Here is a 72,089-nt window from a genome sequence, read left to right as displayed (position 1 = left end):
GGCTTTCTACTTGGGCAATTTCTTGTATGCAAGTGTATGTAAGTGTACAAATTGTCTCAAACTGCAAATCATTCATGTACTAGTGAATCACTTTGGGTTTTTTTTTTTAACCTCAGATGCAAATTTTTTAATTAACCATAGCCTCAGTTCTTGGCACACTCATGATCAATGTATGACATTCTTGTTTTATTTTAACTTTTCCCCTTCATTGCTCTCTTTATATTCCTTTCACTCCATAGGATCCTCTTTACGTGTTTAATTTACACCATAGATAAGTCTATATTCTTGAAAGACAGCATCTCTTCTGTATGCATATGTTATTCCAATATAGAAACTGTCTTATGCTATTTCTTATTTTCATGGAGAGTACCAGGGATAGATCTTAACAAAAGTATTAGGTGAAAAATCTACATCATTACTTTCATTTTGTTTAATTTTTAGAATTGGTCATCTCTTTTTCCCAACTTTATTGAAGAATTTGTCAAATATAATTATACATATTTAAAGTGCACATGATGTGATATACATTTTGGAATAGTTACCAAGATCAAGATAATTAGCATATACTTCACTTCATATAGGTTATCACTTTGCACGTGTGTGGCAAGAATGCTTAAAATCTACTCAACAACGTTCAGGTGTACAATACGAGAATGTACATTTGATCCTCAGAGCTTACTCTTCTTAAAACTGAAGGTGTACCCTTTGACCTGCATCTCCTAATCCCCCTCCCCCCAACACCTGGCAACCACTATCCTACTCTCTGTTTTTATGGAATTTGCTTTTTTTTTTCATTCCACATGTGATAGCATACACTCTGCCTGGCTTATTTCACTTAACATAATGTCCTCCAGTTTCATCCATGTTGTCACAAATGGCAGGATTTCCTTTTTAATGGCTGAATGGTATTCCACTGTATAATCACTGTAACACATACACGTATATATCACATTACTCATTCATTTGTTGAAGGACATTTAGGTTGTTTCTGTATCTTTGCTATTGTGAGTAATGCTGTAATGAACATGAGAGTGCTTTTTTTTTAATTCTTAAATCCACAGCCTTGTGCTTGGGGGTATGACCAACCCATAACCCTGACCCAAGCCATAACTTCTCTGAGCAATAGCCAATATGTCTGTTTTCTGTTTCTGCATAAAGGCCTACCATGACTTAAGACAGCAACCATTTATTTACTCATGATTCTGCATCTGAGCTCAGCTGGGTGGTTCTTCTGGTATTCTTCATCTAGGATTTCTCACATGACTACAATCACCTGGAAGTTCATCTAGGGCAGGAAGACCCAAGATGGCATCACCCACATGCCTGGATATTAGCTGGGGTTACCAGCTAGAAAGTCTCAGGCCTCATCTATACAACCTCTCCAACAAGATGGCCTGGATTTTTGACACAGAGGCGACCCAAGATTGCAAGTCCCAGAGCAAGAACACATATCAAGTCTCTTGACATTTGCTGATGTCTCATTGGCCAGAGCATGTCACACGGCCAAGCCCAGAGTCACTGTGGGAAGGCGATACATAAGGGAGTGAGTATAGGATGCATGATTCATTGGTGGCCATTAAAATAACAATCTACCATGCTAGTAGACAGTTCTACAACATATGACCCTAAAATGGAGAGTCATACCTAGGAAAGAGGTATGAGTCCCTGGCCAAAAACTGAAACCAAATAGGACAAACCCGGAGAAGTATTTGGTTCTTCTGGCTTGAGCCAGCCTGGAAGACTGAGGGGGCACCAAGGTGATAGATTCTAAGATGACAATTCGCTGTGGATTCTGGAGAGAAACTCAAAGTACAAACAAAATACAGGCAATGTGGAGTTGGGTTTTTGCCAGTTCTTTAAAGCTAGAGGACATCTACTGAATAGGGCTGATCCTTTGATTTTTCTGCCCTCCAGCTGCAAGGAGAGCCAACTTATATGCTGCCAGAAAGGCCCTCTGTCTTTCATACTTAACCTTTAATTAATAATATCTCAGTTTTTTATTATCTTACTCTATTTCATTAATTTTCCCCAAGAATAACCATCCAATTCCACAGTTCTTCTAATTATTACTTCCACCAAATTTCTCAAACATCAGTGGTATTGCCCCTACCTCTGCACTCCTTTCCACAATCCACCAATAAATTCCTTTCCATTGGTATGCATCCCAATATGCCAGTGATGAACGTTTTAATGAATGCATTGTTACAAACCAGGTGTGATCAGTGTTCCACTTGCCAGCAGTGATCCTGTCCTCAGTGCCAGTCAGCTGGCAGGTGATCCTGCTCCAAAATCTCATTGTAGGGTCAGCTTCCTCAAACCACACCTGGCATCAACTGTCACAGATGTGGTTCTCTGGGAAACATACCCTAAGAGGAGATTTGCATGCAGAAAGTTTCTTGGTAAATGTTCTCATGATGGACATCTGTAGGGGAGTGAAGGCAGGAGAATTAGGCAGAGGGAGGGGTTGAGCTGCAATGCAATCCCGCCTAGAGTCCTGGAGCTGGAATGCCCAAATTTGAAGCAATGTGTCCAAATTCACCTTGAAGGCTGACCCCAGGGAAAGGCATGAACTTGGATGAAGTGTCTTTCTTCAACTGAATGCAATTCCTAGAGACCAACTCAGCTGACCTCTCTCAGTTACCAACACTCCCAGCAACTGGTAGAATGAGTGTCTCTCTGCCGTAAACTGGGGATCTGGAAAGCACACGACACATTCAGGACAGCCAGGGAGACATCACAAGTGAAATGGCCTCTTCAATATCAACAGGAATGAAAGAATCCAATATATTAGAGAAGCTGGAAACAAAGAAGCAGTACTTAACCATCAGAGGTAAAGTAGAAACACATGATTACTATTATACAGGACCAAGGCTAGGGTGACGCAATCAAGACACATAAAACACAAAATTTAAGGAGACATTTACTCTCAAGGTTGCACCAGTGAAGGACTCTGCACCCGTTACCCTGACTATGAGTGCCTCCTTAGATTTTGTGTCCTAGGCATCTTGCTTGCCTTACCTTCCTCCCATTCCTGCTATTATAGACAGTAAAGTCATCACTGTAATCAAAGTGGTCTGATCCATGTGAAACTTTTCATTTAACATTTGGTCCCTGGAATAAAAAAATAAAGTTAAACTGCCAAGATCCTACTTAGTTTGAATAAAAAAGACCAAGTCCTAAGAGTAGCTTGAGAGTAGCAACACTTAGCCCAATTTTCAGTCCTGAATCTATTCACAGAGTCAGCAAAGAAAAGTCTGGGTTCCACTGAGGAAAGAAGCAACCAGAAGTAACACTACAAGTACTGTGACTCTTCTTCTGACTCTTCTCCAAAGGGACCTTTAGCTATTCATCAGTATAATCATGCACTAGGAAGAAAGGGAAATAACCAAAACTTTGAAAAACTATTGTGACAGTGAATCTAGGGTAATTCCAACTCCCAGAGCTCCCAGATTATCACTGCAGTCTACCAATCACAGTAGAGATAACAGAAGACGTATGATGTGCTGACCTTTTTTTCAACCTTATCCACCTCACCAGTGGTCCAATGAGACTGCCATACCATCCGTGATTACTGAAAATACAGATACCCTCAGCAACTAAAGAATACTAGCATTGGCTTCCCAATCCATGGGATAAGAACTATCTTAGCAGACAAGACCAAGCAGAACCTCAAGAGTTTCCCTTCCTTTCTAAAATTATAAACCAAAAGCACTTCTGCATTTCTGAGAAATTACTAAGATTGGAGGCATCATGAACTAATTTTTGTATGTGAGGAAAGAGGATGATTCCTATCACACGTCCATTGATATGTCCAGTATGTCTGAATGAAAAGAGATTAATTCTGGGGAAATGACAGTGAATTGTTTGATGTTAAATCACGTGGAGACAGCATTTGTAGTTGTCCAAGCACATGTGAGCAAACCCAACAGCCCCCTGGAAACTGTTATGCAGCTACTGACGTAAGTTATTTCTCCAATCCAGGAGTTAGCAAACTTTTTCTATAAAGGGCACAGATGGTAAATATTTCAGACTTTCCAGGCCAAATAGTATCTGTCTCAACTACTCAACTCTGCCATTGTAGCATGAAAGCAGCCACAGACAACCCATAAATGAATGGATACTACTGTGTTCCAGTAAAATTTGGTTTACAAGAACAGTCAGAAAGCTGTAATTTGCTGGTGCCAGCAAAAACCTAATAAATTAAAAACTCCAGATTAAGTTTCTTTGATCTGGCAAGGAAAGCAGTATACTTTTATGATAGCACCTCAGGTGTACTTCAGCCCCCTAGCTTGAAACATAACTAATTTTGCAGGGACCTTGACTACCTTAATATCTCATAGGTCATCACACTGATCAAGTACTTTGTAACATAGTAAGGGTATCTGGAAACATAAAATGACAAGTAACATTAACATCAACTAGAAGTAGACTCTGGAGTTACAGCCTCCTCCTCACCCCTACACCCAAGTGGACTTGAAGGACAATGGGAAAGATTTTACCCATCTACTTTACCTGGAAAGAGATATTACCTGAGTAGGAACATTTGATTTATGTATATGGCAGCCTGCTAATTGCTTTCCAAAATTCACTGTTCCCTTCATCTTTAGTGATTCCAACTGGGCACATTGCTTGATGTGGACATGTGATTAATGATGAGATGCAAGCAGCAACATCATGTGTCACTTCCAGAAAAGTTTATAAAAGAAATCAAAGTTTGCTATTCCCCCACCCCTTCCTCCTTTCCCCAGTTAGAAGGTAAACATGATGTCTAGAACTTTAGAAGCTATCTTAGAGCAAGAGATGAGGATCATGCCTAAATAAGATGAGGCAACATGCGCCCCAGTGTTCACAGCAGCACTATTTACAATAGCCAAGACATGGAAGCAACCTAAATGTCCATTGACAAATAAATAGATAAAGAAGTTGTGGTATATTTATACAATGGAATACTACTCAGCCATAGAAAAGAACAAAATAATGCCATTTGCAGCAACAGGGATGGACCTAGAGATCATCATTCTAAGTGAAGTAAGCCAGAAAGAGAAAGAAAAATACCATATGATGTCACTCATATGTGGAATCTTAAAAAAGGAAAAAGAAGACTGTAATGAACTCATCTACAAAGCAGAAATAGACTCGTCGACAATCTTATGGTGACTGGGGGAAAGGTTGTGGGAAGGGATAAATTTGGGAGTTCAAGATTTGCAAATATAAACTACTATATACAAAAATAGATTAAAAAACAAATTTCTTCTGTATAGCACAAGGAACTGTATTCAATATCTTATAATAACCTTTAACAAAAAAGAATATTAAAATAAATATATGTATGTGTATGTATGACTGGGACAGTATCCTGTGCACCAGAAATTGACACTTCATAATTGACTATACTTCAATCAAAAAAAAAAAAAAAAAAAAGATGAGGCAGTGATAACCCTGGGTGGTCCAGCTCAAGACTTCTTTAAGTAATAAACTTCTTTCTACATTGAGTTTCTCTGTTCCATGCAGCTGACCTTAATCTAAATTCACATGATGGGAAAAGACTAATGGAATGACCCCACAGTCAGAGTTTTGGTCAGAAAAAAATTTGAAGATCGCAGACAGATTTGGGGACAAGGTATATTGATAGACATTTTGAATGGGCCTAGAGTATGAGAATATTTCTGTTCCATGTCAATGCTCAGCAGAAAGTTCCTAGCCTGGAGAACACTCTGAGTTATCACGTGGGAAAGATGACTTGGTCTAGCAGCTTCCTTCCCCAGCCACTACATGGCTGTTCAAAGGATGCAGGAACAAAGGGCCCATGCTGGCAGGAATGGAGGTAATGCCTCAGTTCCACAAAATTGAACTTGCTTTGGCAAAACTGACTTAGCTACTGTTATTGTGAGTACCCAGCTTGCCAGCAGCAGTGCCCAACCTTGAGATCACCATTCTTTGGGTGAACCATCCACCTCTCTGAAGGGAAGGTAACTACACTGGACCCCTTTCTCCAGGTAGCAACGTATTTTCACTGGAATGTATATTTATTCTGCATTTGGATTGATTTCCTTATTCACAGTGCTTCTGCTGGCTCCACTATCTATGGAGTTACTGTCATGGTCTCCTTCTCACCATTACTTCCAACCAGGGAATTAACTTTACAATGAAAACAGGTAGGCAATAATCTCATTGCATAAAAATCGCATTTGGGTGGCCATAGACATATTATCGTCACATAAAATCCAGGAGGCCCCTTGTTTCATGCAACTATTCAAAGATGATGAGGCAAAATAATAGATTGTTTTCTTCTTTTGAACAAAGAAAAACCATGAAGACCCAGTTAAAAAACAAGGAAAATAAAAATAAATTGCAATACACAAAAGGCATTCTGTATTATGGGAAAAAAAAATCTTTGCCCACACAGTGTACAGAGCCTCAGGGCTTGGGCAACCCTAAAACCTCAGATGCACAGCAACCCTGCATGGATGTTGCTGTAAACTGGGAAAGTGTGCGAAGGATAAGCACAGAATTGGGTCCCCAGGCAGCTTTAGAATGCTACGGTTAAGAAGCGAAGGAGAAAGTATGGCCAGAGCCTTTACTGTGGTTTTTGAGGGGAGGGATGGATGAGACAGGATTGGCAAGTTTGAGCAAGCTCTGAATTGAATAATTTGAATAATTTTGTAGGGCTGTGGGCTGTAAGGGTGGTCTCCAGTTGTCTAGTCCCTGATTTAGGGCAGGGAAATATTGGTTTTGTGTGACTTAAGTAAAGGAGGTGACAGGGGATAGGGTCTTTGGATGGCTTAGTGTGCAGATGAAAGTTCCACTCACAGGAGAGTCGTTTGCTCTCTCTAGGAGTCAGCTCACCGTGGGAGGGGCAGTCTCTCCCTAGCCAGCGAGACCTCCCCAAGATTTCAAAGCATCATAAAATATACAAAATAAAGGTCAACTATTAGGTAAGTTGTTCTTAGGCAGAGTTAACCAAAACCAGGATATCAAAGTAGAACAGCTATTTGATAGTAAGTCATATGGGAAAAAAACCAAGAGGAAACCTGTGTAATCTGTAGATTTTACATGTGGTTCTGTTCCAGACATTGCTCAGTGCTGGTGGAATATGTTTCTGAACTAATCACCTAAATCACAAAAGCATAATTAAGTTCAGGAAGTTTAACATTATTGTAAAACTTCTCCCCAATTTAAAAGGTATATATAGGGGGGAGGGTGTAGTTCAGTGGTAGAGTGCATGCCTAGCATGCACGAGGTCCTGGGTTCAGTCCCCAGTACCTCCATTTTAAATAAACAAATAAACCTAATTACCTCCCCCACAAAACAAACAAAAAAAATTTTAATGAAAATAAAATGTATATATATTTCTTTCCATGTTAATATTTTTTCATTTAAAGATATGTTACTTTTTTGATAAGAGTTTTCTTTCTTTTCTAGGTTGTGGATTAGTTTAACAGAACAAAAATTTAAATATGTTGATTAGCAAAACCTATCATAATATCTAGAAACAAAACAATCTAAACTTCCAAAGAGAAGAGTTTTCTATACATTGAAACATGAAACAGATGTTTAAAATATTGTTACTGAAGAATAACAAGTATTTTCAATATACTTAATAAAAATGTAAGTTACAAAATTCTGTGTTCTGGGTGATCAGCTTTTCTGAAGACAAAAAAAGGTATTTACATGCATTAAAGAAAAAAAGAAAAAGGCCAGGAGGATATGGGAAGATATCCACCAGGGTACGATCCACAGTTATACAGGTTGTAAGGTTATAGTTGATTTATTTTCTTCTTTCTCCATATTTGTGTTCTTAAAATTTCTTTAATAACTATGTATTATTTTATAAAAGTGAGAAAATAAAAATAATTTTTATTTTTATTATACTGGAATTTCTTTTTCCAAAGAAATTTTCTCCTACAGCTGGTTCTGCTGGATCACAAGGCTTCAGTGGCAGGGCAGGTGGGGTCACAACCTGCTGCAGAGCCACTTCTCACTCCAGGTGGCACCCTGTGGGTTCCCCAGATGGGCTATGCCTCCAAAATCCACAAAGGCTCACCAAGCTTCATATCTTATTCTTGGCGGTGAGCAGGGAAGTGTGCAACAACATGTCTCTCTCTGTAGAAGGAATATCCTCAAATACTCAGATCGCTGGACTCTAGAAATTCACTAAGATGGCAAAGACGTCATTTCTCTTGGGGTTAATTTTTCATGCTGGGTCATGCACATGCTGGCAAAGACATTGAAGGAATTTTCTACTTCCTGACCAACAAGTCCCATGAGCGTAATTCCATCTACTATGGGATATCAAAATGATCGCTATTTCTCCAAACTATGCTGTGATAGAGAGCAAGCGAATTGACAGACCCTCGGACTGAGTGAATGGGGTGGAATATATATTCCAAACACCTTGGAAAATACGCCAGGCTGCCACGCCACGGCTGAGTCTAGATTTTGATCAGCCAATTTAGCACACTAAAGCCAACACAAGAAATCTGGAATCCTGCAGGAGAGCTCCAGTGTTAATACATCCAAGCCAGAAGAGCTTGGTGTCCTGTTTGGTCTAACACCTTTCGAATCCACTCTTACCTGTGCTCCCCCAGATTCTTGCCAACCCCTATCAGTGACATCTTGTAACGATATACAAACTCTCTCTTCTAAGACTCTCCATCAGGGCTCTGTTGGGTTTTAACTCTTGTTACAGGCCTAGAGGCAATGAGTGGTGACATAAGTTTGGGAGGCAATCACCGGGTGTTTCCATATTAAAGGCTTTTAGGAGAGGAAGGCTTGTTCCCTCCAGTGGGGAGATGGGTAAGCTTTCCTCTGCTGGCAAAGGAATTAAGAGGAATTTACAGGTTCAAAGTTCTCAGCCTTGTCCTAATGTCTTCTGGCCACGGCTTATGTCCCACTCCAGCCCCACCAGTGTCCTTACCCTAGGGTAAGAAGCCTAGCAAGCTTAAGCATTTAATTGGCGCTGTAACTCACCATCCTTAACCCCACAGCTGCATCGACACAGAAGTCACAAAAGATGGAGAATGCCTTCCAAGCTATGCGGAGGCCTTCTGGTTCCTTGTGTGCTTCCTATGTCCATAGCTTTCATTTCTCTCATTTCACCTAGGGTTCTCAGAAGAAGCCATGTGACCACACCATCTTTACAAATACTGCCATTACCATAGCAACCAAGTTTCACTGCCACTTGATCTCTGCACGCCTTGCCCTCCACCTGCACTGCACTCCTTGATGCTACACAGTTATGCCACGAATTACCCATGGCCCCTACTCCCCTCACCCCTGTCAAGAAAGTAATCTCTCTGCCTCTTGAACAGACACACAACCCAATCCCCAAATCCTGTTTCAAGGGTCTGTTTTCTAAGTATAAAGTGAACTCATATAAATTACAGTTGGGTGTTGTCCCTTAGTTCAATAATCCCACAGAGAAGGCCAGAAATAAAACAGCGATGACAACCATCCCCTTATGTTTCACAGGCTGGATCACATTACGTCACTTTTCAGTCTCGGATCTCTACTCGGTCATTCCTTGGCCACTGTCTCTTCTCTATCCATCCTCACTTGACTATTAATGAAGCATTTCCTTGTGGGGGCACTTAATTCCTTGCTTCCGACCTGAAGTAGAATATCAGTGTACAGCTTCAAACAAAGTCAATGTTTTTCCAAAGAGAATATGAATGGATTTAATTTCTTTTATTATTTTTGCAGCCCCAGCATGTAGCTCAATGACCAACTCATAAAACATATCAGAATTATAACAATAATCTTTATTTTTTGAATGTTTACTAGATGGTTTATATATCTTATCTCATTTAACCTTAACAGCAATACCGTGTGGTATGTACTGTCATTATTCCCAATTTATCTATGAGGAAACTGAGGCTTAGAGAGTTAGTAACATGCTCAAGGTCACACAGCTGGTAAGTCAAAGAACCAGCTCTATTTGACATTAAAGCCACTCGGCCCCTCGGCTCCTTTCAATAGTGTTTATAGAATGAATAGACAGATAAGAAGCCCCAATCGGTGCCACACATAGCATTTCTCCATCATTTCATTGACCCCAAACAAAACATCCTGGCAGTATCACTAATCCTCTGTTCCAGACTTCACTCTTACAACTCCATCAATGGTTGCTTTTAACAGAAACCAACTCTGGCTAAATTCATGAAAGTAAAGGGATTTGTTGAAAGGTAAATTTAGGCCACAGAATTTAAGCAACTGCTGACTGGCAAATATTGGAAAGGACAGAATCCAGGCAAAACCAGGGAATAGAGTAGCAGGAAGTAATAGCCTCTTTGGGCCTCCACCATTGGGATAAATGAACTTCGGCTATTTTCAGTCCTTAAGTCACTCTGCATCTAGCCTCAAATTCCATCTTTTGGATCCCCTGTCCAGCCCTAGGCCATGGGATAGAGGAAGGATGAGGCACCTTTCTGAAAGAAAACAGAGGGGCAGTCACCAAGAGAAGGCTTCACGGATGCTAGGCAGGCAAATGCAAAATGCCTGCTGCGATGACCTTAACACAACCGTGACCAGAGAGAAAGACTTGTGCTATTGAAAATAGTCAAAGAAATGCACAGTAGAGGCAATATCTAAAGAAAGGGTCCAAAACATTTAGAGAACTGTTTCTTGAAAGGGCCACTTTTACTAAAACTAAATAAATAAAAAATTATAAAAGAAAAACTCTCATGGACCATCTAGTGTTGTCTTAAATTACTTTTTACTGTCATGCTATTTAGATGTATACCAACATAAAACTAGGGGTAAAATCCTTGGATTTATAGCACTGATAAAACTATAAAGCCACCACAAGGTTTAACACTCAAGTCAAACCAAATGACAAAACCAATATAATTCCGATTACTTACATAAGTTTAACTTGACAGGCGATATTTTCCTGAAACTGAGCTGAGACTCCCAGCAAGAATATAGTGCTGACCGCTGTATCCCAGGCATTCTGGAGTTCAGCATTGCTATGCTATCGCATGCCTGGGGATGACTCAATTCCCCCACACTTTTATCCCTTCAGTCCCCTGGGGAAACCTTGAGACAGCAGGGCCAGGTCGTTACTTGGCTTCATTTGGTGTGAAAATATCTGTGCTCTTTCCTTATTAACCCATGATAATTAGAGTGGTGTTACCTGGTGTTAATGAATGGAAAACACAGATGAGGACAGACGCATAAAATTTCTTGACAGTGCTCAGTTAGGAGCTGGTCGCTCAGATGATCTGTAATACACTGGTATTAAAATTTTTAAGATTATCTTGGAAATACAATGCAACTTTTAAACTTTCTAATGGAGAATCTGAGGCTATGTCCTTGGAACCCCAGGGACCATGACCCCCAGTTTGAGAAACAGTGGTTTAGAGCAATGGCATCATCCTTAGTATAAATGTGTACCCTCCTAAGATAAACCCTTTGAAGGGTGTGACAACGATTTGCTGCTATAAATTCCTAGGTATGTATTCGGTGTAAAATTTCCATATGCATTCTGATAGTTCTTATGCCCTTAATATTCTGCATATTGTATTTAAAGAGGAAAAATGCCTTACAGCCTTCTGAGAATCTCTATTAAGAAGGTGAAAGCTCTAATTTCCGTTAATAAATTAATACATATTTGTCAAATTTGCATAAAAAAGCATGTAAATTTAGTTCATGAGTAGTAGAGGCTAGGATTCAGACCATTCTTCTAGTTAAGAAATTGCTAATAATTAGCTGCTCTTCTTAGTAAATGCGCATGTAGAGAACTTTACTTTCTAGTGATTGTGAAACACGGTGCTTGATCTTGAAATATTCTTATCCAGTAAGACTAAATGACATTCTGCTCTACTTTTTAAAAGATCAACTCAACATAATCAAATTTTACATGCATTGTATAAACTTTCTAAATAAATTCTAAAAATTATTCTAAATCATATGGCTGAGTTAGATTAAGAATTATAGTGTCAAAAAAAAAAAAACGACAACGCACTGATAGCTGAAAAGAAATGCTTTCATATGTGACATGAGTCCTCCGAGAATGTTTAAATTTTGCATTTCTATTTCTAAAATAATCTCAAAAAACTCTATATTAGCATGTTATGGATCATTTGGGTGACCACCTGTGTTATAATAATGAGAAAGATTTTGATTTTCACTAGGGAATCACTCTCTTTAATGTGTAACTGTGCCTTGTTTACAAGTGTATTGGAAACATGAGCAGACAGCACTGTGAATATCTCAATGACAAAGAGATCTCCTATCATCCATATGGGAAAAGGCAATCTTCTGTGCGCTAGTTCTAAATGCCAGAGTGATTCTGATTACATAGAACTATTTGATCTGCTAGTTTGTGAAGAGAGGTTATACAGAAACTTCCTCTGAATATTTTATAGTTTTTTTTTTCAAAAAATTGATAAATATAATTTTTCAAAATACAATTATCCTTAACTTCCACAGTTGGACAGTCAAAGAATTTATCTTTAATAGTAATACATTTAGGGTAAAATGTTCTACTGACTTTTTTTTAATTCTTATTTTTTTATTGAAGCATGGCTGATTTACAATGTTAGTTTCAAGTGTACAGCGAAGTGATTCAGTTATGCATATACATACATACATACATGTATTTTCAATTTCTTTTCCATTACGGCTCATCACAAGAAACTGAATATAGTTCCCTGTGCTTTACAGTAGGCCCTCCATTCACATTTTATATCTCTGTATGAAAACTCCCTCCTAATGTAAGCTACAGACTTTGGTTGATAATAATGTGCCCATCAATTGTACCCAATATGCCACACTGATGAGGGATGTTGAGGGTAGGGGAGTATATATGTGTGGGTGGGGAGGGTTATGTGCGAACTCTGTATTTTCTGCTCAATTCTGTTGTGAACCTGAAACTTCTCTAAAAGAATACAGTCTATTAAAAAAAACAAAAAAGAAAACTCCCATAATGAAATTGGTCATACCGAAGGAATGTAGGGTTCTGCAAGTTTAACTATTTGCACAATTCAAAATGAGTTAATAGGTAGGTAACAACAAAAAAAAATTTTAGAGGTTTCTGTATTACCTACCACTTTTAAGTGTCACCTTTTACAGTAACTTATAAAAGAAAATTAGATAATTATAGAAATGTCAGAAAACCTCTGGATTATCCCATGGTTACTTGTGCATTATGGCTGAAGGAAATGTCCTACAGAAAGTGTTGAGCAAATTGGGGTCTTCATTTTCTAACTGGATACGAGCCAGCTTATGAGCATCACATGATGTAGTATAGATTTGAAACTAGCTAGGTGTGGGGCAGAATACAGGCTTTGCCATCTGTGAACAGTGTGATGTAAGGCATGTCCTTAGCAACTCTGAACTTCAGTTTCTTTATCCAAGTAAAGAGGATAATAAGATTTACATGTAGGAAATTAGAGGACTTGGCTCCCTTTCTAGCTCTCTTATTCACTCTATGATTTTGACGAGTCAGATGACCTCTTCAGCCCTACTACCTTTGAATGAAAGTGAAGGGGTTCCTGGGGGAGGAGTGGTTTGGTGTGGTTTCTTTTTTTGAAGTGTAGTTAGTTATAATGTGTCAGTTTCTGGTGCACAGCATAATGTTTCAATAATACATATACATACATATATTGATTTTCATATTCTTTTTCATTATAGGTTACTATAAGATATTGACTATAGTTCCTTGTGCTATACAGAACTTATCTACAAAACAGAAATAGACTCACATAGTAAACAAACTATGGTTATTGAGGAGAAAGAGGGAAGGGATAAATTGGGAGTTTGAGATTTGCAAATATTAACTACTATATATAAAAAAGAAAGTGAAAGTTCTAGTGGTTCTCAACAGAACATTATTTCCTCCCACCCCAGGGGCATTTGGAAATGTGTGGAGTGTTTTTTGATTGCCACAAAAACTAAGGGAATCAAAAGGCTACATGCCCTGTAATGGAGAAGACAGTCCCATAAACAAGGAACTGTTTCATCTGGAAAACCAGCAGAGTCCTACTGTGAAACTAAGACAGATCATCTGTGAAGTTCCTTTCACTTGGACATTTCATCATTCTATTTTATATCATTGTTTCTTTGCTGTTTTGTTGGATGAACCAGACAAATGCCATGAGCCACCATGACACACATGAGCCTGTTCATCAAAGAATGTGGAGTAAGGAACTGGCTTTGGCTGGTTGCAGTAAAGCACGCAAGGCAAGTCTAAGAGTGTGTGAGATGGAGGCTTCCCTGAGCTTCCTAAAGTAGCTCACTGGGGACAGGAGAGGAAACTGATGGTTAATGAGCACAGCAGCAATCTGACGTGGGTCACCCCACCTGACCCACACAGCAACCCTACGTGGTGTGTCCTATTCTCCTTAATTTACAGATGGTAAGATCTACCTATAGTTTCAGGGATTTTTTTTCCCAGTCTACAAGACTTGAATTGTGTGAGTGTGTGTTTCTAAAATTACAGAAAAAAAGAACAACATGAAGAATAGATTAAAATACTTCCCCCGTTCTGGATTCCTCCCCACCTACCCTTCGGTCACATGGCCCCGCGCACCCCACCACCACGCCAAGGTCCTAAAGTTTCCACTGATCAGCAACCAGGCCTGACTGACCCGCAGCCTCAGAGGTAAAAGACGTTCCTCCCCTGCCCCATGTGCGCCCACCTCCTTCCCCAGGACAAACCTCTGCTCAAGATTACTGTCAGTCAGACTGTCCATTCCTTTCAGGGCGAAGTCCAGCCTCCACCCTCAGGACTGTATGCTGTTCCCTAGCCCCAAAAGACGTCAGAACACATTTCCAGGTCAGTCCATTTGCCAAGTGGGTTCTTCACTCTTGAGTAACACCATGACCGTAAGGGGTCAGGCACAATCACATCCATGTCCCTTTGCTCCCAGCAAAGTTCCTTGGCCCCATCTCTCCTCCAGCACAAGGTAAGAGAAGTGGCCCATGAGTGTTCCCAGACCCTCAGGGTCTCCACTTCCCATATGGGAGCACAAACACATGTTGCTCCATATCGGCAGCAGTGACATACAAAACGTCACTGCCTGGATCCGGACCTAGAAAGCTCTCCCCTGAAGGGACGACAGCGGAAAGTGAGGCAGCTCGAGCCACTGTCATAGCCCTGTGTGAGGGATTCTGCAGATCACATAGCTCCCGCCTCTCTGTTCCTGGAGAGGGTCTTTGCTCCACCTTTCATTACCAAAGGCCAATCTGACTGGCTTCCCCCCAGAATAAAGGGAGAACCTATTCAATATATTATGTCAGGAGACTGAAAATGAGTGCTTCTAGTTTTAGCCCATTAAGTGATGGGACATTGTAGAGTATAATGCCAATCAAGATTACTTGTTATAATCCAACAAACATACACTGATTGCCTGTCACGTACCAGGGACAACACCAAGGTTTAAAAGACAAAAATAATTATGGGGAAAAAAAATCTCCAGACTCAGGAATAAACACGTAAATAAATAAATTCAGTCACGAGTTCCTGGCAAACAAATTCTAGTAGCAAACCTTTACTGCTGAATATCTGTTTGGCAAGCCTTAGAATTTTGATTCCAGTCAACCCAAGTCATTCCTCATGGGCATATTTAGACAAGAAAGAGCAGAGGGGGAAGTGGGATTGTTGAAAATAGAAAACGAAGGTAAATCATAGAGCTTTTCTGCAATGAGGGCTTAGGAAGATACAGGAAGCTAAGAGAAGCCTACTTCCTGAGGATTGTACTCTGGGATCATACAGAAGGAAGGAACTCAGACATACATAAGGAGGCTTGACAGCCAGAGCTAAACAGAGACACAAGGTGCCCCGGAAGGTCTCACAATGTAGCACGTCTTCAAATCAATGCTATTTTGAAAAACGGCTCAACATTTATTTAGTGAGGTTGGGGTTAGAGGGTTTTCTTATAAAAAGGACATATAACTCCTCCTCCTCTAGCTGCCCTTTCCTCTCCTTCTCAAATAGTGCTGTCCTAAGGCTACCAGGTAAGGCAGAACAAGGTAGGCTTCTGCACCGGACGAGGAAAGAGCAGTGATGGTCCAGAGCAGGCATCAGAGCTCAGCAAGGAGAACACAGCATCCACACACAGGGACAGCCCAGGGGGTAATTAGAGCTCTTGCAAGAGGAGGAGAGGGTGTCCCCACAGAGAAGGTGCCAGGTGGGGCGTTGGGGCAAGGGTAAGAAGGATGTCTTTGTGAAAAGGCAGCCCAGCAAGGGATGTCAGCACCCCAGGAGTAAGGAGGGCATCTGGGCAGTGGAAGGGAGGAGAGCCAGGATGGTAGATTGGCTGCACACAGGAGGGTTGATCAAAGGAGTAAACCAGGACAATGAAGCCAGGTTTCTCATGCAGAAGAGAAGAGAAAATATGGAAAGGAATGAATGAACTCAATGGTGATGGATTGGAACTGGTGATATTGGTGTGAAGCCATTGCTTTCAATAAATATAGGTGTATACAGCAATAAATACAGATGTAAGTATGTGTTCATATACATACATATATTGAGAGAGAGAATACAGACAGAAAATCTATCTGCTAAAAGGGCCAGGGAGCAGTAACACCTCAATAGCAATGTGCACACCTGGCCCCCAGTTCTTGAATCCTAAACACCATGCTCCACTAAAAGGAACTAGGGCTCCCTGGTTCCCCAGCAACTTCAGGCTGGGGCAGGGAAAGTATGAGATGAACCTGGAGCATCTTATTCCAGAAAAGCAAAAAGTGCTCAAAGAACGGGGGGACATGCCGAAAGGACACAGAGCCAGCTTGGATGGAAGGCAAAACAGGGATAACAGATAAAGGTAAATTACAGTAGTAATAGATTATCACCCAAACCCATATGCCCATGGTCATATTGATAAAACAATCAATGAATTGTAGGTTTAATGAGATATAAGAATATTTACATAGCTTCAGAGCCTCTCCCTGAAAATGCTTATTAATTACAAAGAGGAAAAGAGAAGTCTTAGAGATAAAGAAGTTCTCTGGGTTGGACTTGCAACTTTTCTGTGTGATTGTCCAAAATTATGTGTGCATATATATATATATATATATATATATATATATAATACATATTATAAATCCATATATATTTCTAAAGTGCATGTAGAAACACTAGTTCAATTCTGATTTAAAAAGAGACAATAGTCTGAAAAAAATTCAACAATATATTTCCAGATTTTCTTTCATTTGGAATTCTCTAGTCCTAGCTAATTATTGGGAGGTGTATTAAATGATGAAGGAAATCTATCAGGAAGCTCCCGGTGCCATGCTTTAAGTTTCAGAAATCCAGTTGCTTGGGCTGCTGACTTTCAAATGACTGGGTGAGCCTGCAGGTGGGCATTGCAAAATATTTGGGAGACACAGCTTGGTGCTCAGGTTATTTTATTTCTGCTCAAGGGCGCCTTCTGTCTGCAGAACCAATTTACCATTGCACTACTGTATTTCTGTGCTGCTTGATTGCCGAATGGATTACTGCCCTGAGCAGATGCTTCCTCCCACCACCCCTCCCCAGGCTCTGTTGGAGGCATCACTGTTGGAACCGTGGATGAGTGGAAGAAACAATTCAACAGTACTAACTCAAAGACCATTTGAATAGACATTTAAATGCTCAGGAAGAAAAATGCCTCTTACTGTACACACTAGCTCGGCAAAGCCAAACACATTTGCATGCATATTGTTACAAGAGCAGAAGAAAAAGGCCCTAAAAACTTTCTGTCAGGCAAGGGCCTACACATTTAAATTGTTTGCAACATACTCTTTTTAAGATGTATAAAACACTATAGATAATCCTTCTCAGAGCTGCCATGTATGGTTGAGCAGGTTGTGCACTGCACAAGGGCACCTGGCCAATTCAAGCTATGTCCACTGAAAGAAAGAGGTACATTTTACATTTTGCACAGAGGAGCTATATGATCCAGCAGCAGCTAGGAGATGCGTTGTGTTGACTTTCCCTTCTAGGAATTGGAGGAAATTCTCTATGGCATCACTTGGCTCCTTAGTCAGTCCCAGATTTTGGAATCTGGCCATTGTTCTCTGTCTCCTTGTTCTACATCTGAGGACTGTTCCCCGACGTCCACTCGCCTGGGACCCCACACTCCAGCCTAAGTGGGCACATCCAGCCCTCGCTTTGGGCTGCCTGTGCCCCCTCACTTAAATTGGACCTCTGGATACTGATTCCTTGCTTGTTTCCTCTGAGCATGTCTGTGTTTTATGACAAATTTGGATCTTGCTACCCCATTCCCTGGACTTCTGACCTGGTTTTGTTTGTCCTCCAGCTTGGCCTGTCCTCCAACTTGGCCTTGACCTGGCAGTCACGTCCTGTTCTAACTCTGTGACTTTCACATGAAGCATACTTCCTAGCCAGCTCTTTGACCTCCTTAGTTCAGCATCGCCATTCAAAGGAGCATCTTTCTCTTCTGCAACCTTCTTAACAGAAGAGTAGCCATGATGAATTGACGGCCTACTCCAGTGTCTGGAACTGTGTGGACAGCTCTACGTACATTTATCCTTTGATCCTAAAAGATCCTGGGGTGTGTCAGAGCTCAGAATGTCAGTGCCCCAGTCTTCTTCTTCTGAAAAATACACCTTCTTTCTTTCAGGCAACTGCTCCCATCACCCTATTAAGACCATATTGATATAATAGGTGTTGATGTAGCGGGTGTGGCTAATCATAGTTCTCCACCCTCCTGGCCACAGTAGTGGCTTAGAATACCCCACCCACCTGCCCACCAAGATCTGGTATGTGAGCGCAAGTCAGGGGCTAACCATAGCTTTGTTTGGCTTTTTTTGGTGGGAGGTAATTAGGTTTTTATTTAATATTGTTAATGGGGATACTGGGGATTGAACCCAGGACCTTGTGCATGCTAGGCACACACTCTACGGTTGAGCTATACCCTCCCCACTGTGCTGCAGAAGGTTTTTAATAGAACATTAAGGGGGAGAAGCCCATTCTTAGGAAGGCGGTGAGGGGGCAGGCTAAGAGGTGGGAGCTGGGTCTCTAATCTCATTGAGGAGCACTGCAGAGAATGAAACAGACTCAAGGACACAAGAGTCACACTGAGAAAATAAACTTTAACAGCATTTAAGTCTCTGGAGACATACAATGAATAGTGGTTCCAAGTGTGGGCGTGGAGTCAGAAGGCTAGGTAACCTTGGGAAGTAACCTCTCTGAGCCTGAGTTTCCACTTTTGTAAAAAGAAGATAATAATAGTCCTTAACTCATGAGGCTGCTGTGAGGGTTGAACAAATTAATGCATGTGAAGCACGTTGAATGGTGCCTGGCACGTGGTCACTTCACAATAAATATTCACTATTATAAGCTTCTCCAGTTGTCCATGAGGCTGTCTCCACCCGCTTCCTGCCTTTGATTTGGTTACCAGAGCAAATGGTTTCCAAGTTAGTGTTTGGTCTCTATTATTTACAACCTGAAGAGTCCTGAGGACTGTGGTCTTTATTTCCCTGAATTCCCAAATTCCACGAGATGCTCTAGGAGAGAAAGTTTCCATAGGTAAGCCTGGGCAACTCTTGGATATTCATTGTGTTTTAATTTATCTGTGGCTCTGCCTCTTTGATAGTCTCATTCTATTTTAATATATTAAGGTTCTGAGTGACCCTATAATCAAAAAGCTAGTTGAACTTTATTAAACCCACCCCTTCCCAAACTTATTAACTTCGGTTCCCTTTTTCTTCCCTGTGATCTTTTTTTCTTGTTCTACCAAATTAGCGTTCCACAGAGTACACTTTGATATGAGGAACAGAAGACAAAGATGAGAAAGCTGGAGAATCTGCTGAGTGACAAGGTGAACCCAGATCCATTTGAACCTAAAACACATGTTCTTTCCACATTTCAGTCAGTTCTGTGCACACATACACATGCAACACAAGTACCACTAACCACTGGGAAGGGAAGTGTTAGACATTCTGATTTTGAGTTTACGTCTCTGGTTTTACGGTTATTTTCCCAGAGAACAAAGTTTTAAGTGCTTGCTTTTGCAGATTTGTATATACCATCAAAGTAAGTCGAATTAAAACTCCTTAAGACAATTTTGAATAAAAATGATCTGAGACATGCAACAACCTCTTTGAAAAATTCCAAGAAAGATGGCATTTGTCTTCTGTTTGCCAGAGCCAATTGAGGAAGAAACGCTCCCTTGGGAGATGCTTTTAGTACAATTCCCACTGTCAGTTCCTTTGTCTTCATTTGTAGGGCAGCCAAATTATTACACAAGTACTCACATTTCCCTCTAGGCCAAATCTAGCTTCTGATTCTCCAAAGCTGTCTGTCTTGAACTGTAGGTCAAATCTGGGCAATGAATATTATTATTATTATCAGTATTATTATTATGGATTGATATCGCTGGGCGCTAAGACTTACCAGAGGGGACTTTTGGGCCAAGGGAGAGGCCTGGGTCCACTGGAAGCCTTACAATCTACATTAGACTGAGTTGTATAACAGTTTTAGCCATCTGATATGGAACTTGCCAAATTTCATGGCTTCAGGCACACGGAATGCACATCCCTGTTCCAGGGAGGCTAAATATTTTTCCAAATCAGTAGATAAAACAAACTCCCTGACCTCAACTTACTTCCTGGCGCCTGGAGTCCTGAGAAGCGGGTGAAGAGTGCCTGTCTGCTATCAAGTGACAGGACACATCCAGACTGGCTCCTGTGCTCAGGACCTCATGGTACCTGATCCCGTCTCCATCTTCCGAGCTAAGATTTTGGCCACAACTGAAAGATCTAAGTCCAGAGGGCAATGGGCCAGGGTTAGATACCATTAAATGCCATTGAATCAGCCTTGAAGGGCAACTGTGGCTTCTTGGTGCATGAGGCAATGCACTGCAGCTGGAGGCGGGTGAAAGCTGGGGATCACAGACCCCGAGCAAATCACGTCTCTAGCGTCACATCTGAAATGGAAAGGTGGCTACACTGCTGTCTCTAGTAAATCTGATGCACAGATTTTAGACCTTACAGAGCCAACCAAGCAGGGAGTAAATCCATCAAAGAGAGCCTGAAGCTTCCGGCCTAACACTTGGTGTGGTGGACCAACTGTTCGACAGTGACATCTGCTGACCGTGTTCCACACTGCCCCCTCACAGACAAAACAGAATCAGCTAAGCTCTGGTTAAAATGTTCATGTTAAATGACTGGGGGCAGGGGTGGGGGGTGGCTTTCCATAGGCGGTCTAGAGAGAGACTACAAGCAGAAGGGAGATGGCAGAGATTAAAATGGGATACAGAGTGTTATGGACAATAAAAATTAAGTTCAGAACACCACAAAGGCCTTCGAGTCTTTTCCAGGAGAGGCGCTGTAAACCTGTACTAGGACCTTCCTATATTTGTCAGCTCATTCCAACGGCATTTACTTTGAGGTTTTCCCTTGGCAGTCAGTTCCATCTGCCTTTTGGACTCTGCATTTGCATACGTACACACACACATGCGTTTCTCCCCACTTTCTCCTCTCCCTGCCCCATCCTCTTGCGAATAAGCCATGTTTGATCTAGAAGTTTGGGTTCCTGCCTCTTCTTTTTATTGAGTCATCTCAATAGTTTTCTCTCTGACATCTCGTGCTAAAGACAGGGAGCCGTGCAGCTGCAGTCTCCCCTCACATCCTGTTTCGTGTCCCTGCAGCTCGGCCAGCAGCTCAGGTCCTAAAAGACACACAACCCCACTTCATTCCAAACTGCCCTGAACCTGGTAGCCACCCTTCTTCCCACCAAGGCCACTGAACTGGCTACACTACTGAAGTGGACTCCCTGAGGGCACTGTTCACCCCACTGTAGGTCCTGACTGCTCACCCTCTGAAGGCTGGGAGGGTGTCCCTTCCCCCGTCCACATCCCTCAGGACCTACCTGGTACACTGCTGTGCATCCAAGTGGCCTTGGTAAATGCTTCCTGTGTGAATGAATGATCAGGAGGCTTGTTTTAATTCAAGGATATCAGAGCATTGAAAGGGTTTCACCCATAGCTATCGCCAGGCCCAAATACGCAAAATTGGAAACATGGAAATTAAACATTTTCAAAGAAAAACTGAGTCTGTCTTCCTGGCATTTTCTATCATTGTCTGTTAAAAAAATTAAAATTAAAATTAAAAAATAACAACAACTAAAAAAACTCCTTTTGGACATTTGTCTCAGCTAAGATCACAACCCAGTGCTCTAAGTTTCTATAATTTTTTCTTTAAGGAGCGAGTGGGTTTAAGTTCTTCAACGGAACGCTCAAAGAAGACTCCTGTGTACTGAGGGTCAGGAACTGAGTTGGAAATTGGCACCATCTCCCAGATCTCACACCGGGACCTGCTTTGAAAAGTGACAGCAGAAGGCTGAGAGTTACAGCTTCAATGGATTTAAGAAAATAAATGAAACCGTGGTGGTTTGCTGCTAAAATTCTCCTTTACTAGACTAAAATTTTTTCTATCGATTTTCATTTGGTAGATAAAATGCACGTATGAAAAAAACAGTATTTATTTAATGTTGTCACAAAGATGAAATACACATAACATCTAGAAGTAAACATCTACTTTTAGTCCTTTTATGATCGCTGTGCTCCTTGCAGGGAGCCGATACAGATCTGAGGATGGGTTTTCATGTTGGCTGAGGTTGTTGAGTAATCATGGAAAATAAACTCTCCATGCAAGATCTGACATAATCACTGAGTCTCACCCTTCTTGACTTCTTTCTTGGGCACGCAGGATGTCTGTCACTTGGAAGGGAGACTGATGCAAGACTGAATGGATGGACTAAAGCAGACACCCACATAGAAAGATGACATGTGAGCAATTAATTCCACAAATGGTGCCTGCCACATCTTCGTGCTTCGTCTGGAGCCCCGGGGAGATAAAGCTGACTCACCACATAGCTACATCCACGGAGGCAAAGGGGTGATGACTCCCAGCCAAGTCCATCCTGTTATGAAATGTTGAGGGGCCTCCTGGCAAGGGGGTCACATTGGGGTTTGCCTCCATGACTTACTCTGCAGAGGGGTGGTCACTGCTAGGGTAACCAGCTGAGAGGAGGGGGGATTCGAAATAGAAAAAAGGAGCTTAGGAATTCTCTCTTGGGATAGCACGTGGAAGCTTTAGGTATCTTTAACATCCTGGGAAGCAGGGAGCAAGGCAGCTCACTCCAGTGGACCATTAACAGGGAAGATTGACCAAAGGACTGTTGTACTTCCTGTTGTGCTCAGTAACCCTCTGCCTGGTGTCACGTCCGAGCTCTTAGGAAAGACTCTCTCCAGTGACGTGACCTTGGCTTGGCGGCTATCGGGCAGGAGTGGAAGGGTCATGTTCCCTGCTTAGGCCAGTTTTGTTAAAAGGGAAATGACACTCTCCACTCTCACTCCCACCCCCACCAGGGTGGAGATGGTGGCAGGCATACGTATGAGAGAGTGCCATGGAACAGTGAACTTGGGGGACAAATCACAGGGTTATTGGACAAATCACAGCTGTTCCTCTTTCCAGGAAATTTTCTTTCCAGGGTTCACCTTGAAGGATCTGGTTACTGTTTTTTTAAACAAAATTCGGGATGGGGGACAATTACTTACAGGCATCACTGTTTCCTAGATGAAATGATCTGATATGTAAAATAAAAGAAGTTGTTATAAAAAAAAAAGTTGGAATGGACTGAACTGTGTCCCCTCAAAATTCATATGTTGAAACCCTAACCCCCCTTTAGGACTGTATTTGGAGACAGGGCCTTTAAAGAGGTAAGTAGAGTCAAATGAGGTCATAAGGGTGAAGTCCTAATTCTATAGGACTGGTGTCTTTATAAGAAAATGAGGCGAGGGTAGAGCTCAGTGGTAGAGCATATGGCCCTGGGTTCAATCCCCAGTACCTCCATTTAAAAAATTAATTAAATGAATAAATAAACCTAATTATCTCCCCCTAAAAAAATTTTAAAACGAAAGCAAGCAGAGATCTCGCTCCTGCAGGCCCACAGGGAAGAGGCCATCTGAGGACTCAGCCTCCTACAAGCCAGGGAGAGAGGACTCACCGGAACCGCCCCCCCCCCCCGCCCCCGCACCTTGATCTCAGACGTCTATCCTCCAGAACTGTGAAAAAATAAATAAATTTCTGTTATGTAAGCCACCTGGTCTGCGGTATGCCATCATGGCAGCCCGAGCAGAGCTATACAGAAGGCAAGGCCCCCAGCTCCTGGAGTAGGTCTTGCCGTTTGCTGAGGTGCCTGTTAAAACATAACTCTTCACAGGATAACGTAACTTCCCCAGGGACCGGACCGCCTGGGGAAAGAGGCGTCGCAGCAAACCGCTGTTGCTTTGAACAGCGTGCAGTACGTGGGCAAAGGGACTCCACGAGCGGAAAACAGCATCTTCGCGGTTCGACACATTTCCTTTCCCAGAAAACATCCGCATTTTGAGAGAGAATCAATTCCAGTATCTCTGAATACTTTAGTCACTTTTTCTAGTATTACTCAGTATGCTATGTATTCCTGCCTGCATCCGGGAGGGACTTTCAAATGCCAGCACGTTGCCTGGAACACACTAGACCCTCGGTCGTTATTTGAACTCAGCTGAACTTCAGAATAAAACAACAATGACTGCATTTCTGAATTTTGAACTTACAGAGGGCAGGAATGAGGGTTGAACTTATCCCTATATCCCAACCCCAGGGCCCTTAAGAGAGGGTATGCAACAGCCACTCAATGAATGTTGGCTTATACATTAAAATTTAACAAAACAGATACCCAGCCATTAGAAATAGCTGATGAAAACTGCTAGTTTCTGTTCACATTTGGATGAGATTTGCTCATGTTTGCCTCAGTTTGCCTCAAGTTTCTCAATCTGGGTTTTTTGTGTTTTGGGGGGGGTTGTTTTTTTTTTTTTTTTTTTTGCAACATTCCTGGCATTGTGTCAGAAAAACATCATAAACTAGCAGTCTTAAGACAATCAGCAGAACTTCTGAGTCACAACTAAGACATAACCCAGGAATTCGAAATGCAAATAAACCATTTTTTCTTGAAGTATCTGAACCAAAAATACATAGTAAATACAATCTAGCAGCACAGATGGTTAAAGAGACTGGAACTTTAAGATACAGTAATTTTTTTTCACAGTGTTGAATTAGTAAAGCAGACACTTTCTGCATCATGCTCTTTATTTTTGATAATTTGAAAGTTGCCTCTCACCCTTATACATCAGAACAATGCGCTGAACTGGATATGCAATAACTTTCATCCCATAACAGAAGGTTAAATGATCTGTTTAATCCTTTGTTAAGATAAGTGATGTCTCTATAACTAAACTAAATCATGTTCCCCTCATCCATTTCTTGTTGAAATGTTTGTATTGTTATTTTGCTATGTTTTCCTGTACCATGATTTTGGAGTCATATAATAAAGATTTGCGGGGGTGGGGGGTGGGCAACAAAAGCTATCTGTCCTGGGGCAGGGAAACACTTTTCTCTCCCTTACCTGTGGATGAAATGTTGACACATAACAGTCTTATGATCGCTGGGGAAAATCATGGCCTCTAATTAGGGCTCCTTCATGTTTGGAGCCAGACCTCCACATTGTTCTTGGTCAACCTGTTCACATACTGCAAACCTGACTTTTGACCCTTAAAAAAAAGAAAGAAAAAAAAAAAGAACAGCTTTATTTTTTGTTTGGAGGACTTTTGGGAGGGATTGGGGTGGTGGGGTTTTTTTCTCCTACCACAATCTCCTTTATTTAGTCTGCCCATTTCTAGAAGCTCACATGTTGAAATTCAAGGAGAGATGAAAGCAACCAATCTTCAGCGCTCCCCTTCTCAACTTGCTTGCCATCTTGCCTTCATTTTTTTTTTAAGGGCATCAAGCCCACCTAGCATTTATTCATCACAAACCTACGGACCTCTCAGTACACCCTCCTTGGGGCTCAGCCCCAACAATCCAGAGCTGACAACCTTGGGTGTATGTGCTGGAGGGATGGGGAGTGTCTCTTGGAGTTCTGGCCTCTTGCAGCCAACATTCCTACAATCACCTCTCTCCACACAGAAGCTGATTCCACAGAAGCTGTTTCAGGTGCAATGGCTTGGTCCACCTGCAGAATTTGAAATCTGGGGGCTGTGGGCTATGTCTAATGTTGACATTTTGTTTTAAATTCATTATCAATGCCAAAGAAAAAGAAAAAGGGAAGACCTGGGCCTACATGTCCAAATGGCAACAACTGGCCAAAGCCGAGCAGCAGCTGCTCTTTTGACCGGAGGGCACCCTTCAGTCCGGCTCAGTCCCCGCTGCTCCCGGAGTACAGCCAGCCCAGCGCATTCATCTTCCTTACCTGTCTGACTCTTGAAGGCCTTTGAGTCTGGGGCCTCTTACCTGCATCAAGATGCCGATTAGGAGACTGAGTGAGAACAAGAACGCCCCTCCCACACTGACAGGCTGCTAGTCTAAACCTGAGCGGTCCAGGACGATAGCCATTGGCCTCATGTGGCTATTGAGCACCTGAAATGTAGCTAGTGTGACCACAGTCTACTTTTTACTTAATTTTTCATAATTGTTTAAAATAATGGCATAAAGCTCTATTGGACAGTGCTGGTTGAGGTCAAGAGAGATTAAAAGATTGAAAGCTCTTGTTACCCACATGCAGATGTCGGTCTATTATTCTTTCACTCGGGATGGAGCAGACACCTTCAGTTTAGATCCTGTCCTGTTAGCTCCCCTCCACCACAAGCACATCACCCCCTCTGAGCAGAAAGGTTGATCAGGCCCAGAGATTCCAAGTCCCCAGGGTCTCATCCTCTCTCATGTGCTCCCGATGGTCAGTGCACAGAAAGTCACTAGGATGTAATTTATGTGTTGAAATTCAAGGAGAGATGAAAGCAACCAATCTTCAGAGCCTCCCTTCTCGACCTGCTTGCCATCTTGCTTTCATTTTTTGTAAGCGCATCAGGCACACCTAGCATTTATTCATCACAAACCTACGGACCTCTCAGTACACCCTCCTTGGGGCTCAGCCCCAACAATCCAGAGCTGACAACCCTGGGTGTATGTGCTGGAGGGATGGGGAGCGTCTCTTGGAGGACATCTGTTGAGAAGCACAGAGGGTAACCGGGTGGCAGATACATCGGCGCCTCTTCACTTGCTGGGCTAAACTGTGCTGATATGTATTCTATGGACCAGCTTGGAAAACAAAGTAAATGCTTGAGAGAAAGGGACGAGAGACATCTCTATGAATAGGGGATGGGTTGATCTTAGGGCTTTTTCTTAAAGAGAGTCCAGAGCCTTATTAGGAGGCCAGTGGAAGGCAGGGACCCTCCAGGGGCAGTAGCAGTAGAGGGGACAGTCCCCAAGGCATAGAGGGCCGCTTAGAGAGCAGAGGAGATCAAATGTAGAACTGAACTCCATCTGGAGGCAATGGTTTCCTAAAGCTGGGTGGTGCCTGTGCTTCTGTCAAAATGCTTGGAACAGAAGCTCTTTCTCTACCGCCCTCTTCTGCTTCTAAAACTTCACCCAAACCTCTCCTCTCAGACCCCTCTGGGTGGGTATAAAACAAATTCTAATCAATATATCAAGGATGGAGGACAAGCTCACGGCCTCTGCTCCCGGCACGGGGCTCTGGGACGCCGTCCTCAGTCCCTGGGGCTGTCTCCCCGCCGCAGACTTCAGGGAGGCCTGCAACTCTGAAGCAAAGCGTGTGCGGCTTTATCTTCCTTGCGTTTTATTTTCGGAGTTTTATTTTCCTCCTTCCCTTACAGCGTTCCAACTGCTGGGCTAAGAATTCACGTTACTGAGTTCCTAGACGCCGAAGCTCATGTTTAATCAATCGGTGGTTCCTGCGCAGCCCACAGCCCCTCGCCCCGTGCGCATGCTCGAAGTGGGCCGTGGCCCGTAACTTACTTTCTGAGGATTCCGACGAAGCTGCCCGACTCTAAGACTTGTGAGACGTGGGAAATTGAAGCTCTGCTGCGAGAGGCGTCTGTAGAATTTTGTTCAGTGGAAACCGAGTTGCAGAATTGGAAGTCTAGAAGAAACCCGAGTCTGCTCCCGCCAAAGGCAGGATCGAGTTTAAACCGCCCCTGCGGGAACTGCAGCTCCTAACACTCTGCGCCTTCTGGCTCCTTCACCCTCCAAGATGGGCACGGGTAAGAAGAAAGTACATAAATATTTTCTTTACCCAATTCACTTATTCAACTTTTCGTTTTACTATTTACTTTCCTTTTGGAATCAGCAACTATGCCATAACACAGTTTCTAAGTGGGCCTCACCTTGTCCTTGACAAACCAAGAAAAGAGGTACGGGAAAAAGCAAATGAGATGTGACTGAGGAGAGCGGGCGGCAGGAAGGCTGGTGAGGAATCGGGCCTGGACTCGCTGTGGGCCTCCCACGCCTCCCTGCGTCTCCTAGGAACCCGGGCACTCAGAGCACCTGCTGGCCTGAGAGGAACCCGATGGTCTGGGTGGACCGCAACTGCCTTTGCCTTTGCTTTGCGAGGGAGGTAGGAGCAAGATGGAATTTGGAAGAGAACTAGGTTTGGAATACAAGCTTTGAGCATGCGCTCTTTCCCTGGCCCCCAGGGAGCAAACACAAGATGTTGCAAATCACTGTGGTTACAAAAAGCATATGAGCAGTGGGAGGGAACTGCTCTTGGCCTTGGCTGTACTGCCGGGAATTAAGGGCCACGGGTAGGAGCGCTGGAGCGCTGGAGCGCTGGGGTGAATGTACTGAAAATAGTATGAACAGAACAGAAAATAGGAGCAAGAAAATAAATTATTTGTTTAGGTATTTCATAAATTAATTATGACAGTCCCAATAAAGAACATTTTCATTAGATCTTAATCTTTTCCCTAATATTTTCCTGTTGCAGAATGTATTCAACAGTGCAATTAGACACCAAATATCATACCATTGTGAAAATGTATAGAATGCAGTAAATTTCCCACTAATTTCATTTTCGTATCCAAATTCTTAATTCAGTAGTGAGTACTACTGACAAGGTAGAAATTTAGTTTGATAGTCTTTGGCTCTTGAAGAATTTTTTAATAATCACTTCATCAAACTTAAGAGGTAAGAATTGTGTTTATTTTATAGCTCTTTTTTCTTTTAGTAATACTGAGTACTAATAACAGGACTATAAGATAAAAATCAAACATTCAATAAGTAGGTGACATTTCATTGTTTTCCCAGTTTGTTCTTATTTTTTGTTTTCATTTGGTTTCGTTTGTTTTTTGTGGAATGTTGACACTTCAAAAATTTTTACCCAAGGTCTGATTGTAACTTTGCTACCACCTTCTGGCAAAATAATGAACATCTTATGATCTTTGATTAGAATGAGTTTCCACAGTTTTGTTCACTTCATGTTGTAAATTTCTTTCACGGCATCTGTCACAGCTAAAAACAAAAGCTGTTAAAAAGCAAAGATGGCAGAGGAAAGCAAGGTCACAGACTCTCTCTTCTCCAATACCTAAAGAAATGAATTTTTTTTTAATGTCTTTACCATCCAATATTCAACAGTGACAATAAAAGAACAAAATGGTGTCCCAACAAATCAGGAGAAAATCTGGGAGGAAAAATGTTAAATGAGAACGTGGCACCCCCTGAGGACACTGACGCTGCAGCCTTCCTCACTTGCCAGGCAGCTCAAGGCAAGAGGCCAAGTAGAGCTCCTTCTTGTTCCTTCCAAAGTCTGCTCCTTGTCACACCTCATTTGCCTTCCTTCCCCCTTGAAAAACTGAGACTGGAGGGAAGGGGGCAGGGCACAACCATTAAAAGAACGACACAGCAATTCGCACCAAGATGGTGGAAGATTGAACTCCCAGTAGACCTTGAGCTTCAGTATACACTCATTGAAATACAATAGCTGCTAAACGGCCCTCCCACAGGTGCCAGGAGCGGTTCATAAAAGCTCAAAAAGTAGCTAATGACCCAGTTCCTGGGAATCCTAGCCCCTTCCCCAAAGTCGTTGGAATAATTTTCCCATTTGTTAGCATATGAAGTTATTGAGCCCAAAAAAACTAACAACCCCGAACCTCTAGGCCTTTTCTCTTATTTTTTGCAGTGGTTCACACTCTGTCTATGGAGTGTGTGTCTACATTTACTTTAAACTAAACACCCACCCCCATGCCTCTTGGCCTCTCTAGCCTTCTGAGATGGCCTAAGCTCAGTCTATGGAGTGTGTATCTCTCTGAATAAATCTACCTTCACTCAACTATGGCTCACTCTTGAATTCTTTCCTGCGCGAAGCCAAAGACCCTCACTTGTTGGCGTGCATCCCAGGGACTCTCCACAGACCGGGATATGGCCATCCTCTCATGCCCCACATTTTCCCTCTATCAAAACTACACTAGAGATATCTGGCAAACGCCACCTTAACCGTGCTGTCAAAGTTATCACCAGTAATGCGACAAATAAACATCATGTACTTCCTGATGAGATGTACCAAGAAGGCTACATTGTTACGGAAACGACAGGCCAGCCAAGAAACAAGCACCACTCGGAGGGTTGGAGTACTCAGATGTATTACACCGGCGGGCTCAGAGGGGCTTCTGCTCTGAAGCTCTGAGCACCTCCAAGACGTGCGCATGAGGTTTTATAGGGTAAAGTACAAGCTTGGGGTATTAGGCCAATAGGCATGGAACAGCTTTAGCATCATTATCATCACAAAAGTGGGGGCGGGGAGGCAGCAAACCAACATTCCAAAGCCAGATATGTATCTTTGAAAATCCAGCTGGCTAGCAAAAAACATGAACAGCAAACCAACACTAATTAACCTAGATTTACAAGTTAGTCCAGCAGAACTCAGATCAGTATTCCGATACTGAGATTTGTGAGTTATCTTGTTAGACCAGCCCAGCCTCTCCTTCACACTCCTAGACTTGTGAGTTATCTTGTTAGACGAGCCCCGCTTTTCCTTCACAACATCACTTCTGCGGTATCCTTGCTGAAAAGGCAGAACCTGCATTTAATCATCAGCTTGCATCAGACAACCCAAACTGAGAGACATCCTACAAAATAACTGACCAGTATGTTTTAAAATGTCAAGGTTAAGAAGGATTATGTAAGTGTTTCAAATTAGAGGAGCCCAAGAAGACATGAATGGAAAATGCAATGTGTGATCCTGGATTTGGTCCTGGACCAAAAAGAAGGACATTGGTGGGACAATGGTACAATTTGATTAAAGTCTGTAAGATTACATCATTGTATCAATGATAGTTTCCTGATTTGATAATTATATGGTCATTATAATTATATGGTTAGTATCAGATACAAACATTGTAAGAATCTGAAATCCTTTGTGCTGGTTTTGTATCTTTTTAAAGCCTGAAATTATTTCAAAAAGAATTTGAAGTTTTTCACACTACAAATTATTTGAAGTCTTTAGAGCCCTCACTAAGCCTCCATATTACTGTCGCTTACAGACCTCCTGGTCACTCTTTCCTTGTGTATCAAAGATGACTGCATTCATTCAGTATCCTAGTCTCCCCTTTCCCTGACCTATTCATCCAAAACAAATTTCCCTACAATGTATAAAATAGATAAACAAGGACCTGCTGAATAGCACAGGGAACTATATTCAATATCTTGTAATAACTTATAATGGAAAAGAATTAAAAAACTAGATAGATAGATAACTGAATTACTTTGCTGTACACCTGAAACTTTGTAAATCAACTATATTTCAATAAAAAAATAAAATTCACTGGAAAAAATAATAATAAAACAAAATTTCCACCTCTCCTCAGCCACATCTGAACTCTTGAATTCAAGTACCCAAATTATAGCTTATTAACCCAAAGTCTCACTCCAAAAATTTGAGGCATCCAACTCATTAACATTACCATGTTTCCAGTGTCCATCACCTATCCCCATCCCCCACACCATATACTATCTTCCTTCTTTAACTACCTTACATTCCAGGTCCAACACTTTATTCTCTTGCAAACATTCAACTCCCTTGGCCGTCTCACTCTCTATTTCCATTCACTTGCAAGACTCAATACTGCTTAAATCCACTAGCTACACAAACAGCTAAATATTGCTAGGGAAGAAAAAATCATACATACATGCTGACTGGTCCCATGTCAAATCATGGACACAAATGAACACTAATACTCAAGTAGGCATTAACACTGCCAGACAACGCTTCTTCAAAATCTTGGTCCCACTGTTGAAAAGTGTTGAGGAAACCAAGTTTGGGTTGTATTGGGATGAGGACTTTGGGAGACACTTCATTGCTGGCATTCCAATAATTGTTGGAAAAGGAAGATAGTGAAAGTGTGACACAGTATGTCTTTGTAATTTTTTTTTCATCTAGATAATTGTAATGTATTGTCATGATGGAAATAAACAAACAAAAATTTCTTCCGGATTTTGTAAAATGAATTCCAGACCTTTTAGGTCACACTTTTGTTTTTATTCTCAGGTACCAAGCAGCCTTGTTAGCAATTCTTTCTGACATTACTCTGCTTCAAGATCAAGTCCCAAATTCAGAAAAGACACTTGGAAAATGATACATATCTGTGATATAAGAGATATATATTTGGTCTCCATCCTGCTTCCTGAAACCTGGAATCTCTGAAGTGATAAGTGTCTTGTATGCTAATGAGATGACTGGAGGCTGGGGACTCCTGGACAGCCTCAGAGTAGAGGCTGGTTGCCAGGGAACCAAGCTGTGATTAGAGGATTGGAACTTTCAGCCCCACCACATAATCACTAACTGTCAATGATTTCATCAATTCTGCCTATAGTGATTAAGTCCTCACAAAAAACCCTCCCTGAAGGATTTGGAGAGCTTCCGGGTTGGTGAGCGTGGAGGTGCTGGCAGGGTGGCGTGCCTGGAGAGGGCATGGGAGCTCCGAGCCCCTCCCTCATACCCTGCCCTATGCATCTCTTCCATCTGGCTGATCCCTGAGTTGCATCCTTTTATAATGCACTGGTAATCTAGTGAGTAAACTGTTGTCCTGAGTTCTGTGAGCCATCCTAGCAAATTATTAGACCTCTGATTTATAGCTGGTCCCTCAGAAGCTCATGTGACAATCTGGCTTTGCCAGCACCTGAAGAGGGGTGGGGGCAGTCTAGTGCGACTGAGCTCTTAACCTGTAGCGTCTGACACTAACTCCAGGTAGCATCAGAACTGATTTAACTGTAAGGCACCTAGCTGCTGTCCATAAAGAATTAGAGAATCGCTTGATGTGGGAAAAATAATAATAATAATACATATTTGAAGACCAGAAGTGTGAACACTGTGTAGAGACAAGGGAAAACCGAAGAATTTTTCCAAACAGTCCTGTTAACACCAGTGCCAATCAAAGCTAAGTACTGGTCCAAAATGAATTAACCACAGAATTGAGAGTAGGTGCCCAGAAACACTTACAGGAACTTTACGCTGGTACACATCCAAGCAAGGGTCTGTAGCAAAGGGCAGAGAGCACTTAGGTGTTGTCCCACTCGCACGGGGAGCTGCATGCCTGAGCAGACTAGGAGTCATGAACAGCAGGACAATGTATTACTTTAACCTAAAGCATGTACAAATCTTAGAAAACGTAAGCATTTCTTTTCATAACATAATTTTTACAATAATGTTCATTTTTAATCAAGTTAACTTTTTTCAATTTATGGGTTTATTCTATTACCTGAATTAAGGAGGTAATTTACATTGTTTATTAATGTGTTTATTTCTTTTTATGATTTTAAAGGAAGATGTAAACATGTAAAGATTTAATAATGTTTACAATTATTATAGTAGACAAAAAATCTTGGCAGTTTGGTTACTTTCCAGTCAAATAATCATCTATTTTTACTATTTTTTTCCAGTTTGAAATAATTTCAAACTTTCAGAAGAGTTGCAAGAATAATACAAAGAATTCCCATATACCCTTTAACCTAGATTCACCAATTTTTAGTATTTCACCAGTTTGCTTTATAGTTTTGTCTATATAGTCAGATGTTCTTAGTACGTTTACTGACAGAGCTAATGTTTTGATGTTAAGAATATTATTTCTATTATGTGATTTAATATAGAAACTGATTGTAAATAACTATTATTGGTTGCTGAAGTACTGTGGTTACTGAAGTGGGTAATTCTGTTGAGAACATTTGAACTCAGGAACAAACTCATAACTTAAAAAGCTGATTTCTACTTTTTAGAGATATGATTTGAACAGCCGTGTTTATTTATTTACCTGATAGCTTCAGTACTTTTAATGATAATATGTTCATGCAACATGTTTTCCAATGGCAAATAAGATCTAAGAATTATAATTTGGAAAAACAAAATTTATAGAGACTGTAATAACGTTTACCATAATTTAACAACAATTATCAATCAATAATTTTAGATACTGGATAGAATGTTTTTAATTATATTTCCCATCAAAAGATGGAAATGGAGCCTGAATCCATTTCTTTCATCAAAATATAACTTAATTTTAACTATAATAATTACAGGATAAGTTGACTACTTATGAAGAATTGAAGATCAATTTCAGAAATATAGCCTCACTTGCTTCATTACACACAAAAGTTAAAAATTAGTATTTTGGACATCCCTGTGAACTGGTTTCTCCACTACATATGTTACTAAAACAAAACAGTTTACACATACATTATCCTCTGTCAGTAACATTGTCATTAATTCAATCTAGATTAGATAAATTTTAACGAGTAAGAAACAAGTCCATTTAGCACATTAAAAACTTAATTATTTTTACATAACACTGATACATATTTATATCAAATACTTGGTATAAAACTTAAATATTGGTACATATAGTGTTTGTTCAAAACTGCATTTAAATACAAAACAGAAACAGACTCATAGACATAGAATACAAACTTGTGGTTGCCAAGGGGGCGGGGGGTGGGAAGGGACAGACTGGGATTCCAAAATGAAGAATAGATAAACAAGATTATACTGTATAGCACAGGGAAATATATACAAGATCTTATGGTAGCTCACAGCAAAAAAAAAGTGACAATGAATATATATATGTTCATGTATAACTGAAAAATTGTGCTCTACACTGGAATTTGACACAACATTGTAAAATGACTATCACTCAATAAAAAATGTTAAAAAGAATTAAATTCAAAAACTGCATTTAAAAATTTAACATGGGAGAAATAGCTATTTCACTCTAACTTTGTTTAGTTTTGTTGACATTTGGCAATGAACTGTGTAGTTATTTTCTTTTCCTTACCTTTTGTTTGTTCTGATTATGTTCATTAAAATGTTATGGCCTGTTGAATCTAATAAAAAATTGCAACTTGTACTTTGTGTGTATCTTTGTATAACTTTTCTAATAATTTTTTGTTGTATTTTACAAAAATATTGGTCCACAACCGATTGGAAATGACACGTCTTTCACCGCAGAGAATTTGAGCAGAACTGCTATTGCCTTTGACGCTCCCCAGCTGGCCACTAGGTGGTGACCAAGGATTTTCTCCCTGACTGCCTGCACGACCTTTGCAATGGCACCTCCCACTGAGAAGTAATAAAGCATTCCACGTGCTACAGACTTTTCCAGTGTCGACTGAAAGAACTGTCATATCTTTCCTATTTGTCAAACCCACAGAGAAGGCAATTCAGTCTCCCTTGTATGGGACATTTGTAAATGTTGAGATTGACTTACACAAAGACAGGTATTTTCATATAAATACATTTTGCTGTTGATAGGCTCCCTGCATGAATAGAAGCATACCTATACACAAAAACTGCTGAAACCATTGTTACCAAGAAGACTCTATCTGAGATCCCTTTGTCCAATAATAAAGACCAGAGCCAACTACATCCAGCCCAAATTATAATAGAAGTCTGTTAAGCCTTTTCAATGCCCATATCTCCCAGAGTCAGCAGGGCAGTGAGATGGCAGGATAGAATTCTGAAAAATGACTGTCTGAAATCAGTCCGTAGAAAGGACTCAAGAGGCCAGATGGCTTGCCTGTTGCTCTCATGAATATGAGATCCAGAGCCAACAGGAAGACTCTCCCCACATTAATAGAGAGCCCATGACACTTCTTGCCACTCCCTCAGGAGCCATTCACAGAATATTCCTATATTGGAAGATACGGTGGATGCTGCTGAAAAGCAGAAATGACATATGACAAAGCTTCTCATTTACAAGCATGAGAATCCAAGCCTAATGAGCCCTACCATAACCTACAACCTACATCAAAGTTTACCAGAGTAGGTCATTCCTTCAGCTACACCGGAAGGGTGACAACAAAGACCTGCTTATCACCAACATCTGTATAAACTGATAAGGACTTAAACTTTCAGTACGTTTCTCCCCTGTAAAAATACTGGCAGCAGAGCACACAGCAAGGAGAATGAAAACCAGTCTAGGGTCAAAAGGTGACATCATCTCATGTAATAAATTATCCAGGCTTCCAGGTCTGCCACTTGCAACTGGGATTCTGATGTCTGACTTGAATGCCTGCCTTGAGGACTTACTCTGGCCATTCTTCAAGGTGGTCAACATCTCCCACCACCTTTCAGGCACTCAGAAACTTCCTCATCTCCCTGTCTTAACGCTGACCACGTGTGCTTGAGCCAACTGGCCACCAACTTTAGGGGCTGAATGTGCTGGGAACCTCTTCTCAGTCAAAGAAACCATTTGGCGAAGTGGCAGCCCCTGGTCATCTTCCCTGCATAGCAGCAGGCAGTAACCCTAGTGACCGCCAGTCATCTCATGTTCCTCCCAAAGGCTTTGATGCTCCTTGATGTTGAGATGGTACAAAGAATATGTAGCCTTGGAGCAGAGAGGAGTTTGCCTAATTAAATTAGTGGACCACACATTGAAGAACTCTTCTTTCTTGGATTGATGATTTCTAATTGATAATTTTAGGAGATGTTTATAGTCACTGATGACTAATAACCAAATGAAGGGGATGAACCTTGATTAGATACTGCATCAGGGGAAGAAAAAACATTTTGGGGAACAATTGGGGAAACTTCATTATAAACTGATTATAAAATTACTTTATTTTTCTAAGTTGTGATAATAGTGAGATTAGGTAGAAGAATGTCTATTCTTGGGAAGGACACTGGAGTTCAATGGCTATCTCAAGGGAAAAGATCAACGCAACTGTCTGGATTGTGAACAGAGCTAGTTTTCTTCCATGGAGCACCATTACTTGTAATCATGAGCAACAAAATATGATTATTCGGACTTGTGGAGTTAGCAGGCATTTCTCAAAAATGAACAAACCAAACGTGTCACTTAAGGAAAACAATCAACTGCATTAGTTGCTTTCAATTCAAGCTTTTGAGCAAAAATTATAGTGCAACTGACCTTTAAGAAACCACCATTTGTCAAGTTTTGTGGTTGCTATCCCAGAGTATCCACAACTATCTGAAAAGTCTATTAAAATACTCCTCCCTTTTTCCAACTACATGTTTCTGTGAGGCTGAATTTTCTTCGAATATTTCAACCCAAACAATGTATTACAAACAGGTCAGCAAAAAAGAGAGACAGAAGGTTGCAAATTAATAGGTAGAAGACATAAGGGTGTTCCTTTCACTGCTCGTTCAACTTTTCTTTAGGCTTGAAAATTTTCAAAATAGAGTATGTGGAGAGAAAAAATCAAGTTCAAGGTCACTGGGATGGAACACAGACATTCTTCAAGTAGTTACTAGATGTAAGAGTGAGAGGGGCCACTCCTGTTGATGGCCCCATGGGTCTAACACACTTAGAAGCTCCTCCCACAAACGCTCTCTAGGCTCCTCCAAGAGACTGGAGACATCTTTAAATGTGTTTCTTTGTTTATAGGTGCTCCTAGAACAGGCCTTGTAACCCTAACAGGAAAAAGTTGAGATCTAATCCTGGTTATGGAACTGGAGGCAGTAGGGGGTGTGGTGGCCCACCTCTGGGGGCAATAGAGGTCCAGGGAAATTTGGAGCCCAAATGCCATCTCCTTTCCCAACCAGTACCCTTAGAGATCTCACAGGATGGAGCATTTAGGTGGTGCAACAGCTATGCAGGCCTTACAACAAACCCTAAGCTTGTCCCAGAACTGCTCTATGACCACAAGTGAGGGGCCTCTTCAAAGCTGCCACAGAGGCTCTCCAGCTCCTTGTGTGTCTTATTCACAATTTATACCTTTTCTTTCCCTAGAACCTTCTCAGGTCTGTTGAAAGTAAGGTGTCTGCAATATCTTTAGAGTCACCACTAGCCATGATGAGGTGCCATTTGGCCTATCCAAGTCTTGCCATCCTGGGCAGCCCTCGGTGCTACCACACTGATTGGTCTACGTGGTTGTGACACCACAGGGTATCCCATTGCCCCCAAATTGACATTAGCCCATCCTCTCCAAATCTCAAGTCACAGTTCTGAGGGTCCATTTCCTGGGGCCACTTCTGGTACTTATTACTGTAGCAGTCCCAGTGCCAACAGGAAGCAATGGCACACTCACACCATGACTTGATGAGAGTTTAATAGGGACCATTTACAGATACGAGTAGAGTATAGGAAAACCACAGGGACAGCTAACACATTAGGCTCAAAGGGTTGGATAAGAGTGAGTACTGTAAATCAGGAGAGAATTGGAGAGAAGTCCTCTTAAGAAGCCACCTCCAGTTCAGGGACACAGCCAGCCCAAGGTGACCTTGAAGGGAGAAAGGGAGCCAGAGGAATAAATATCTGAACTGTGTTCCTCCATCTCTCCCATTACCTACTGGGAATCTGTCCTGGCCAAACCCAGTCCGGAGCCAGAAATCAGGGGAGCCTGCTGCCATGTCCATCCAGTCAGCAACCAGGCCAGAGGGTGGAGTGTGGACCTGGATGAAACCCGAAGACAGCCCACGCAGAGCGCAGAGCCTCAGGGTTCCGATTTCATCATACCCATTCAAGAGTTGGGAGGAGGGAAGAGAAAGAAGCCTCATTTTACCTAATTCTCTTCTCTTTCCTAGTATCTTCATTGCTAGTTAAGTTCTTCCTGCACAATCACAAGGCCCATGGTACCTGAAGTTGGTGGCCAAAAGGAAATCCTAGTCACTGTACCGAGGAATAATTCAACCTACCTCTACCTCAGTTCTGGCTACCGGCAAAATCTAACTGGGGCAAACCAACACCAACTTTCTTAAGAGTTTAGCTATGATTAAAGGGTTCAGCAAAGTCATCTAACCCTGGCAGACATGATAAAAGTGCAAGTATGGACAACAGCCCCTTCTGCTGCTGCTGCTGGGAATGTGAGGAAATAGTTTTAAGAAACTCCGAACAAAGAACAAAGGGTAGGGGTGTAGTTCAGTGATAGAGCATGTGCTTGGTGTGTACAAGGTCCTGTTCCCAGTACTCCATTAAGGGGGTAAAAACTCCAAACAAGATGTGCTGGGTCAGGAGCTAATTCTAGCCCCTATCAGGGTGAAGGTGAATTCAACAGTCTATTGCTAAATCTGTGAACCAGGAATCTTGCTGTTGTTCGAGGTCTATATATACCACAGGAACAGAGTGAGGCAAACACAGCCTCGGGTTTTGGAATTAGCCAGATGTGGATTCCAATTGTTTCTGCCACTTACTGTCACTTTGACCAAATCAGCTGTTTACTCCAGAAACTTCAGTTTCCACCTGTAAAATGTACTTCCTCATGAAGTGATACTAAATGGGAAAATAAATAAAATTCCTAGTATCTGCCACCATCTACACTTCCTCACCTTCGCACTTAACAAACAGGGGTTATTATCCCACTGGGTAGTTACAGTAAGGGGTGGTTTAAATAAACTTACAGAACAGTGCTGCTGCCTTTCCTAAACAAGGGAGGGTCTAATCCAAATTCTTTCTAATACTTACAGGAAAGATTTGTAAGCAGTCTTATACCCCAACTCCCCCCACCCCCTAGATTGCTAGGGTTGAAAATGTTGCGGGTGTCAGCGGCGATGGCGGCGGGGCGGGGTCGGGTGGGAGTGGAGGCTGTGGGTGAGGCCCCGGCCGGGGGCCAGGTCAAGGTGGGGGGGCCTGGGGGAGGGGCCGCCCAGGACCGGGGTCCAGCGGGGGTCTGGGCAGCGGCGGGGAACCGCACGCGCGCACCGGGCGCTTGGTGAGCCTGTTGGCCTGGGGGTGTAGAGCGCGATGGCAGCAGCTGGGCCAGGAGTTTAACCACCGGCTTGTGTTGAGCCAAGTACCCTTGAGCGACGGACGCGTCAAGTTCCGCATCCACCGCAAGGTGCGGAGCTGGGGAAGGGGAACTGAAATGTGAAGGGTAGTGGAAGGGGACCAGAGGGAGATGGGGGAAGACAGCCAGGGTAGCCCACATCACCGGGTACCGAGAGAGAACTGACAGGACACTAGCTGATGGGCAGGAGGGGAGCATGAAGCTGAAACACTCAGGTTCATGAAGAGACAAGGAGAGCCTAAGTTTCCCTCAAGATCCAGGAGCAGGGAAGGGACACGGGGCTCACCCACTGCCATGACTAGGAAACAGACATCCTGGGACAATTTCGGGGGGCGGGGGGAAGAAACGAAAGGTTGCAAAACCCAGACTACAATGTATTTTGTAATTTCTTTTAAAGCTAACACACCCATCAACCTCCTGGAGGCAATTTTCCATGGAAGTTGCTTGCTGACAACGCTGCTCTGAATACCTCTTTACAGCAAGTGAGTTTGCTTTCTACTTAAAAATTCAAGAACCATTGCACAGGACTCCAGTGTGTTGGAAATGCTCTCAAACGTTTCTAAGAGCTTTCTCTGCCTACCAGTTAAGGATGCTGTAGTGAGCAAGATATATTTCTCCATATTGGGGGGGGGGGGTCATATATCAAAAAAAGATGTATTTATGAGTGCTTGGATACCAAAGGACCCTTGTTTCAGAAACAAGATTTTTAAGGAAAACCATAGGGCTTCTGAAACTATTTTTCGATTAATAATTTAAAGGGTTAGTCTTCAAATTTCAACACCAGGAGGTACTTTTGATCTAGATTGAGAGCTGAAATTCTTATAAATTCCTCAAAATCCTCAGATTGCTGCCAAGTGCCTTCTCACTACCCTTTCATCCTTTTGTATCACTCAAGTGTGAGAAAATGAAAGATTTTTCTTTTCACCTTCCAAAATCAATAGTGAATAGAGGCAACAGAACTCATGCCTCAAAAGCAGTAAACAGGAGAGGCTCGTAACTTGTTCATGTACCAAGCTTGACTGCAAACAGGAGCCAAGTGCAGTGACAGACAAGATAGACAAGACCATGGTCTGAACTTGAGATGCTCAGCTGTGTGTGAGGGGAAGGAGGGGAGTGGTTTGAGAACCAAAACGATCAGATTCATGTTAAAATAGGGTACAGCAGGAAACAATTTTCTATGAAAGTATTAGAAGTACTCACGACTCAGGTGGTACTTAGGAAAGTCACCAGAAAGTGACTGAAATTGATGCTGACACGAAAGATCAGTTTAAATTCGTGCTGAACACAGCCAACTCTCCGTCACTCAGATGTCGCAGTTTCACACACCCCGTCCATATCCCACATCCTTACAAAGCCACCATTTCATTTCTTTTTCGTTCACAACCAAGCTGCTCAGCCTCCAACTTGTCACTCAACCAGCCTCTGCCTTGTCCACTCTTGTCAACACCCATTACCTACGAACCACCACATCATCAGAAATGTCAGTGTTGTCAAAGCCAAGGAAGAAGTGAAGAACTGTGTCAGACTGAAGAGACGTAACAACCAAAAGAACTGGAAGCTTTTGCTATAAAGACATTACTGCAACAACTGGTAAACTTTGAATGGGATCTCTGGGTATATGGAATTCTCTGTACTATTCTGTTTGGAAAATAAAGCCAGAGAAGGGGCTAGTATAAGCCTGGGGCTTAATTAGAATAAGGCCTAAATGGAATTCTACCTCACTTTTCAAAACACGAGCTACAATACACAGTTTTAATTAAGTTCTGGCTTGAATGGCAGAAGCCCCTTGTATACAGCATTTTTGTTATCCAGACAGGTTAAAGTATCCAACTGCTAAGATTCAGGACAAGTGTTTTATTTTCTAGCAGTTAGAGAAAAGAAGTGGTCTAAATCATTCCCAAGCTAATAAGTTATCTAGCAGAAAAATAAACTATTTAAACTCTCTATTAAGAGCCAAAGAGTAAAATAAGAGGGGCATTTCACTTCAGGTAGAAACAGTACGTCATTGTTAGCCCAGAACTAAAATAGCTGTGGAAAGAGAGGGCTCAGAAGGTCTGAACTCTAATGAATTTATATGAAGTGGGCATGGCGGGAGAGGGGGTGTCCTGTGTAGCGAGAAATTTTACACAGACAGCCGTTGTCGTCAATAAACTATTATATAATAAATAATTCTACATATTTTTTAATGTTTCATGCTTTTCACACTCCTTTTCTATCCCATAACTCCTCTGAGTGTAAAGTCAGTGACTAACTGTGTAAGTTCCAAGTACTATTTTCTTCCTTTTTACTGGATTTTTGAGTCAGCATGTTTTACTAAAATTTACAGTTAATTAAGTGGAACAAAATAAGAGTCATAAGTAACCTTTCATGGATCTCTCTATCCCTGTGTTAAGTTTCCCTAAATGGAAATTTAAACGAGAGATCTCAATATGTAACTAGGGAAAAGTACTAACCAAGAAGGGAAAAACAGACACTTCTTTATAGAGTCTGAAATACCCAAAGGTGTCCATTATGCAGTTAATTATAACAAGGAATAATCAGACCACAAAGCACTCACACAGGTAAAGAAAAAAAGAGACCATATAGACTTCATATTTGCACTTTTCCATTTGGATCGAGTAGACGGAAAAAACGGACTCACAACATCCAGTCTCAGAGGTCCTCAGACTAAACCCTCTAAGGCTAATTCACATTCCAAAGCATTCACACAGAAAAGGATCCTGTTTGTTAATAAAACCCATTTAACAGATAACTTAGCCATTCATCTTCAGGTTTGTGAAACTGGGATGACACATAGGGTACATTTCTTGTTTTTATTTCAACATTTAAAATATTCACAGATGCAGTATTATATTCATTGACATCTCCATGGAAGATGTACCGAACAGAGCAGACAGGTATTCCACAATTACAGGATTACATATTTGTTACTATGTGAATGTTTACCCCTAGAGTTTACCTGGTAAAACACCATTGGAAAAAAAAAAAAAAAAAAGGCAAAAATGAGTGTTTCACTGGATTAATTTCCATAAAAAGTGAGTTGCAAAGAATTTCAGGAGAGATATCTAAATATCAGCACTTTTCTTTAATTTCAAACTTTTATAGTCCTCTTCTAACATACAACCACCAGGAACACTCAAATAATTAATACTCAATTCTTTCTTTTCCCCTCAATAGCCAAGCCAGGATGTACACACCTTTTTCCCTATGCCTTTTTTTCTGAACACATTATGTAAAATAGTTTGACCATCATAGCATCTTGACTAGCTAATGAGGTAGGAGTATTCTTCAAAAGAAGTTCTTAAGCATTTATGAAGCAAAACAAGAGAGAATAATAAAATTAGTTTTTCTTATTTAGTGGTTGTTCTTTAAATAAAATGCCAAGATTATTTTAAAAGACATTTAAAAGACAAAGAGGAAAAACCTATCAGAAAGGCCCTGCTACTGAGCACATTCAGGGCTGGTGTGAAATTCTTTTTGGCATTACAAGGTAAGAAACCACTGCCTCAAAATGCCAGGCTTTCTTCCTGGAAGAAATCTTGCAAGAAAAGTTTAAACAGAAAACAGAAGTACTCTTATCTTTTCTTTCCAGTACAAGTTATTTTTGTCTCTTCTTTTAATCCAGTTCTCATCCTTTTCTACATACAAAAAAGATTAATTTCTGTAAATTGCACATCCAATAATGTATTGAAATGAATTTAGCAGTAGTAACCTTACCAAAATCTGCCAGAGAAACACTCCTTATGTGGAAGTTTTAAGGACATAAATGCTAAACAGCTAGAAAATGCCTAGGTAACAGATTTCAGCACCATCTCTGTATTAGCAGATTGCTTCAAAATGCATACACCCACTAATTTCATATAAACCTAGGAAATTACCCATTAATCCCTCTTCATCTATACCAAAATCAAAGTTCTGTGTTCTAACTACCCTTTCTGTATATATAACAAGGATTACTTTACAAATCTACCCAATTCAGCTAATTGGGACATATGTATGTTCCCTAATAAGGGGAAAGTTTTCAATCAAGTATGATTTGTCTAAAATACATATTCTGAATACTTTGGTACCTATTATTTGATGAAGGTTAAAATACCAGGAAAGATTTCTTTATTTCCCCAATTATGTACATATTAGGATTACTACTAAAAAAGAAAAACTTAAAAAAAATCTTAAAAATGTAAAAGAAGTACCGAGAAAAGCTGCCAGAAAAAAAAAACTGATAACTCTATGTGGCCTGGCAGATGGTTTTGTAATCAAGTCCTTGACAATTCTACTATATAATGTTTTAGACGTAGTAATCAAACTTCGTGTAATAGTGCAACTCTCTGATATGGCAGTAACCATTTGAAATTAGCTACCAAAATAATTTGTCAACAAGAATTTTTTTTACATGTCTTTAAACCTTTCTTTTTACTATTCTATCTAGAATTGTGTCTTATCAACGTGATCAAAATATCATGTGTTACCATTTAGTGTGAAGAGAATTCCTTCCTCTTCATTGCCACCTTCTTTAATTTCATAGTTCCCTTACATTCTTTTCCTAAGGCGCACCATGCCTTATTTATTGCTGCAAAGCCCCTGAAATCTGTGCCTCAACCTGTGTCTGCTTCATCACTATGGTTCAATGAAAACCACTTCAGAGTGCCTGCTAAAACTTAGTAACATTAAGTCTAGAATGCCATTGTCCAGTAGATTAACTGCCAAAGAACCAAGTCTACTGAAGCAAAGGCCAAAAAACACAAGTATATGCTCTATATGCTCCTTCTCCTAAAAAGTGACCACATTATCTACCATGACAGTAAAGCTGACTGATCTCTCTGGCTATATGTAATCCATACTCAATGCTACAAAATAAAATGTTACGCCAGTAAGCTGTCACTATTTTTATTAAATCCTAGTCTAATTTAACAGTATCTGATTTTATAGACATCATCCCATGGTGAATATGCTTAATAAGTGAAAGCAAATCAGACATCTAAGTCATTATTTTCTGCAGACTAAGCAGTAAGATAACAACTACACAGAACACTACAGGTAATGACATACACCTACTTGCTCAGAGTTTTCATACAAGCCATGTTGTTTATCAAACTATATATCCTAATATTTAATACAGTAGAGTTAGTGATTGCAGTTTTCATATATTTTAATTACAAGTACCTTATTGAAATAACTAACATTCTGACAGTTTCAGACTTTCCAAATTAGCATAATATATTCAAGAAAAATAGCAAAAAGTGAAACAAAAACTGAATATGACAAGGTAAGTTATTAAAAGAAAAATGAAGTAAAGAAAAAAAGGGAAAAGCAGAAATATTATTGGCATGGGGAAAAAAATAAAAAGTCCAGACATTTGGTTAGAAGAAAACAGATCAACAATTACACAAATCAAAAGCTTATAAATTCAATGCAATGCAAATCCTTTTGAATGTAAAAGCTGAGTTGAAACTACAAGGTCTAAACTGTTATTTTTGGCCTTAACAGTACCAATTCTTCTGATCAAAGAAGGCCACAACAGTTAGGATTGTATTACTTGATTTTATTTTACACTAGGTGGTGGGCACAAAAGCAATCCTCCTTAATAAAGTTGACAGTTAGCTTCACTCAGAACATTTTTAATAATGCACATTTAAAAAAAAGTATTCATCTTACAAATTGTTCTGCAATCCAAATATACAATAGCTTGGAAAACAACATTTAGAAAACAAAAGCCAATGTAAAAAGACAGATTAAAACAACTAGAACAGTACAGATTTTATATGGCTCTGATGTTACAGTTTCCTTACTGCATCATCAATGTCAGAAATCTGTTCCTTCAGCTGGCTCCACTGCTCAGGATTTAAAGAAATACCTAAAAAAAAGTTTTAAAAATCAAACATTGACAACTTAAGTTTTCCTGAGGATTTGTTAATACTTCCAACTAAAATACTGTTTTATCAAAACTGCCATTTTGAATGGCACAATGGTACATTAAGAATCAAATCTCTTCCATTTGTTAATTACATATGGGTCACAATGACCTCAGCAGGTCAATCTTATATCCAGTTTTACTTTCAACACTGCAACCCGCACATAATGCCTATTACACTCAGTGAGAACAAATGACGATCTGAAGATTCATCTCACACGTGCTGGCAAACTAGTAGGCTAAGTGGCCAGGCCCAGACTTGGTATCTGACATCCCATTTCTACAACCAGTTAGTTGGTTCAAACATTAGTGTGCTCAAAATTTCCACAGGAACTCAGCATAATGACTCTCCTGAGTTCTTCCAGGAGCATTCATTTCACTTTGGAAAAATCAGAAGCATGATCCAAACAGGACTCGTCAGAACGTTCACACTGGTTAAGAGCGCACTTTGCAGTCATGCAGTCAGGGTTCAAATCCCATCTGCACTATCGCTAACTATGGCCTTTAAAAAATTACAGTACCTCTAAGCCTCAGTTTCCTCACCAGTAAAATGATTCTTGTAACTCAAAAGGTTGTTGTGAGTAATTAAATTAGCTAATGTGGATAAAAACTCAGCATATCACCCAACACATAAACATTTAAACCATTAGCTAATGATGTGTTGTTCCTATTTAAGATGTTAATGAATGAACAGAAAGTACTCTGTACTTTAAACGGTCCAATGTTCTAATCCTGGACTCATATAAACAAAGGAACTAGAACTGGAAGAACTAATGTATTTCTCAGGAAACTGCTGGGAGGATATGAAATTGAGAGGAAGGAGGAGAATGCACTGGGATAACACTTAGGAAGGGCTTTAAAGTTAATCAAATCATTTTAGTAAGCAAACAAGTGGTATTTTTTAAAAAGACATGCAGGCAAAGTAGAAGCAAGTAAGGAAGCATTTTTCCACTAGCTAAAGATCAACCTAAAGTGGCTAACTACACAAATATATGAGTTTCTGTTGGTACACAAATGTTCTCTAGCTATTTGGTGAAAGAATAAAGTATTCTTCTGTGATGCTGACATGCTTGGGACTGGATGAAGCACAATGGAAGGATGAAGAGCCACTTAAAAGATACCACCCTAAAGAATATCCTTTTGGAGATGCTCCAAAAGGAAACACTGTAAACCAGGATTTTCCATTCCCAATTCTATTCCATCCCAGTGCCACCACTCTACTTCAGAACTGATGTGATCTTTTTAAAGCTACATTCAAATAAATTAACAGTCTAGTGAAGTGGTTTTAGGGGTATTACTGAGGGGTGGGGACGCAGTGGGTATTTCAACAGCTGTATGGAAGACACCTCATTAAAATAACTGAAGTGTCATGTCCAAAAAAGCTACAGAAGAGAAGCAATCAACTCAGTGAGGATCTTCCATGCCCTATGCACTGCCAACATTATTTCAGTTTCAAGTAAAGTCCAAACAACTTTAAGCTTAAATAATTTTAAGTTTAGTCCCAATATTAGGACTAATTCAGGAAATTAAATCTCACCTTTTCTTCCTGGTTTCATTTCACCTTCCGGATCCATCCAGTATTCTCTAATATCAATTAAGACTTTCCCTTTAAAGTCCCGAACACTGACATACCTCATTTTCCCAATCTGTAAAAAGAAACAAAAACATAAAAAGCTGTTCAACAGTGATTTCCATATTTATATCCACACTTGCTGAAAGCTTACTCTTTTAATCGCAAAAATAACTGCTATTCTCAATATCAAAACTACACCAAAGGAATTATCATTGTTAAAAAGAAATCTTTCTAAAAAGGATGAAACTAAACAAAGCACATCTCACGTTTTCAATCATTTTTTGCATTAAAAGAACCATTAGTAAAACAGTATAACCACTATGGAAAACAGAATGGAGGTCCCTCAAAAAAAACTGAAATAAAACATATGACCCAGCAATGATCTAGTAGCCCCACTTCTGGGTATATATATCCAAAAGAAATGAAAGCGGGGTCTTGAAGAGGTATTTATTCACACACCCATGTTCACAGCACCATTATTCCAACAGCCAGGAGATGCAAGCAACCCAAATGTTCATCATCAAATGAACAGACAAAAATGTGGCACATATGTACAACAGAGCATTATTCAGCTTTAAAAAAAGAAGGAAATTCTATCACATGCTACAATATGAATGAACCTTGAGGATATTACATGCTAAGTGAAATAAGCCATCCAGATGTATAAGTGGATGATTCCACTTATACAAGGTACTTAAGAGTAGTCAGATTCAGAGGCAGACAGAGTGGTTACCAGGGACTGGAGAGAGGGAGAAAGGGAGAGTTGTTATGCAACAGTTTCACAAGATGAAAAAGTTCTGGAGAGCTGTTTCACAACAATGAGAACATACTTAATACTACTGTATGCTTAAAAATGGTTAAGATGGTAAATTGTATGTTAAGTGTTTATTATCACAATAAAAATCACTGGAAAACAAAATCTTGTACAAACTACAACTGAAAGAATCTCAAGACTTAGCTACATTGGTTTAGCAACCATTCTAAGTAAAAGAATTCAGAGGTCCAGTCAATGATAACATGAGAAAGCTTTTCCTTTTAGACCTTCATTTCAAATAACATCTTTAATACTATCTACTTAGCCTCAAACTGAGAACTTAAAACTCCACAGAAAACTATTTTTCTTCCACTGCTGCTCAACACAAACTACAGAGTTGCACAGGGAAGGAAAAGGCTTTACTCAACAGTGTCTGTAGGCACTTTTCAGGATGTCATGCTGCTAGTGTTCAGTCCAGCACTTAAACCAAGAAATCACACTTTCTAATCAAAACCTCTAATACTCCTCTTTTACTCATTTTAAACCTACTCTTCAATCTTACTTATTTCAAATACTAGCTACGATTCTGTGCTTAAAACACATCATCATGTAAAAGTTCCTTCCCCTACAAACCTGAATCCCTTAATTATTACATAATTCCCTTTATTGGGATACCAAGCCTTGCTACAGTAGAACCATAGTTGTGCTGACACAAGTACACATTTACGGCTTCCATCTTGCCTAGGTCCTCTCAGACTCCCTTTTCTTATTCATCTTCCTTTAGTTTCTCGTTCTCAAATAAGTTTCTCGTTCTGTTGGTCTGCCCCCCACTTGCCATACAGTCCATCAGGTATGGGTAAGTGCCTTCAAATCTCTCTTCTCTGTATTTACCCATATTATCATCAATTCATAAGTTCCTTGCCTTTTGTACCCCATTTCTTGCATATACAATTGACCTTTGAACAACTCAGGGGTTAAATGCAGTATAACTGATAGTCGGGCCCTCCACATCCTCAGATTCAACCAACTACAAACCACGTAGTATTTAGTACTGAAGAATATCCACGTATAAGTGGATCCAGGCAGGTCAAACCTGCGTTGTTCAAGGGTCAACGGTACATTCTTTCCCTTTCCATGGTTTCTTATCTACCATTTCCAAACACGTTCATTCTCCTCCTTCTATAAAGCATCTTCCCTAATCTGCATTTTATAACTTTCCACGTTTCCTTTTCCCCTTTATTGTTAACCTTTGAAGAGAGAGAACTGCTGTTTGCACTAATTAAATCAGTGCCTGTCATATTATTGAGTTCCCAGTAAACTGTTTTAATGGATGAACTGAATAAATAAGACCAAAATAATTATCACACTGACACTCCCGATAGTGATTTGTAATACTGATTTAACAACTAATAAATTTTAAGTATCTTAGGCAACTACCTCACTGAAATGAACAGTATGTTTGGTTTTTATACTCACCCACGCGATAGCTAAATAAATAAAATTAAAATATACTGAAACGCTACCAAATTAATATTGATTCGGCAAGTCAAGTAAGCATTCAGTGTGGGTTTAAACAGTGGAAGAGACTTCAGGCGGTGGGATTTGACCTTGAAAAAAATGACAGGCCATTTATTAAGTAAAAGGAAGAAAAAAGTGATGAGGATATAGACAAAGGAAAGCAGAAGGGTACAATACTGATGACATTCAAGGACTGGCTGAATAGATGGAGCTGTACTGAAAAAGACTTGAAAAGCCAGGAAGAGAATTTTGAAGCCTTTATAGGTCCTTGGACTAAGGACCAAAAACAAAAACAAAAACAAAACAAAAAAAGCAGAAGCAGAATAATTATATCTCTACTGCAATGTTTGCCCATAGTCCTGAGAAATCTGATGCAGAAAAACAGGGATACAACTTTAAAATCTCACTGGAAAAAAGAGTTAAAAATCAAGACTGAAAGCAACCTATTTTTTAAAAAGAGACAGTACATTTTAAGTATATTAATGGCATTTTACCAGTCTTCAATCAGTAACAACGAATACTCAGTTATTTTCTGTGAAGAGCACAGTACAGTAAACACAACAAACGGTTAGCGGGCTACTTTTACTACGCTTGTCCCCCAGAAACTTCTCACAAACTTCTTCATCCACAATTTCAACAAGGTGTGTATAAATGTCTTTGTTTGTTACCGATGAACTTCGTAGAAGCATTTTCTTCCTTACAAACATGACTGACCATCCACGTATTTCAAGCTTAGGGAATTTACAATCTAAAGTTCCTAGTCACGTTTCAAATAACTTGTGTTCAATTACACTAAGTAAGAAATTATTCAAACTCAGAAAAGATTATAGGTCAATAAAGTGACACACTAAAATTTGCCAACAATGCTTCAGAGAACACCAGCACTAAACAGCTGTAGGGCTAGGAGAAAGGGAAAGCCTAGGGACACAGACTAATGTTGCTCTACCACAATCTGAACCTTCGTTGTACACTAAAAGTAACTGTGCATTTTGTATACTATCCCTTCATATATCTAGTGTTCACTTTAGCATAGAAAGAAAGCTTTAAAGCAAATCTCCAAATAAAGATAGGCCATACAGAAAACTGCACCATTTTTATTCCACGACTTTACAATCTCCAAGCCCAAGGTAGCAAATCCACAGTATGCACATTCATTCCTGAGGCTAAGCAATGGGGCATTAAAGGGAAAAGAATTAGAAGGATATTTTGCTCCAACATCAGGAAAAAGACAAAGATGTTTGCTCCCAACATGTCATTTCAATATTTTAGTGGAAATACTAGCAGGAAAGAATTAAACGGATGATGTATAACTCAACAGATAAAATCATCAACACAAAATTCTAAGAATTCATAAATTGCAATATTTTTTCAATCCATCTCCTAGAGTAATAGAAAAATAAGCAAATGGGACCTAATTAAACTTAAAAGTTTCTGCACAGCAAAGGAAACCATAAACAAGACAAAAAGACAACGTACAGAATGGGAGAAAATATTTGCAAACGATGTGACCAACAAGGGATTAATTTCCAAAATATACAAACAGCTCATAGAGCTCAACATCAAAAAAAAAAAAAAAAAAACACCACCACAATCAAAAAATGGGCAGAAGATCTAAACAGACATTTCTCCAAAGACACAAAATGGCCAATAGGCACAGGAAAAGATGCTCAACATTGCTAATTATTACAGAAGTGCAAATCAAAACTACAATGAGGTGTCATCTCACACCAGTCACAATGGCCATTATCAAAAAGTCCACAAATAACAAATGCTGGAGAGGCTGTGGAGAAAAGGGAACCCTCCTACACTGATGATGGGAATGTCAACTGGTGCAGCCACTATGGAAAACAGTATGGAGGTTCCTTAAAAAACTAATAGAATTGCCATACGATCCAGCAATCCCACGATCCAGCAATCCCACTCTTGGGCATATATCTGGAGAAAACTTTTTGAATCAGAGTTTTAGAATGAGAAAAGATACACGCACCCCAATGTTCATAGCAGCACTATTTACAATAGCCAAGACACCGAAGCAACCTAAACATTCCATCAACAGATAAACGGGTAAAGATGTGGTACATGTACATACACATACATACATACACACACACACACACACACACACACACACACACACTGGAATATTACTCAGCCATAAAAAAGAATGAATGAATGCCATTTGCATTCAACATGGATGGACCTAGAGATATCATACTAAGTGAAGAAAGTCCAAAAGAGAAAGACAAATATTATACATCATTTACATGTGGAATCTAAAATATGATACAAATAAACTTAATTTAAAAAAAAAAAAAAGACTCAGAGACACAGAAAACAAACTTATGGTTACCAAGTAAGCAGGGAGGCGGGAGGAATAAATTAGGACTTTAGGATTATCATATACACACTACTATATATCAAATAGATAAAACAAGGACCTACTGTATAGCACAGGGAATTATATTCAATATCTTGTAATAACCTATAATAGAAAAGAATCTGAAAAAGAACAGATATACATATACAAAAACTGAATCACTTTGCTGTACACCTGAAACTAACACAACACTGTAAATTATACTTCAATTTAAAATAAATAAATAAACAAAAATAAATGAATGAACGGAGAAAGATACTGTATTCACAAACAGGAACTTTTAATACTATCAAGTTGCCAATTCTCCCCAATTTGAATCAAAATCCCAGTAGGCTTTCTGGTAAAAATTCACAAGCTAATCATAAAATGTGTATGAAAATACAAAAGACATAGAATAGCAAAAATAATTATGAACATGAAGAATAATGTTAAAGGACTTACACTACCAGATTTCAAGACTCACCATAAAAGCACACACAGTAAGTAAGACAGTGTGGTACTGGAGTAAAGACCAACAAAAAGGGGGAGAGCACGTGCCTAGCATGAACGAAGTCCTGAGTTCATTCCCCAGTACCTCCATTTTAAAATTAAACTAAATAAAAAATACCTTAAAAAAAGATAGACATACAGATCAATGGAACAGAACAGAGTTTAGAAATAAATACATATTTTATATATTTACTGATTTTCTTTTTAAGATCCAACATGATTCAATGGGAAAAGAATAGTCTTCAACATATGGTAATGGTACAACTGGATTATCCGTACAGAGGTGAAAAATTAGTCTCAGCCCTTATTTCACACTATACACAAACTAATTCCACATGGATTAGCAATCTAAACATGAAAGTTAAAACTATAAAAATTCTAGGACATACAAAACAAACCATGGTACCAAAGGAGAAAGGTCAGGGAGGGATAAATTAGGGGTTGGGGGTTAACAGACACACATTACTATATATAAAATAGATAAGCAACAAGGACCAACTGTACAGCACAAGGAACTATATTCAATTTCTTGTAATAACACATAATGGAAAAGAATCTGAAAAGAAAATATGTATGTGTATATGTATGTATAACTAATCACACTGCTGTACACCCGAAACTAACATTGTAAATCAACTACACTTCAATAAAAAAATTTTTTAAGAAACCATAAAAATTCTATCCCCCTCGAAAAAAAAACTGGCAAAATTTTTGTGAAAAATAAAAAAAATTAAAATGAAGTAATTTTTGTGGTTGGGGTAGAGAACTATGTTTTAATAGGAAACAAAAAGCATTAACTACAAAAGAGAAAAATTGATAAAAAGACATCTTCAAAATTAAAGCTTTTTAAAGGTACTTAAGAAATTAAAAAGACAAATCACAGACCCAAAGAAAATATTCACTTTACTTGCATCTGACAAAGAACTGTATCTAAAATATATAAAGAATTCTTAAGCTCAATAAATTAAATGAACTTTTTTTTTAATAGGCAAAAGACTTGAACAGATTCTTCAAAAAAAGATGTAAGACACTGGGGAAATACAAAGTAAAGCTAAACATCCATTAATTAAACTGGATAAATTTTTTAAAGACTGGCAATACCCAATGACAACGTGGAGCAACTGGAATCTCATACATTGCTGGTGGGTGTGCAAAATAGAAGAGCTACTTTGGAAATCAGTTTGACAGTTTCTTATAAAGTTAAACATACACTTAGCCTAAGACCCAACAAATACATCTGGTATTTACCCAAAAAGCAAAAATGTCCACAAAAGATTTGTACAAGAATATTCACAATAGCTTTTTTCTCAATAGCTGAAAAATAGAAACAATCCAAACGTCCATTCAAAATGAATGCATAATGGATCAGCAAACTGTAGCACAATCATACAATGGAATAAAAAATCAGCAATAAGAAGGAACAAACTACAGATACTCAAAACAAGGACTGATCCCAAAACACTATAGTGAGCAAAGGAAGCCAGGCACAAAGCAATATAAACTATATGATTCCATTTATATGAGGCTCTAGAACAGGCAAAATAAATTTATAGTGACAGAAATCAGACCAGTGCTTAGCTAGGACACGGGAATGGACTATAAAGGGAGGCCAGAGGGAACTTTCTGGGGTGATGGAAACAGCCTCACTACAACAGCCTGTACATTTATTACAGCTCATCATGCTTCAAATGTGTGTGTTTTATTTTATATAAATTATATCTCAATAAAGTTTATTTTTAAAAAAGAAAATAACTTGTCCAATAGTGACCTCTCCCTTGAGAAATAAAGCTGACAAACTCTTAAAAAAAAATACAATGATTAAAAGTAGAAAGAATAAAGATCACTGCACTTACATGTCATAGGAGAAAGTAACAGAATCATGTCACAAAATGCATAAGTTTTTACATGCTTATAATCTGGAGGTTAGCAGGGAAAAAATAACATGTACATCCTACAGAACAGTGAATCTCAAATTTTTTTTGATTTCCTGTCCCCTTTTAGGAACTGATTAAGGTTATAAATAATCCCTTCAAATACAAAAATATTCAAATAAAATAATAATTTCATGGACTCCCTAAATGAAACTCCGAGGTTAAGAACATTTGACTCTGCAATAACATAATTCAAAGTAACAAGTGTATCCTTAAAATCATCAAATCAACTAAAGTAGTATCACTGATCTTATGTACCCATCTCTGAAGAATGGGGATCACAGTCCCCTGCCTCAACCATTCTGACCTTTTAAGACACAAGTGCTAATTACATGACAGTCCTCCAATGCAGCTTTAACATCACCTAAGTCATCTCAAGTAGATTATAACCCTACAGAACCTAGCTCTTAAAATTCCGAGCTGAAGAAACCAGACAAAAGGCTAGTAGTACGTCCTCTCTCGTCAGGATTCTGTCCAAACCATTCTAACAGTTTGAAAGATCGGCGTAGTGACTTTCTCTGTGTACAAGTCTCTTCAAATCAGAAGCTTTCATTTAGACAGTTGCTTATGTCTGACATACTGGTTTACCAGAATTTAAGATCATTTCCTCAAGTTCTGTTCTCAAGAGATTGGTATTTAGGTTAAAAAAAAAAAAAAAAAAAAAGGTCCTGCTTTATGGCTACTAACCAATACCTGAACAATTTTAATTTAGATTTTCGATCTATTTGTCTTTAGTAAAGTACACCTGATAATCTGGGTCCTTAAAAATTCTAGTAATTTCAAAAGAAGTTCTACCCTGAAACTGTCTTCAAGGCATTTTTCTTGGAAAATGAAAAAACACAGAAAACATACAGCCCTATTTTTAAAAATATACAATTTTTTATAAAATCTTACAAAACACAACAAGAGTAACTTATTTTCCTTCCAAAAACCCTATCCTTCACCCATCTTTGTAATGAAATTATCAAATCATTATTACTAATAAAAACGAAGTCCTCATTTTATTTAATATAACCAATATACTCTAGTGTTCTCTTAAACCAATTAAAATTCAGTATTAACCACTAAAATATTTTTCTATGGCCAAAATACTATTTCAAGGAAAACGCTCTAATGGCAATGAAATTAAATATCACATCTTAGAGTGGCTACACAGACTGCTTTCACAGACTACTAGATCTGTGAAAAGTCACTTTGAAAATAGTTTATCCTGTACAGCACAAGGAATTAAATTCAATACCTTGTAGTAATCTATAGTGAAAAAGAATATGAAAACGAATATATGTATATATATGTATGACTGAAACATCATGCCATACACCAGAGACTGACACATTGTTAACCGTACTATTCAATTTTTTTAAAAAGGATTAAAGAAAAAATGCCCATGGTTACTCCAAGAGGCACTTTCAAAAGGATAAGGCTTAGGAGCCTTCAAAATAAAGGTTTAAGAACTGAATTCACTCTTTTTGGTGAGATAACCTCCTCATAAAAGTAGAACTGCTTTCCCAAAACTGCTCTAACAGTATAAAATCTCAAAATGTGGCTCCTGGTTTCTTTATCTGTAAAATCAGGGGTTAAGTCGACAAGATAAAACCCATTAATAGGCCACAGATGCTCTATTATTATCCAAGTAAAGGCAGGCATACAGTAAACAGAATTGATCAGAGAAAAGCCCAAGATAGTTGCGAAGTAAATACTTAGTACAAACATACACAGAAGGAAAAGGTAATACTCTTGCAGATTTTTACTTTTCATTCTGCCCCTTAAATTAGCTTCCCACTGCACTTAGAATAAAACTCAAACTAAAAATTCCCAACAGGAAAGCCCTGCAAATCTGGCTCTTCATGGTCCCTTCCAATTAGATTTCCTACCTATACTCTCAGCCACTTTCCAGACTCCAGCCACAGGGGCTCCCTAATTCCTGCAAGCTCTTTCCCACTTCAAGGCACTGCACAAGACCCTCTACTTTGAAAATGCTTCCCTCCCCCATTCCCCTGGCTTGGCCAGCTGCTCCTTCATATCTTAAGCTTCAATTGTCACTGCCTCAGAAAAAGGTTCTCAGAGCACCTTCTCTCTCATAATAATCTGCCCTTCGACTTCTCAGCCCTTAATATAACTTTAATTGTACTATCTACTCAAAGAAATGAAGGCTCTTTCATAATTCTTCCTTACATATAAACAGTATGATCTATAATCATCACTATTCATCCTTTGGAAAAACCATCTAAGCCCTTATCACCTCACATAATTTATCCCCACTGCCTCTCCCCATAAATCCTTCTTGTACCATGAGGCCAGTATCAAGTCTCCCTAAAACAAGAAACCCAAGAAAAGAAGCTATACCAAATCTGGGTAATTTGATCAACTCCCTCTAATGAACTTCTCTCACTTTACCTCTCTACTCAACCTTACTACCCACAATATATAAACAGAGGGCAAGTTTTAGTAAACCCACTCACCTTTCCTGTTATCAAGCCAAAACAGAGCAGATCGTATTACTGCTTCCCTTCCAGGAATATTCTATCCGTACTTCACAGCCCAATACTAAATCTACTTCTTCCAAACTGCTTTCTAAATGTGCAGTTCTCAATCTCTTTTTTTGGATTTCTCCAACTTTTGAATTTTCATTGTTTTAAATATAGCAAAATTACAGAATTCTAGATTTTAACAATACTCTACCATCATGTAAGTTACTTTCATTTCTACTGACTTGTTCTTATATTCCCACAAGTATCTTCAGTCAAGAGGATGGTAACATACATGATAGATTATTATGCATTATCAGATTAAGGTACTTTTAACATTCTTCAGATCAAGTCACGTAATTAATTCCTCTGGATCTAAGGAAATAACATTACCTGAAACATGTTATCATCTCTGCTGCTGCTGCTCTGCTTGGAGGATGACAAGGCTCTTGAAGTTTCACCAGTTTTTTGCTTCTTTACAGGTTTTTCTGGAGCAACTTGCTTTTTCCTCTTTAACTTGAAAGAAAAACAAGAATATGGTTAAAACTTGCATAAGAACAAAACACAACTCAGGTTAAAAAGATTCCACTACTTTTGAAGACTTAAAGGATCAAAAGGCTAATTAAGAAAAAAAAATCATAAACATATACATACGCAAGGTTTCACTTGACAACAGAACTGTAAAACTAACCTAGCACTGTTATCCAGCACAGTGCTTTCGAAGCGTGTTGTCAGAAACCCAAAAGAGGGGAGGGGACAGCTCAGCGGTAGAAGACTGTGCCTAACATACATGAGGTCCTGGGTTCAATCCCCAATACCACCATTAATCAATACACACATACATACACACATACATACATACATATATACACCTGATTACCCGCCCCCACACCCCCAAAAAAAGAAAAAAAATTGAGAAAAAAAGAAACTCAGAAGATACTTCAGGCATTAGACTGGTATTCAGAGAAAGTTATTTTATACACTGAATTCCACATAAGATTTCCTTGGGAGAAAAAATGATGGCGGGAAGGGGGCACCTGCTGCTTTTGAATAAACTTTTGGAAATCACAAGTCTATTAACTAGTCAGTTACTTATTTTTCAAAGAAAATATACTAATTAGGAAGAATAAAACCAACTTATGATTATTTACTTATGCCTGTCTATTCCAAAAGGGACTTAAATTGGCTTAGGAGGGTTATGAGTAGGCTAAGTTAAGAAAGCTATTTTGTACTGGGCACCAGAGGATCACAAAACTTCCTCACCAAAAAAGTTAAAAATAAAAAAAATTAAAAATTAAAAAAAAAAAAATAAAGTACTTAAAAAATTTCCTCACCACACACACACACAAAATTGCTCACTGAAGATAGACAGCAATGTGTTGGGCTAGCATTCAAAATCAAAACAATGTTTTAAAAGCAGCATTACTATAAAAGCTTTTCATAAGGCCTCATTCTCAAAGTAAGCTACAGCCCATGCAATCTAGTAATTCTCAATCCAAACAATAGAGGGCAGTCATGTTCCTTAATGGAAGGAAGGGACACACTTTGAACATTTTACTAAACTAGATGAAGCTAGGTACGACATAATGTATATATTCATGTACATAAACTGAAAAAGTGGATTTATTTAATGTAAATACAGGATTAATAGTACTATTTGAGACAAACGGCAAAAATTAACTCAGCTCAATACGCAGAAAGCAATTATTCTTTGTATCAGGGTCCAGACAGTCCCTGTGGACTGGTACATGACTAGCACATAACAGCTCAATAAAAATTTGTCAAATGAATGTATTCAAGTGCATATTTAAAAATTAAGGGACGTTTCCTTCTCGAATACAGCTGTGCATGCTCTTAGAAGCCTTCTTTCAACCTTCCAGGTGATACCATATTCGGTATTTCCCTATAAAGGTGCATCTCCTCCAGGATTCTCATATAAACTCTCTCTTAACTAACACTGCTAACTGAGCTCAGACACACAACTATCTAAGCTTTCAGGAGATACAGGACAGTTCTGCATGGAAGAGGCCTTGACCACAGTGTGAGATGCTCAGTTAAACAAAATGCAGTTAAACTTAATAGCACAGTTCTTATCTAATGCAGAAAAAGCCTATTCTATCAAAATGGGTAATTTCATGTTAGCTTTGTTGGGTGTTAACTAAAAGGAGGGAACCAGTGTAAATAACATTCTGATTTAGAAAGTACCAAGCCTACATTTTATGTAATCCTCGTAGGGCTGCATAAACATCAATGGCCAAGACATCTGTCAAACTGACAACTGCTGTCAAGGAGTTCAGATAATCTGACTCAACTACTACACAGAATACCTACAGATTAGGCAGATTACTAAATAATGGCACACACAGTGGCTTTGGCCTAATTCTAGTGCTACCCCCCTAGAGTCTAAAGACAGTGGTTCTGCAGCTTTAGGGCTCCTGAAAAGCCTCAACAGGAGACTTGTTAAGTCGGAGGCTTGCTCAAGTATGACTTAGGGGCTTGGCACGTGCATGTGTCTACAAGAAGCACACAGGCACTTTCATCAAGTGGTCCAGGGGCCACTGCACTTCCAGAAACACCTATCCAGATTCTCGTTTTAAAATTCTGATATGCTTCACTGTCCTTCAGAACTGGATGTGGGCAATAGTTATGAATTAAGTATCAAGAAAATGACATGGTGCAGTTATAGTCACCTTTTTGTCAACTTCACTGTCAGAATCACTGCCGGAAGAGCTTGAAGAAACAAGTTCCTTTGACTTAGGCATTCTGAAAGAAAAAATACATTACAAAAATAATTTAAGAATTGTTCTACAATTAACTCTCCCCCAATCAAAGATTTAAGAATCCCATGGTTCATTCTACCATTTTGCGGTACTGGAGCTGTTTCACTGAGCACAATGCTAGAACTTATACTCTTAATCTATGCTCTTCCAAATTGAAAATAACACGCTGAGTGAAGTGTTCTGAGCCCAGCAAGAACTAAATGTCATACCCATCTCATTACTCCTACACCTCTCTCTCAAAGCCAATGGGTCTTTTTATACATCATTTTAGCAGGGTTAGATGTTTATGGATAGGGTAAATTGCAAGAAGACAGCTGACAACAATCACTGTTAAAACCAGGAAGAAATATGATTAATTACTCTCAGTACTGCTTTATACAATTATTCTCTGCAGGAAATGACCCCAACATTCACACAGCATGGCAAACAACTGTACTACACAGATGTCGATATCTAATTGATTTTACCATTATAATCCTATTTTTCATATTTTGTATATGTTCTTAATATTTTTTGGCTTTTTGACCATGCCATCAAAATATCAAGTACCAATTCAGAGTTATACATAATTCACAGTTAATTACATTTTACGCTGATTTTCTACTCTGTAATACAACTAAAATTTGAAGAATGTGCTTATGGGAGGGGCAAAAACCTTCTACAAATTCCTACTGTGACCCTAGTTCCCCAGGCCCCCCATGCAGAGGTATCAGGCAGAGCCCTGCTTTCACGTGTATGTTTACACTTCCTAAGCACAAGGCAGACTCTTTGTGCCTCTATGTTTCCCAAATTTCAAGGAATCCCAAGGCATACTCTACCTCTTTTCAAAGCACTTATAATACTAGGTAGTAAAATGCTTTTCAAAACAAGTATCTTTGCTCTCTTCATCTCCATCTCAGAAGAGACTGAGTCCTATTAATTTTTTTATGCCCTAAAGGGCCCAATATACGCAACACACACTGTTATGTTTGCTGAATTAAAAAAAAAAAAAAAGACTTCAAAAAAATCATAAATAATTCAGGTCTCGACTAAACTTGCACTAGCACTGGCACTGAATGTGTCCCACAACAGGAGGTCAAGGTAAAGGAGATGGGCCATCCTCGGCCTAGCCCCTAATTCAAAAAGCTCAAACCATGCCCAACCCAGCCATGTTGATTTCCACTGGCAATTTTTTGATGACAAGAAGAGTAAATTCAGAAGGGAGCAGCAACGTTCATAAGCACGTTTTATACATTAGTATTGTCACTGCTCCACTTTACAATCTAATCTCCAAGATCAATTTATTTATTTTTTAATGCCAGCTGCTAATAATGCCAAGAAACATTTTTCAAAGGTAATTAAATTAAACATAACCTATTTTCACTTTGAAACGGCCAAGCATAACCCTACCATCTGTTCATGAAAGGCGCCTGGGGGCCTAAGATCATTTCAAAGAATCACCAAAGAAACAGCTTGGGTGTTTAACCCAAATAAGTCCATCCAACACAAAGACAAAGTGATGGTAACCAAAGCCAGCCTCTTTGAACCTCTAACAAAATACCCTTTTACTTAATGAGGTTTTACTGCTCAAGGAAAAAAAGGGGTGGGGGATGCAGACTCTTAATCCTGACAAAACGATACTAAAAGCGGTGGTGTAGAACATATGCAAAACACAGCTAAGAAAATAAATCTTCGATCTTTAATGATGGCGTGGAGGAGGATTAGAAGACACGAGGTGAAAATAAACTAGAACTAAAGGGCCCATGATTTCGGTACAACACGAGGGCGATAAGCACCGAAAAGGAGGAAGAGGGTCGCGCGGTGCCAAGAAGCCGCCAGGACCCCAGGACTGGGAACGGCTTGGGCAGGGGGAGACAGGTTGGTCGGAGGGGGCGTGGGAGGCGGCGAAATGCGGAGGAGACGGCGTGGGGAGAGGAGGGACTTGCACCAAGCGCCATTTTCTTCTCTTGAAGCGCTCACTACCCCCAACCAACCAGCCGTTCTCCACATCCCCGAGCCCCAACCGCACCCCCCACCCTCCTCCGACAAGGTCCGCGCCCTCCCGGCCCCAGAGCGCCCCCCATCCTGGGGGCAGAAGTGGGGGCCCCTGAGAGACCTTGGGGAGGCGCAGGCCCCGCACGCGCCCCCCCCGGGCCCCGGAGGCCGCTGCGTTGTCCCGGGGGCGCCCCGGCCCCCTCCCCGCGGCTCCTCGCCCCAGCCCTGCCGCGCCCCGCCGCCCTGGGGACCAGTCTCAGGCGCAGAAGGTTCTGCAGCGCTTGAGGCGCGGAATCGGGGACCGAGAAGGTGGTTCGGAGAGGCCGAGGAAGGAAAGGGAGAGATCAGGCAGCGCCGCCATTTCCCGCAGCGGTCGCCGACGAAAGGGACGGCCGCAGGCGGCAAGCGGCCCCGCTGGGAAGGTGGGGGTCGGCCGGGTGGGAGTTCGAGGGGTGGGGGCGGGGTCCCGAGCACTCACGCTCCGCTCCGGTAGCCGACCTGCTTTCTGCTCGCTCGCTCGCTTGCGACTGACAGAGAACCGGAACTGACGGCAGCCAAGAGACGCCGGCCCCGCCCCGCTGGGGCTGCGGACACGTGATGGGGCGTGGCCTCCTCGCCGAAACCGACACCGAGACCCTTTCCAGGGCCTTAAAGGGACCGCCCCTGGTCCTGAACCGAAGCCAGGAAAGTGAAATGCCTCAAAGATTGGATCTGACTTGTGAGTGAATGTGGGAATGAATAAAACAGGAATGACAAGCACTGAGCTTTGCAGTTGTTTCATAAACGTTTCTTGTATTAAAGTGAAATGCCCATACTGAAAAAGATCAACACATCTGGCCCATTTTCTGAGAAATGATCTTTGTAGGCCACCCCCTACTCCGGTATTTGACCCTGGCAGGTAAAATCCAAAGGAAAGGAGCCAAAGTCACAGCGTTCAAATCCAGACAGTGCCAATGAGTGCAGAAGTACATTGCAATGAGGCACTTTACGTATATTACTCATCCTAACAAGCACTTTTCAAAGTAGGAATGATCAGTCTCTCCATTTTATAGATGAGGAAACCGAGGATCAACAAGGTTAAATAAGCTCTGCTGTACGTTGTACACGGAGTGAATCATGATTCAGATCCTACACTGCCTGAGTCACACTGCTGCAGACTGAGGGATATTGCAAAAGCTCTAGCCCACTCCTATGCATGCAGTGTCAGGCTAGATGACCACCTTTAAAAAATGAAACACTGTATAATTCGTTTTGTAGAACCTTCCAAAATGGCAGGAATAATCTATGGAAATCTAGATCACGTTACCCTTGGGGAATATAATTTGGAATGAGTATGAAGGAACATGTTGGGATGCTGAATATGTCTTGATCTGGGTAGCAGTTAGACAGGCATATACAGATGTAAAATTTTACTTAGTATTTGTGCATTTTACAGTATATAAGATACACTTCACTGAGAAAGTTGAAAAAGTCAAAAATAAAAATATGAAAATTAAACTGTAAAAAGATAAAACTCACCCAGTAACCACTGTTCCAGCATGGTTGCTTGCTAGCCTGGAGTCTGCAAACCCAAAGGCAGTTACAGAAGCAACCCCTCTGACCAAACTCTGGCCAGCTGACCACAGTTCCCTTGGGGCTAACAGTGCCCCGGGGGAACTGTAGCGGGTATTTGATTGGAATGATCTCATAAAGTGGGGTAACTAGTGGCTCACCAGGTGTCCTGGGCCCCAGGAGCCTGGGAGCCATGGTTCTCTGTCAAAATCTGGATGCTGGCTGAGAAAGGACAGAGTTCAGGGCACTGGTTGGAGTCATTTGACCCACAACCTCCCCTCCCTCTCTTCCAGGACAGAAAGAGCTACAACTTTCTTTACACAAGTACAGGAAACTGCCCAGAGATCCTTTCCCAGTTATTCACTCATACATTGAGCACCCACTATATGCCAGCACTGCTTTAAGTGCTGGGAATTCAGGAAAGAATAAAACTGAAAGGGTCACTGTAAACTCATGGAGAAGACAATAAGCAAGTAAAGAATTAAATAGAGATGGTAGTTTCAGATAAGTTCTATAAAAAAATGAAAGAAAAACAGGATGATGCAGAAGAGAGTGTTTGGGTGACGTTAATTTAGATGTGAAAGTATTTAAAGCTAGGAAGTGCTGGCTTTGAAGAGCTCCAGAAGCCCAGGTCTAGCCTTTCTCTATATCCAAGATAGCACCACTGCCTCTTCCTCCTCACCCATCCCTACTATTAATAAGCACCAAGGAATCCCACAGCTTCCCTGCAGTGGTGTCTACACCCAGAGAAATAGATCTGTGCTACACACAAAATAGCGCAGGACTCCCTGTAACTGTGAAAGGTAAATTACAGCCACAAATACTATAAAATTCCAGAGAGCTGGGCTTCTGGGTTGGAACAGACTGGGAACACTTTGAAGAGGAAAACAGCCTTAAACTAGACCTAGGGATATGAGAGAGAACATTTGGAGTGGGAAAAGAGGAAGACTCTCAGGTAGGTACGACCGCAAAACGAGTAAGGCACATGGAAAGGCCATGAGGAGTCAATCCTATTGGAGCAGAGAGTTGGCACAGTGGAGGAGTAGGAGATTCATCTGGAAAAGTGGGGCGAAGCCAGATGACAAAGGGCCCTGAATGAAGTCCGAGGATTTTATCCCACGTGAAAAGGAAGAGAGTGAGGTGTGGAATGTCTGAGGTGATATAAAGATTGAGTTTTATGGGGTTCAGGGCAGGCAGTCCCAAAATATACCAATTTGGCACATTGATTATTTTGAATTAAAGTTACTTGAGAAACAGCTGATACAAGAAGGACCTCCTTGTCCCCTTGGAAGCAAGAAATAAATCTCCCATGTGAAAGGTACCCTCCTTGTACCAGGAGACAGAGAGACATCCTTATTATCAGAAACAGGGACTTCAAGGCCAGGAAGGTTAGATCACCAAAACTTGTTACTTTACTAATTTACTACCCCAAGCCCAAACTTTTTTTGCCTTGTCAATTCTTCAGAAATGTATTGTTTATTTGTCTAAGAAGTATTTAAAAAAAAAAAAACTGCCTCCTTTGGTCACTTCTACCCATTCATACAAATTAAATTTGTTTTTCTCCTGTTACTCAGTCTCTTGTCAATTTAATTATTAGACCAGTCAAAAGAATCAAGAGGAGTAGGGGGAAATTTTCCCTTCCCTGACAGGTTGAAGAAAGAAGAAGGAAGAGCTGGAAGCTGGAGACATCGTAGAGGAGGGAGCTCTAACTGCCATGGTAGGAAGTGATGAATTCCTAGGATGTCAAAGTGACTTTCGTTTGGACTTGGTTTCAACTGAGCTGTCTGTGCACATGTCTGGGTCCAACAGAGGGAGCACTAGGAGTAATAAGTTTAAGTTCTCAACTTAAACCACAGGGGTCCAGGTAACTCTCTTTGAGACCCATTTGCCTACATTGAATGCAGAGGGGAGACAGCCAACCTACGTTCTTTGCCACTGATTGTTGCCCAGCTGCGGTATTGTGTGGGCTCAAGGTGGCACCCAAAAATAAACTCCTAGGCCCCAATGTGCAACAAGAGAAGACACTGTACCCAAGAGCGAGAGAGGCTCGGAGACTCCAGCAGAGCAACACTTGGTAAAAGCAATGTTCAGTGGTGACCACCAGGCTCTGCGTCAACCTCATTCCCTGCAGAGGGAGATTCAAGAAGTGCATTCTCACGGCCGCTCTCGTAGAAGGCATATGTGGTACAGAATCTCAAAATATGAAGAGGAACAGGAGGTGGAGGAATGGTTAGGGATTTGGCAAAGTAGAAGCAGAGTGCAAACCTGAGCTGCCATGGAAGCCTGAGGGTGCCAGGGATGGGGGTAAAAAAGAGGGTGAACAACTAAGTCTACATATGGAGCAATTAGATCCACGGCACCCACCCTCGTCGGAGAAGGGAGTTATATCTTCTCTGGGAAAACCAGAGAGGGGATGGTGTGTGTGCAGACACTGAGGGCCACACAGACGACAGGGGAGTGAGTCCAAGTCTGAACATCAACGTGAAAACATTCCTCCCCAGACGCTTTCGCCTTCTAATGCTGTCTGACTTTTAAAAGATTAAATGCAGACAACAATACAAATTAATCTCTTTTTAAAAATGTGTCATAAAACTCTGAGTCATAATAAAATAAAAGTAAACATGAAAATAAACATGGACCCAGTCTACTTGCTGCCCCCTAGACACACACACACACCTTCATCCCTCTCTCTCACATGCACCCATCTAAAGAAATTGTAGGAGAGGCAGAATTTGTAGGAGAGGGTTTGCCTCCACCCTCTGTGGGTCCTCACTGGGCCTGAGAACTCAATTGACTTCAAACTAAGAAACAGGAGGAAAGCATATACAAATTTATTTAGTATATGATTTACATGACACAGAAGCCCTTATAAGGAATGAAGACCCAAAGTGGCAAAATCTAGATGCTTTTATACTGGTTTGAATTAGAGGTAATTGTGGTAAAGTTAGTTATGTGGAGAGGCTATACAAAAATAAGAATTATTTAAGAAAAGGTCTATTTGTATGGAATTTTCTCAGTCTCAACTTCTAGTCTTGATGATAAAAATGTTACTTTCCTTCTGTATATGGGAAGACAGCTTCCATATGGGGGTTTCATCCCCTGCTTTTACAAAGAAAAAAGAGAGGGTCCGAGTAGCCTTCTTGCACCTGCTGTCTAAGTGCCTTTAGCTCAAAATAATGTTGATATCAATTTTAAGGCATATTTTGCAATGCCGGATCTGGCCTCCTGCAAAATCATGCTAAATATTCCATGTTAACCAAGTGCACATAAATGAATACAGCATTTATTCCCTTGTACCCTTGCCCCTTTAACAGAAGTTTTCATTCAGTTTCTGTGTCACTGAGGGAACTGGGCTGTGTGCCTGCGGTAGGTTAGGGTTTCAATTCTCTGAGCTTCAGGAGGTGGAGAACGGTTAAGGAAGTATGAATTTTTAGAAGCAGAGAGATGTGATGCCTTGCATGCAAATTTAGCTGGCTCCGTTTTCTTGGGTTGTGGTTCCTGGTGAAACCATCAGCAAATCCTGGTTCATAACTGATTTCTATTTTTTAAATTCAGTATGATTCAAAAGGTAAACAAAAATTAATTTTTACATTTGAATGACAGAGGGAAATTTTTATGGACAGCAAAATAGGACAACAGTGGCTTTCAAATGATAGGAAGGAGGAGTCATTCACACACATTTGCCTAGGATGGGATTGGGGAATTGCTCCTTTTATAGAAGGTTAGTGAACTGAACTGGAGTATCTGCAGGTAGACTAGAAAGGGAGGCGGTTTGGGGAGCTGGGAGGAGATGAGAAAGAATGAAGGAAACAGTTCAGTACCTGTGAAAGACCAGAGCTTGAGGAAGACAGCTAGTGAGAAATTCCTGGAGACCTGGAGGGGTTGCGGGGGCTTTTAAGTGGTTCCCTGCATGTCATTGCACTGTTAACACCCTCCAATCCTTATTTCTTCCTAAACTTCAGAGAAAGATTCATAAAAGCAGCAGGATATTATTTTGGAACATTACCCAATGTGGATCCAGCTCCAAGCACTTCCTACATTCTGACCCCCTTTGCCCCCCTATCCCCATCATTCTACAAAGAGAAAGATGTCAGAACAGAGCAGTGGACCTGAGTCTTGGGCTATTAAAGACTTAGGATTCCAGGCATAAATTGTAGATTTTAAATAATATGTAATTAGTCAAATTTTATTCTTTCTGCCCCTACTCCCACCACCCTCGAGATTCTCCCTAGACTCCATACAAGGGGAAGGGAAAGTCAGAGAGAAAAGAAAGGAAATCTCCCTTCAGTGCCTTAGAGAAGCAGCTCTGCTCCAGCCCCCAGATCACCCCTGGGGGAGGTCGTCAGGGAGTTTGGGGATCTGGGAGCAGAGCAAACCACTTCTGTGCTTTCCGGATGGGCATGCTCCCGGAGGTCCTCTGCACCCCACGGGTGCGAGTGGGGATGTCTGTGTGAAACATCAAGGATGGCAGGCCTATGGCAGCCTCGCTGAGCCCCGGGAGCCCTTGGGATGCTGCAGGGCTCAGCAGAATGTCTCCTCGCAGTAAAGACAAGGAGATCTCACCAGCCGTGCTCTGAAGAGAGTAGACAGGACAAAGGACATCTCAACAAGTACCAGGGCGAAGAAGTAAGAAGGACAAGAACCAGATAAGATGAGCTCTTCACTGAAGACCGGCATGGACAGATGGGGGAAAATAGGCAACACTCCATCCCCGCCCTCGAAGCTCTGACACCCTCTAAGCCCACCCCACCCTTGCCCAGAATTTAAAGGAGAGAAAGAGAGAAGGGAAGAAATCATGGCTTTAACCTGAATTTGGCTACAATGAAGCTTCTGACTAGATGGAACAGTCATCATTAAATACAATCATAGAAAAATTAAGAAAGTCACATTTCTCTTCAGTATGATTCTGTAGCGTGAGAGCCATACCTGTAACACACAAAGAGGCAAGAACAAGAAATAAGGAAGTGGGGCAGCACCGTGTGCGAGGGATGGGGTGCACACAGGGGGAGGTCAGTAGCCCCTCACTTAGGCTAAAACAGGGAAGCAGACCACAACACCAAATGACTAGATCATAACTCCCTCCAGAAGATTTTTTGAAAACTAAAGGAAAATGTTGGAGGTCCCAACAGCACCCATTCCATTTGAATATTAAAGGATTTGTGGCATGGGATGCCTAGAGGTCATGGGGACACCTAGGATGGGGCCAACTGGATCTTGCATGCAAATGGGGAAACAAGTGACAGGGAGCCCTGGGCATCCCTCCAGTGCAGTGATTCTGGAGAGTTGAGAGGGGAGAGGGTACGTCTGTCGTAAAGGGGGTGGTATGGAGAAAGCATCTATCTTCGCAGGTATGAGTTACGTTCCTTAGACACGGTGAAGTTAACAAAAGCTAAGGGAAAAAAGTCATGCTTCTCAGGCTTGGAAGGAGATGAGAAAGTAGTGTCCTGATCTCCCTTTCCCATTCTGCTAAGATGCTGGAGAGTTAGGCCTAAAGACAGAGTGGGAAGGAACCACCTAGTGTTCTGTGGTCCCGGGTTTCAGTGGGACATAGCAATTCAACTCAATGGGACGAAACAATCAAAAGCAAAGAGAGCAAAATTCCTCTGTCAGCAGCTGTAGGCAATGTTGGTCATCTGAAGCCCAGAATGGACAAGCTGGTATGAATGAGACAAGAGAAGGAAGGGCTGCATTTGCTGCTGGATGGGCAAGGTTATGACCTACTCACTAAAATTTCCTTCCATCACAACCAAGCCACTGCAGGCCTTGTATTTATCTGCTGGAATTAACTTTCATGGTACAGCATTAAAAGTTAATAATTTGTAATTCCAAAAGTTTAATACTCCTTCTCACTCAAGTAATTATAAATAAACATGAATTACATGTAAGGTCATATGCAATGAGTAACAGGAATATATTTGAGGAAGCTATTTAAATACAAACTGCGAAGCATTTTTCCCCTAGGGTGACTTTTCTGAACTTGGTAGTAAAGCTATTCTTAGATCCAACTTTCATTAGAAATGCTATGTCACCTTTTATAGAATGCATTTTATAATGGCAAATATATATATACCATTTCAACTCACCTTACTATCCATACCTGATTTATTTAATGTTCTATAAAATAGTGTAATTAGTTTCTAGTAAATATGCTATAACTTACATCCAAATGAGTGTTTTCCCCTTCAAAACTCATCTTGGAAGCTATATAATCATTGCAGTGACACTGACATTGGTCAAAGTTAACTTTTAGAACTCTGTTTTGAGAATAGCTGTCAGAGCTTGAGGCATGGTCTTTTATATGTCACTCAGGACAGGACATCTTTAGCTTTTGAGGTCAATTTATATTTGTACAGAGCAAAAAATTACTCAGATTCATGATCGGTAACATGAGCATTTAAGACACTCATAAAATGATATCATTATAGGGTCACTAATTGACTCTAGTGGCAATTCACAAAAGAAACTTGCATGTAAATGTATTATCACTGTCTGAACAAGTGTGTAACCTTTGAAGGGGGCAGACCATTTAGGTGTCATAATGCTTAGGTGACCTTTTTTGGAGCGCTCAATACCATCACATGCATCCTACGTTGCTATGCCTATGACAGTCAATGGAACCAATATTAAAGTCTAAACCAAGCCTTCTGCTCTTTAGCTGGGGCCCAATGCTAGGGTTCACCTGGCTGGTTGACCATCACACCCCTGGGGGGCTGTCCAGAAGCACAGCTTGAACTGTATCAGCTGACAGGTTAGGCATAGTGATTGAACAGGCAATCAAATACTGTCATGGTCTCTGCTGAAGCAAGAACTCAGTCCACAAACAGCCCTACAAAGCCACTTAACCGGAGACCTCAGGCTGAATGATGCCCGTGTTGAGAAACCCAAAAACCCCAATCTGGCAACACCTCAGAATACTGGAGTTCAACATAGCTGTGTAGGATACCTGACTCTGGACCATACAGAAACCAACTGCCCAGGGTCAAGATGACAATGTTACTTTATCTCATTCAGAACTACAGTCTTTTCACATCACTGTATCTTCAGTAAACATGTGTCGTTCAAAAGCAATCAGCTTATTACTTTCAGTTTCAAAATTTTGAGTATGATTAATGAACCAAGACAGGTGCATAGAGAGTGTAAGAAAGGAGAATTGCTGAAGAATTTGTTTAATAACTGTAACAGTTGAAGTTCTTTTACAGAATACATTTTTTTTAATTATCTGGGGAGAAGTCATTTGCCAATGATCCTTAAACCATTTAAAATAACCTTTTAAATCGCCTTTCAATAGAGGAAGAATATTCATTCATATTTTTCATCAAATATAATTAAAACAGAGCTGATGTTGCTGATTTCTTCACTTTGCTATGTCCCTCTGTGTGTAGGTCCATGTTTCCCTTATTTGCTCTATATCTTAGTCTGACTTTATTAGACATACTTCTACATGACTTTCCAAATCCAGCATTACTGAGGATAGAAAGCCAACAACAGCCCAGGGGCTAGTGTGAAAGAACAAAACTAATTCCTGTGGTTGAGGCCTGATAATCTAGCAGAAGTTACTGAGGGACAAGGATGCCCATACAAGGTGTTACTAAAAAAGCAGACCTTTTTAATAACAGAAATACCAGAATTATACACCTATAAATCACCTACTATGTGCCAGGCACATTACACACCTTATCTCTGTGAGTGTTCACATCCATCCTGGGAGAATGGTATTTTATCCTCTTTATACAAAGAAAGGAACTACAGCCAGACTGCCAAAAGGAGTCACCCAAGTTAGTGGGTTGAGTTGTGTCCCCTCAAAAGATAATTTCAAGGCCTAACCCCTAGTATCTGTGAATGTGCCAATTGGAAATAGGATCTTTGCACATGTAATCAAGTTAAGATCCTTCTCAACTAGGGTGAGCTGTAAATCCAATGACTAGTGCCTTATAAGAGAAAGGAGAAGGAGATTTGAATATAGAGACATGAAGAAGAAAGCCTTGTGACAACAGAGGCAGAGATTGGAATAAAGCATTTACACGTATAAATAAATAAATAAATAAATAAATAAATAAATAAATAAATAAATAAATAAATTAAAAAAAACCAAGGATTGCTGGAAGTCCCCAGAAGCCAGAAGAGGCAAGGTAAGTTTCTTCTCTGAAGCCTTCAGAGGTACCATGGCCCTGCCAGCACTTTGACTTTGGATTTGGGGCTTGTAGTGCCTAGAACCATGAGAGAATAAATGTCTGTTGTTTTAAGCCACCCTGCTTATGTAATTTGCTTCGGCAGCCCTAGGACACTAAAGGACCAGCATCAGGCAGTGGGTGAATAAGGATGCTGGAGTTTGATCTCAATTGCCTGCACCCCGAATGCCAAGCATTACCCATAGTCCGTGATATCAAGGAGGGTTTTTATTGCCACCTCATTCCCAGAACTATTCAGGGCTGCTCCAGGCTTCATAAGCTGAATATAAGTGCCAAGCTGGCTGAATTCAAGGTAAGAAGAGTAACAGGTGCCCAGATTCTGTGTTATTGTCACTCAGAATTGATACATGGGGAACTATATAAAGTGACAGAAAGAATGCTAAACAATCAAGTCCAGAGACCGAAAGTGATATTGACCAGAAAAGGGGCAGGAACAGTCTTTTCACCTCTGTGGATCCCAGTTTCCTACTTTGTCAGCAGTCAGACTAACTACTCCATGTGATTCCAGACAACTGTAACCAGTTGGCAGGACCCACCATGGGCTGTTTTTATTTTCACTCGTT

The 72,089-nt window shown here is 40.5% G+C and overlaps 1 protein-coding gene and 1 long non-coding RNA gene across 3 annotated transcripts; both read right to left on the bottom strand.

Moving 5' to 3' along the window:
- Positions 1-22,160: 22,160 nt before the first annotated feature.
- LOC116660679 lies at positions 22,161-28,512 on the bottom strand. The gene is made up of 3 exons (XR_004316286.1): positions 27,805-28,512; positions 25,400-25,544; positions 22,161-22,976 (listed from the first exon to the last, which is right to left on the bottom strand). It is a non-coding gene; the product is annotated as an uncharacterized LOC116660679 (long non-coding RNA).
- A 14,298-nt stretch (positions 28,513-42,810) lies between these two features.
- SUB1 (SUB1 regulator of transcription) lies at positions 42,811-62,386 on the bottom strand. Of its 2 annotated transcripts, none has more exons than XM_032470655.1 (5): positions 62,265-62,386; positions 59,723-59,795; positions 57,426-57,548; positions 47,460-47,568; positions 42,811-45,865 (listed from the first exon to the last, which is right to left on the bottom strand). In XM_032470655.1, exons 2-5 carry the CDS (start codon positions 59,792-59,794, stop codon positions 45,786-45,788), a joined length of 384 nt encoding a protein of 127 aa, XP_032326546.1. In that variant the 5' UTR covers position 59,795; positions 62,265-62,386; the 3' UTR covers positions 42,811-45,785. The 2 variants fall into 2 exon arrangements, with proteins under 2 accessions (XP_032326546.1, XP_006187751.1); XM_006187689.3 differs by having other exon boundaries at positions 62,285-62,351.
- Between the last annotated feature and the right edge of the window lie 9,703 nt (positions 62,387-72,089).

This window comes from Camelus ferus, chromosome 3 (assembly GCF_009834535.1).
Source record: "Camelus ferus isolate YT-003-E chromosome 3, BCGSAC_Cfer_1.0, whole genome shotgun sequence".
Lineage (NCBI taxonomy): Eukaryota > Metazoa > Chordata > Mammalia > Artiodactyla > Camelidae > Camelus > Camelus ferus.
Note: the sequence above shows the minus strand (reverse complement) of the source record. Positions and strands in the feature narration are given on the sequence as shown.

Excerpts from the sequence above, each read along its gene's own strand:
- SUB1 (XM_032470655.1), bottom strand. The coding sequence starts at position 59,794 with ATGCCTAAGTCAAAGGAACTTGTTTCTTCAAGCTCTTCCGGCAGTGAT. Across the intron at positions 57,549-59,722 it reads ACAGTGAAGTTGACAAAAAG|TTAAAGAGGAAAAAGCAAGT; the intron begins GTGACTATAACT and ends TTTTCTTTCAAG. Across the intron at positions 47,569-57,425 it reads GAGATGATAACATGTTTCAG|ATTGGGAAAATGAGGTATGT; the intron begins GTAATGTTATTT and ends TTCTTTTTACAG.